The sequence below is a fragment of the Armigeres subalbatus genome, chromosome 3, assembly GCF_024139115.2.
Source record: "Armigeres subalbatus isolate Guangzhou_Male chromosome 3, GZ_Asu_2, whole genome shotgun sequence".
Taxonomy (NCBI): Eukaryota; Metazoa; Arthropoda; class Insecta; order Diptera; family Culicidae; genus Armigeres; species Armigeres subalbatus.
The window spans coordinates 99,397,510-99,469,598 of record NC_085141.1 but is presented as its reverse complement, the minus strand read 5'-3'; the positions used below and the strand labels follow the sequence as shown (position 1 = coordinate 99,469,598).

The 72,089-nt window shown below is 42.6% G+C and overlaps 10 non-coding genes across 10 annotated transcripts; 5 read left to right on the top strand and 5 right to left on the bottom strand.

Moving 5' to 3' along the window:
- Positions 1 to 5,230: 5,230 nt before the first annotated feature.
- On the bottom strand, positions 5,231 to 5,301 carry Trnag-gcc (transfer RNA glycine (anticodon GCC)). Its single transcript has one exon. It is a non-coding gene; the product is annotated as a tRNA-Gly (tRNA).
- Positions 5,302 to 15,646: 10,345 nt separating this feature from the next.
- On the bottom strand, positions 15,647 to 15,717 carry Trnag-gcc (transfer RNA glycine (anticodon GCC)). Its single transcript has one exon. It is a non-coding gene; the product is annotated as a tRNA-Gly (tRNA).
- A 7,842-nt stretch (positions 15,718 to 23,559) lies between these two features.
- On the bottom strand, positions 23,560 to 23,631 carry Trnad-guc (transfer RNA aspartic acid (anticodon GUC)). The gene has a single exon. It is a non-coding gene; the product is annotated as a tRNA-Asp (tRNA).
- Positions 23,632 to 48,764: 25,133 nt separating this feature from the next.
- Positions 48,765 to 48,836, top strand: Trnae-uuc (transfer RNA glutamic acid (anticodon UUC)). Its single transcript has one exon. It is a non-coding gene; the product is annotated as a tRNA-Glu (tRNA).
- Positions 48,837 to 49,454: 618 nt separating this feature from the next.
- Trnag-gcc (transfer RNA glycine (anticodon GCC)) lies at positions 49,455 to 49,525 on the top strand. The gene has a single exon. It is a non-coding gene; the product is annotated as a tRNA-Gly (tRNA).
- Positions 49,526 to 51,317: 1,792 nt separating this feature from the next.
- Positions 51,318 to 51,389, top strand: Trnae-uuc (transfer RNA glutamic acid (anticodon UUC)). The gene has a single exon. It is a non-coding gene; the product is annotated as a tRNA-Glu (tRNA).
- Positions 51,390 to 52,594: 1,205 nt separating this feature from the next.
- Positions 52,595 to 52,667, top strand: Trnar-acg (transfer RNA arginine (anticodon ACG)). The gene has a single exon. It is a non-coding gene; the product is annotated as a tRNA-Arg (tRNA).
- Positions 52,668 to 52,746: 79 nt separating this feature from the next.
- On the bottom strand, positions 52,747 to 52,829 carry Trnal-cag (transfer RNA leucine (anticodon CAG)). The gene has a single exon. It is a non-coding gene; the product is annotated as a tRNA-Leu (tRNA).
- Positions 52,830 to 57,752: 4,923 nt separating this feature from the next.
- On the bottom strand, positions 57,753 to 57,825 carry Trnar-acg (transfer RNA arginine (anticodon ACG)). Its single transcript has one exon. It is a non-coding gene; the product is annotated as a tRNA-Arg (tRNA).
- Positions 57,826 to 66,184: 8,359 nt separating this feature from the next.
- Trnae-uuc (transfer RNA glutamic acid (anticodon UUC)) lies at positions 66,185 to 66,256 on the top strand. The gene has a single exon. It is a non-coding gene; the product is annotated as a tRNA-Glu (tRNA).
- The last annotated feature ends 5,833 nt before the right edge of the window (positions 66,257 to 72,089 follow it).

Genomic DNA, 72,089 nt, shown 5'->3' with positions numbered 1-72,089 from the left:
TTCATTCACAAATATCTGCCCAGTGAGGTAACATAATCTTGAGTGGACATAAACACAAAGTCTAACACTAAGAAATGACTCAAAACCCGGAAGGAAAATCGCCTTTCTTTGAACGCACGGAGGACGAGGCTTGGCGGCTTCTGTTCAAGCCAGGAAAAGCGGAAATACTCATAAAACACTTGGGACCTTATTGTTCAGGGAATGCTTGCCCAGAAATAGTGAACTACTGGTCTCGAAATAGCTTTACTCTATTTTAATATAAGTTTCTTGAGTTCCTGCTACCTAGGTACTTAATTGTCACACTTTATAGGGTACTTGCGTGGGGGGAGGGGCTATTGCTAGCAAGCATCGTCATGCTCGGGATCTGGATCCTCGGTGCCTTCGTTGAACAGCTAGTGACAGCTAGTGTCCACTACTTGATGCTGGGGAACTGGCAGCGACGTGCCGCGTTTGCATATTGGAGAACTTGATGATGAGGAACTAGCGTCGACGGGCCGCTTTTGGTTGAAATTGATGGCCGGAAACGGTCGGCGACTGGCCGCGTTGGCATGCTGGAGAGTTGGGCTCGCTGCATCGGTGGGATTGCCGATTACAAGATGGCAGATATGGATTTGGATGTGGTCTGAATAATAGGCGTCATCAGACAATATACTTTATGTCGCTATTCCCACGGTATCGGATGGAGGTGCCGTTCTTGCTCGAAATGGGGTCATCGAGCTAGATCAGCCGTGTTCTGACACTTCTTCAGCACTGTGTGCGTGTTTATTGGGCCTCTCGGGTTGCCACCGAGAGTCTATCGAGTAGCTTTGAATGAAACGAAAAAGGCCCACTTGTGGACCTGCCAAGTGGCATTAATACACCTATCGTGTGACATTTGGATATTTTTAAAACTTGCTAGTTAATTACCTTTTTATTTTACATATCTCTTTTTTTCACAGTAGTTTTTCTTTTTAGTTTTTAGGCGTCATGGCGTCACAATACTGCCGTAATCTGACAAAGTGACGTATGCGCTAAATTACAACATACTAGTTTTCCATTTTTCTGTTAAAGAGCACAATGAGTACTACTCGTTAACACCATTTTCTGAAAATGGTTAAAACGTCACTTTTTCAGATTACGGCAGAATAGGCTATAAGAAATTCTAGGTTAGGTTTTATACAATTCTTATTACTAGCCGTTTTCTATTTTTCACCGGACTATTTAACACCTTACTACTAGTTTTTAAGGACAAAACATTCACTTAGGATAAGATACAAAGTTTTTAAACACAATTTTGAATACTTTTTACAATTTACTACACGACGCGCGCTACAATTTTCTACGTGGTTGCGACAGAAAGAGGATTTTCTTCGTCTAGGCTAAGATATTTATATCAAAATTCTGTGTTGAGATGGAGGGCAAACTTCGTTCAAAATACGAAGTTTGACGTTTCATATTTCTCCGACCTTTGCATTTTAGTTCTCATCAAAATCTAGTTATCTAGTAGCGACCTCTGATTGTCAATTCTTTTTGGATATTATCATATGTTTCGCTATTTGTGTCACCGTTTGCATGAACGTGCATTGATACGAAACGGATGGAAATGGTGGGTGGTTTATCCATTCTCAAAACGAGTGAGCGATTGCACTCTCATTGAATGCTGTCGGTTTAGATGGATATGGTGGGACAAGATAGGAAATCTTGCAGTGGAGTCGCAAGTCAATAATATGAAACCGAACGGTTACAAAGCAGAATATCAGCAAGACAAATTCTTTTGTCTTAGACGCTTTGGCACACGGACACGCGTCAGTATATCATCGGCCTTATTCAAAAATAATTCAACTATCACTTTTAAATTTTATTAGAGTTTAATTCGGGAAATGGGATTCAGACTTAGGAAAAATATGTATATCGGCACCAACATTTCAAAAGGGCGAAACTGCTTTTGTAAACAAAAGCTTCTCACGTCGCTGGTAGGTTAATTTGAGCCCACCCACGCAATCCAATGCCACTGATGGAAGCATCGAATCCTCTTCTTCCATTTGATGGCTCTGCATTGCGTGGGTGAGCACAAATAAGCCCACCAGAGACGTGAGAAGCTCTTGTTTACAAAAGCAGTTTCGCCCTTTTGAAATGTTGGTGCCGATATGTTTGCCCAAGCATACTTGTATAGCAAAATTAGCTCAATGCTAGTTTCAGTTGTGGGTTGGTCGCCATCCAATAATTACTGCATACTTGGAAGTAGATAAATGTAATATGAACTTGACCGGAAATATGTATTTCCGATAGGATAGGAAATTACCAGTTAAAATATTCTTTTATCAAAATGTACAAACCCATGGATTAGGGTAAAGGATGTATTTTGGAGCACTCTTACCGGGGCTCTTATTTTGGACCACCAAGAAGAATTTGCACTCAGTGGTCCAAAATATAAGCCGTCGAACTGGTGGTCCAAAATACCTCCCTTACCCTAATAGTCCTTCAATAGCCATTGGCGTGGTAAAAAATATCCGGCGTCGTAAAAAAAAGTTTATGCAGCTGCGCGCCGATTCATTTTTGACGGCGGCGGCGGCGTGTGACAATCACCGGCGCGGCGGCGACGCACAGGTCTAGTATGTGATGATGAGTGAGAAATGAGACGTCTCACTTCTCATCCCTCATTTCTCACTTATAACTTCTCAATGCGTAAAGTGAGAAGGGAGAAGCCTCTCTTCCCACTCATCACTAACTTCTTATTTCCCACTTTTCATAGTGAGAAGTGAGATGTGAGACGTCAAATGACACATTCGGCCGAACGACCTATTTATACGAATAACCTGTTCGGCCATATGATCAACTCAGCTCAATGGACGCAGTGGTTCTACGCCCCAACAAAATAAATGATCTATTCAGCCAAATGACCTTTTCAGCCAAATAGCATATTCGGCCAAATAACTTAGTGTGTCAAATGGCCTATTCGGCTATATGACATTTTTGGCCAAATAATCTTTGGCCTAGAGGCTTTCAGCCAAATGGCATTTGGCCGAACGGTATTCGGCCAAAGCGTAATCACATTTTTTGTGGACCTTCAAGCTATGTACGTTCTTAGGCAAAGTCTTGCGGCATCTTTCTGACTATATTCTAACGTACTGAGTCACATGATTGACGATAAATTGAAGCCGCTAAAAGCAAAAATGGAAAAAAGTTCGTTTTCCCATACTAATCTTCATATTTATTTGAAACGCGATGCGGAAAGCGAGGACGCAACCAATCGAGCCCATATTTTTATCTCACTTGATTGGATGAAGCTTGCGTTTTTCCATACAACTGCGCCTCACTTTAATATGTATTTACATAGGGAGAGTGAATTCTGAACAAAATATAACTAGAACACATTGACATAGAGAGATTTCGAGATAGGGAAGTTATCGAGATGTAGAAAGCAGAAGTGTATATCTGGATTGAAGGGCCCGAGAAAGTCATCGACATAGGGAGAGACATCGAGATGTAGAGATTCGACTGTAAAATCTTTCGATAAATGTTTTTGAACTTCCTCGATATATTAATAAGGTTTTCCCTTTACGATAAATCGGGCAGATATTCCTTACGAAGGGATTTCCCACCTAAGCAAGTGGTTGGCAACAGCTTCATTACACCAATGCCTGGCGTATTGTAAAGCTCCTTAATTATGTTTGAGGAGAAACTGCCATCATACATCATTCGTTGAAATTAGACACCATTAAAATGAATTGCTTCCTCGTTTTAAGAATTCCTATTTTCAGCGATATGTTCTAATGTTCACCTGGCTCTGAACAGCCCAGCAGTGAATCCAAATGTCCATTAGCGTCACCTCATCTCGCACCGGCTAATCCACGTTTCGTGTAGTCCTGTAATTGACAGAACATTAAAATTTATTTTCATGAATGTTTATGGCAGTTAACCCGCTCAGAGCTCCTCCGAAGCGCTGCGCAGTTGAACGTCGGACCAAACTTCACTTCGTATACAGTATTTCCCGAGCTCAGGTTTTGAATAGATAAAGGCAGTTGCAAATATCTTTATCGCCCAAACACAGCCATAGACCTTTTCCGTGATTTTGTGAAGCACGCTGTTTATGAGTTTTTGATGACACCAAATGGTTGACACGGCGGCCAAAGAAAAGGGTCGGTGCTGTTGCATCGTTTCGTTTCTGAAATCCCGCGGGGAACCAGGTATGGCGCTACTTCTAATAGAAGGAGTGGAATAGTTGCTTTCGCGGAGGCGAAACAGAGGGGCATTTCCTGCTCGAAACAAACCAACACTTTGTTCTCCGAGTGGAACAACAATGGTCGACCGTACGCGTACAGCCAGTGCAATGTCGAGCGAATAACCTGTCGCCAGGATGAAGGGAACTTTTCCATTCGGAATGATTGCCGTTGTCGGGTTGTTTGTCACGGGCCCGGTCGGTGTCCCTTTCCTCCGCTTCGAGGAAAATATAGCCCGGGAGTAAGTCCACGGCGCGCGTGAAGCGTTGATAATACTTTTATGCTCGTCGTCGTGCACAGCCATTAGGTACCGGAGCTGGTTTGCTCGCATGTAATCCTCCGGGGTATAATTTTCATTTTTCATTTTCTAAATTTAAAATAAAAAGCCCGCGCATCAATGATTAAATGGATCGGCGAGAAGGCGGCTGATAATGACGAGGACGAGGTACCACACTTGCGGAACGAAGAAGGTGGTGTTTTATTACAAAGGGGTCTTACAACTGCGACGACGGCTATAAATCATGTTATGGTAGTTTGTTGAAGCTGCTCAAAATTATGGATATTTTCAGATTCTGCGCTAATTTAAATGAACACGGCACTTTTCCCATTCCCATGCATAAATTAGAATCATTGTAATAAATTAGGCAAGCAGCAGTTTTTTTTAAATAATGGAAGCAAAGAAGAGGTTCACTAGAAATTACGTTTCATATAACTGATACAATAAATGTTACAATATGAAGCTACTGTACGTTTTGAAACTTCGATTAATTTGACCTTGACCTTTTAATTGTGAGAATCACATTGTCATTGTTCAGATTATTAAATGGTATGTTTGTTCGTCCAAAGTTTAAACCCAGTGATAAGCTGTACAGAAGGAAATGCCGTCCGTATGTTCTGTTTTTTCAGCTTATTAAGTTAATCGATGCGGTAATAAACGGGCGTAAGTCTCAAAAAGCCCTATTTTGATCCCAAAAACTTCTTTGAAAACTTCCTATAAATTTACCAACAGATCGAGTAGCAAAATATGAAGCTGCATCGGCCGGGAATCGAACCCGGGCCGCCCGCGTGGCAGGCGAGCATTCTACCACTGAACCACCGATGCCGTTATAAAGTGAATTTTCATAACCTGTGTGAATTTTTGGAATGCATGGAAAACATGATTATTCTATCTTTCAATTTTTACCATTATTAAAAAAAGATAATAAAAGTTAATAACATGATTTGGCCTTAAAAATTATTCCAAGTGTAGTCACCGAAAGTCGATCTAAATTTTATACTTCATTCATTAAATATGTAGGGCCATTTTTCGGCACTTTCCCTCATAGCTCCAAGTTCATCCCATCCCATTCGATTTGATTCTTATTTTTGTGATTTTTTTTCGCATGCATATATTTTCAGTAAGATGAAAAACGGAACAATCTCCCAAGTTGTTTGAAAAAAAAAAATAATATGACGTGTCGCAAAGAAATGTCTATACCCATTCAACCATATTTTGCGTGAGAAGTTACTCTTCGTCTAAGAAATTTACACCAACCATGATTTACTGATGGTGATGACTGACTGTGATTCACGGTCAGCAATTGATCTGATTGTGATTGAACTTTTGCTTTGAGCACACATTTTAAGTATGATCATAAACATAGAATAATTTCGAATTTAGGAGATGGTTTGATGATGAACTATGCATTAAAATAGTTCATCAACTTTTTTCTGTGTGCCGCGTGTTGAACTTCGGGTCAGCTGGTGGTTTTTTAATCCTACAGAGCACTCCCCCATTTGGTTCCATATATGCAATATTCATGTACCTGCTGCAGCAGCATCCAAAAGGGCAACGGGCATCGCATACGTGGCACGGTACGGTACTGCACATTCCCCATCATCGGTCGAATGCACACCTACCTACGTGACCCCGAAGAGCAACCGAAAGATTGTAGATTACCGGCGACCAGCGAGCGCGATCATGAGGAAGTTCGGTATCATGCCACTCATGCCGCGTTCCTCAATGGACGAGCGACCTGCAACAATAACTACCTCTACCTGCGACCAGCCAATCTCTCACACTAAGGGGGTTGTTTGTGTTCATCTGCACCGGCTTACAGCTCCACCCGCACCGCAATCGGTCGTGACTGCACACTGGGCCAGATCCTAGTTTTTGTTGGATATGTGTTGGATATATGATGCTGGATTGTTTCACGCCGGAGGTGCCTTCAGTTGAGCTGGTAGATTTGACATCCTAACTCCATGGAGTTCTTGAATATCATAGAATACCAAAAATGAATTAAAAATCAGAAAGGTTGTGTACAAGACACGACAGCAAGGTAGACGTTGGACAACGTAAGGTATATAATATAACCGACTTGATTTTTATTATTCAATGTTCGAATAGATTGAAACGAACCTATTCTAGTCAAAAGAATTGTTGCCATCATCCTGCCATCATACTACCAACGGCAAAATTCTGTTGTCACCAGGCGATTATAATTTGCACTTCAAACCAAATTCGTCTCGGCTTAACCTTCATTTCCTCAAAATTGTGATCCTTAGAATCGATCTATTTTTGAAACGTACCCATTCACAAACTGCAACCAAACCAAAAAAAATATCTTGAGAATCCATGCGAATAAATATTTGTAGCATCTCCCTCCGACGCGCCTGTCTCTCGTGATTCTGCTACGGACGGCAACTTTCTTGCATCGCAAAGCGGTTAATTTGCACTTTGCCTAAAATTCTTCACACAACAACCTTTCCTTGTATAAAATGGTGGTCTTGAAGAAAACCAATTTATGGGTCCTGCAACAAAACCAGATCCAGAACCATGTAAAAAAATTTCACTGCAGTGCCGCTGACGCCGACGATTAATAACACGCTCGCCAAGTCGTTTTGCACCTGGTCTGCCCATCTCGCTCGCTGCGATCCACGTCGTCTCGTCCCTGCCGGATCGGAAGCGAACACCATCTTTGCAGGGTTGCTGTCCGGCATTCTTGCAACATGCCCTGCCCATCGTACCCTTCCAGTTTTAGCTACCTTCTGGATACTGCGTTCGCCGTAGTGCTGGGCGAGCTCGTGGTTTATTCTTCGCCGCCACACACCGTCTTCTTGCACACCGCCAAAGATAGTCCTAAGCACCCGTCTCTCGAATACTTTGAGTGTTTGCAAGTCCCCCTCTAGCATTGTCCATGTTTCATGTCCGTAGAGGACAACCGGTCTTATTAGCGTCTTGTACATGACACATTTGGTGCGGTGGCGAATCTTTTTCGACCGCAGTTTCTTCTGGAGCCCGTAGTAGGCCCGACTTCCACAGATGATGCGCCTTCGTATTTCACGACTAATGTTGTTGTCAGCCGTTAGCAAGGATCCGAGGTAGACGAATTCCTCGACCACCTCGAAGGTATCCCCGTCTATCGTAACACTGCTTCCCAGGCGGGCCCTGTCGCGCTCGGTTCCGCCCACAAGCATGTACTTTGTCTTTGACGCATTCACCACCAGTCCAACTTTTGCTGCTTCACGTTTCAGACGGGTGTACAGTTCTGCCACCTTTGAAAATGTTCGGCCGACAATGTCCAATTTAATCCACGAAACAAATAAATTGACTGGATTTGTTGAAAATTGTACTCCGGCTGTTACACACGGCTCTCCGCATGAAACCTTCTAGCGTAATGTTGAACAACAGGCACGGGCACGAAAGTCCATCACCTTGTCTTAGTCCCCGGCACGATTCGAATGAACTGGAGTGTTCGCCCGAAATCTCCACACAGTTTTGCACACCATCCACCGTTGCTTTGATCGGTCTGGTAAGCTTCCCAGGGAAGCTGTTCTCGTTCATAATTTTCCATAGCTCTACGCGGTCTATACTGTCGTATGCCGCCTTGAAATCAACGAACAGATGATGCGTTGGGACCTGGTATTCACGGCATTTTTGAAGGATTTGCCGTACAGTAAAGATTTGGTCCGTTGTTGAGCGGCCGTTAGCGAAGCCGGCTTGATAATTTCCCACGTACTCATTCACTAATGGTGACAGACGACGGAATATGATCTGGGATATCACTTTGTAGGCGGCATTAAGGATGGTGAACGCTCGAAAGTTCTCAAACTCCAGCTCGTCGCCTTTCTTGTAGATGGGGCATATAACCCTTTCCTTCCACTCCTCCGGTAGCTGTTCAGTTTCCCAGATTCTGACTATCAATTAGTGCAGGCAAGTGGCTAGCTTTTCCGGGCCCATCTTGATGAGCTCAGCTCCGATACCATCCTTACCAGCTGCTTTATTGGTCTTTAGCTGTTGGATGGCATCCTTAACTTCCCTCAAGGTGGGGGCTGGTTGGCTTCCATCGTCCGCTGAACTGACGTAGTCATCTCCTCCGTTGCCTTGACTTTCACTGCCTGTACTCTCAGCGCCATTCAGATGTTCCTCGTAGTGCTGCTTCCACCTTTCGATCACCACACGTTCGTCCGTCAAGATGCTCTCATCCTTATCCCGGCACTGTTCCATCTCCTCGCACTCCGCTTCTTCCAGGCGGCGTTTCTTCTCCTGAAAAAGGCGGGTCTGCTGTCTCCGCTTCCGTCTATAACGTTCCACGTTCTGCGGCGGTCGTCGGTACCGAACATTGTTGATGACGGATAGTTTTGGGCGCAGTTTAACCATCACCAGATAGTGGTCAGAGTCGATGTTAGCGCCACGATATGTCCTGACGTCGATAATGTCGAAGAAGTGCCGTTCATCAATCAGAACGTGGTCGATTTGTGATTCTGTCTGCAGTGGTGATCTCCAGGTATACCGTTGCGGAAGGCTGTGTTGGAAGTAGGTGCTGCGAATGGCCATATTCTTGGAGGCGACGAAATCAATTAGTCGTAGGCCGTTTTCGTTCGTCAGCCGGTGGGCGTTGAACTTCCCAATAGTCGGTCTAAAAACTCCTCCTCTTGGCCAACCTGAGCGTTCAAATCTCCTATGATGATTTTGACGTCGTGGCTTGGGCAGCTGTCGTACTCACGTTCCAGCTGCGCGAAGCATGCGTCTTTATAATCATCAGTGCTTCCGGAGTGTGGACGTTGATTATGCTGAAGTTGAAGAACCGGCCTTTGATCCTCAACCTGCACTTAGGGTGGTTCAAAAAATCGATTTTGCTCCACAGTGCTCATCTGATTCTTTGCCATGCTCTAAGTGTCCTCTGAAAATTTGAGCGCATTTGGATTAAAACTGATTTAGCACAAGCCGTTTCAAGTTTGCATGAAAATTAGTATGGGGAAATTTATTTTTTCATTATACTGTTAATGACGTTTCCCCATTAAGCGCAGGTTAAAAGAAAACCTACATAGCTAAAAGGGATACTCAACAGCTTTCACCCAACGAAAACCGCATGTTGATTAATCGTCCCAATAATTAGTAATCGATTTTAAGACAGTTTGCGAACACGGGTAAAATTCCATTCCCGAAAATGATAAAACTGACTCATGATTTCATGATTATAGCACATTTTCATGTTATGAAAATACACCATGATTTTGGATCATGAATTCATGATTCATTTTATGATTTGTGCAACCATAACGCGTTGATGCGTTACGATTTGTACTATCGACGTTTTTGGGCTCATGAAATCATGAGTCATCAAATCTGAAATCATGAGTCTTTTAACCTGAAATCATGAATCTAACTCATGAAAATGGGAGCTTTTTTATGAAGGTGGGATAAATTTGCCATCAAATCGATATTCAATTTATGAATTTAAATGGAAGCCTTTTGGGGCCATCAATGATTCAATTTTTTTTATGTTCCCAGTTCAAACCTAAATCAGATACATTCTTTCGTTCAACGCGTATAACAAGATTATACAGCTAGAGTTCGTATTTTCCAACCGTCTTTTTGCTGTTGTTTAAGCTTTCTTGATCTAAATGCTTTTAATTAGATGAAAAATGAAATGATACCCACCAAATTCGCATTATGCAGAGATAGCATGGAAAATGAGCGTTTTCCAGGGTTGACACTTCTGACTGACAATTTTAGTAGCTCGTACATATTACTTAGTGTCGATAATTGTAGATAAAACAAGATTCTCCAGGAAAGATGGAATCCAGTTAAGCATTTTAAATTTTTTTTTCCAACCACCGACAACTGGAAGCACGAATTGCGGGTCTCTTAGTTCGACGCAAACGTCTTTCTTGGTAGTCCGTTTTCTTCTGCAATAGCAAGTTTAATACTGGTTACTAAAATATTATCATTCCTATACATTTAAAAAATAATTGTATTACTTACAAATCAATTTTTTGGGAAAACTCTTTTTTGCACGTATTGGACGACTAAACATTATAATTATGATCTGACAGATACACGTAACGCTTGTCGCAATCATGATTTACGGTCATGGCTGCGGTTATTGTGACTCATGATTTTAGATAATTTGATCATGAAATCATGCGCCATAATCATGATTTCATGAAATAAGAAGGATCATGAATTCATGATTTTCAAATCATGAATGCGGTAAGGGATTTGTTTCCGTGAATCTTTAGTCATGATCGTTAAACTTCTTTGAGGGCATCACTGAAATGTGCAGTGCAACATAGTAGCCTGAATTTGTGTGTGCTATCTTTCGCGCCACGAGCAGCAATGTTGCCTGTTGATGAGTTATGCAATTAGCTCCAGGAAACCACGGCATAGATTAAATTCGATTACTAATTATTGGAACGATTAATTGAGACGCGGTTTTCACTGAGTGAAAGCTGTTGAGTATTCCTTTTAGCTATGTAGGTTTTCTTTTAACATGCGCTTGATGGGGAAGCGTCATTACCAGTATAATGAAAAAAAAAATTTCCCCATACTAATTTGCATGCAAACTTGAAACGGCTAAATTAGTTTTAATCCAAATGAGCTCAAATTTTCAGAGGACACTCAGAACATGGTAAAGAATCAGATGAGCACTGTGGAACAAAATCGATTTTTTGAACCACCCTATTGCACATTCTCTCATTGATCGGCCACCACCCGATCACGCGCCTTTGTATATCGCCCATCACTATGAAAGTTGTTCCCAGCTCGTGTATTGCCGCAGCTCTGGTAGATGGTATGATTACCTCTAAACGTTCGCGCTATTGATCCCTTCCAACAAACCTCCTGTAGCGCTACGATACCGAATCCACGGTCCTTGAGCACATCAGCGAGTATGCGTAAGATTTGAGAGATTTGCAGTTCCACGAATTGAGTTTCCAATCGCTAGTCCCTTTCCGTCGCAGTGGTCTTCGCCGATGGTTGCGGTCCGTACTCTCTTGTTGATTATTCGTTGCGTATGTTTTTTTAAAGGCTGGCTTGCAGGGCCTGACACCAAACACCCTAAATTTCCGGAGGACCATTCCTCCTTATTTCCGGTGGACCATGGTGCACAGTTTCACATAGAGTCCCTCGCTGGCACTCGGACGATGATCAGTCGCCATGGAGAACAGACGTTGTTGTGAGCCGCTCCTAACATGGAGAACAGACGCTCAGTAAGATTTGCATCTTCGGAGAGGAGCAAATCCCCCCCCTCCCTGTCAGCATACGACCATAGTTCCCACCGGGGTTGGTTACCCGATCTTCCCTAAGGTTTCTCGTATCCCGGCCAGCGTCACCAGGAAGTAGGGATAGAAGTTGCTGGGTAAGAGGCTAAGGACCGCGAGATGGGGTCTATTTTATTCCTTCAGGTACGCGAAGTATCAATGGTACGCTTTATCCATAGCATTTGCAAACCAACTGCACTACAGAACTACACTACTTCTGGCTTATCATGAAGAAGGTCCAGTAAACATCAGGAAAGGACGATCAAATACAGAACCGTTAGAATGATCCGTTGTTTTGTTCACCTTAATGAACCATTCCAAAAAATCCGATCAAGTTGAAAGCTATGGATCATTAGAATGATTTGGATAATTTGGATTCCAACATGCACCGTTACGCAGTTACCTCTCCGGTCTGTTCTCCATATTAGGAGCGGCTCACAACAGCGTCTATTCCCCAAAACACTTATCATACGAACAGCTCAGGTACAAGACTTCATGGTTTCCATGTGTTAGCAGAACGACGATGAAATTCTCGGAATTGTATTCCTGCCGGCCAGGTCGACGCACACATAGCTGAATCCTTCCATTTTTACCTCAACACGAGTTTGAACGATATAAAATCCAGCGAACTGCAGTCTACACGATTAGACACCAGCTTTATAAGACTAACGTAGTCTTCAGCGGGGATTGCTAGACAGCTGTGTACCATCGTTTTAACATCATTCAACGAACAATCACTATCAATGTTTGATAAAAAGCAGTGAGAAATAGCGTTCGTCTGTTGTTTCATTTGAAACGTTCTTCTTGGTTTGACTGTCACTGACCGAATCGTTTTAGCGAAAAATGTTTGTGCCGTTCATTACCTCTTCGGTTGATTTCGTAGTGGAGTGGAAGAAATGTGTTTTCGAAGGTGCATCGTTGACGGCAATGGATCAATCATAGGGTAACCATTTAGCACTCATCGCACCAAAACAACGGCGGCACTGTAACGCATATTTCTATTCATGTGCTTTTGACAGAACATGTCTAGGGTGGTGCGATCTGTTCATTTCATAGCGGCGGTTTAGGCTTATTGATTGATCCATTCGTTACAACATGTCCATTATTGTGGAAATTTTGCTTTTCATCTCAGTTAGCTCTGAATGAATTGAGCTTGTATCAGGCGGCAGCAAAGAGTTTTGCTTTACATTTCTCCGGTCATGGAATGCGGAAAGACATTCACTACACATTCATACTGCCGCTAATCGCACGTTGAACACATCTGTATATGGAGGCACATATACAGATGTGTTCGACTTGCGGTTAGCGGCAGCATATTTTCCTACCAAAAAATTCTACAGTTACCAAAAAAGGCGAAAGTTGAGCAAACGGATTGATTCAACGGCAACGAATAAAGGACGACGATTGGAAAGTCGGATCTTGGAACGTGAGAACTTTGAATGAACCCGCACGTGCTGGTCTCCTGGCTCGTGAGTTGCAGAAGGTTGGCGTGAGTGTGGCCCAGAACTAGAGAACGTGAATACCGGGCGGTGGATCCCACATCTACTATCTACACCGCGAACCACATCTACTATAGCGGCGGTGACAGAGCAGAACGAGGAGTTGGCTTCATGGTGATCGGGAAGCAGATGAAGCGCGTTATCCGGTGGAAGCCGATAAGAGACCGCATTTGCGTGTTGAGAATGAAGGACAAATTCTTCAACTAAAGTCTGATCAGCATCTACGCGCCAACGAGCGAAATGCTTGATGACGTGAAGGATGAGTTCTATGAGAGCCTTGATAAGGCCTACGGAAAGTGCCCAACACACGATGTAAAGATTGTCATCGGGAATGCAAATGCGCAGATCGAAAAAGAAAGTTTCTTTCGCTCTCTCATTGCAATTGGTACGGAAAGCCTTCATTCTGCTACCAACGATAATGGTCTGCGACATGTAACCTTCGTTGCTGCTAGAGTGATGGGAATCATCAGTACCTACTTCGCACGTGAAGAATATTCGCAAACACACCTAGCAACATCCGAGTGGCGACACTTGCTCACAAATAGAACACGTGCTGATGGATTTTTACCGAAGTTTTAGAGGTAAGGTCCTTCAGAGGTTCAAACACTGACTCAGGTTACTACATTGCATTTGCAAATACTCAGGCATGATTGAATATTCAAATGATGCAGCTAAGGTATAGCCTATAGCCCCCTTTTAAAATATTAAATATTTCGTCCGACAAACTTATCGTTCTGACCCTCTGCTTTCACGCCGACGATGAAGCCAATCCTTGCTGCCAGAGCTTCAAGTATTCATCTTCATGAAGCAACTTCGGTCCGAATTTTGACAAACATCGCGTGATTATTCAAAACATAGAATGACATAGTCAGACGACTACTCCACCAACTCATTCATGCGACTGTCGCTGACTGCGCTTACTGTGTACAGAAAAAAACATGATTAGTATTGTTTATATTGATGTTTACCGTTGAAAGTGCCTCGGGGATGAAAATCGGATACAGTTCTATGTGATAAATTGCTTTACTCATTTTAAGCGTGTTCAGATTTTAGATAATTTATCAATTTGTAGAATGCGCATAAATATTCAATGACTAATATTCAATCGAATATTGACAGTCCAGAGCCGACTATGAATGTGTCTGGAAGTGAACTGACAAGTGAATAAAGGTGGACTTCACCAAAAATGTTCGATTATTTTACACTCTGCTTGCTGCTGCCCCCACCAGCAATCAGTGCAATGTTTATGTTGATTCGCGCACTGTGGTCGTGTTCATTTGGGGCAGGGTTTACGGATGACTGATTGGAATTTTTTAATTCAATTATTTAGCCTACACGCGCGCTTGCCGAATACCGCATCGGAGCTGCAAAATGGGTTCGTTCGATTTTTGGAGACTTTTCAACATCCGCCATCGTCGTAATCATCATCAGCATCATCATCGTCACCTTCGCACATTCCGGGAAAAGCCGGCTGAGCTGAGGCAACGAGCGTGCAAGCACTCGAATTGGAAAACAGCAGAATTAATTGAGTTTTCCGAGATTTCTGTTTTCTGCTGTTTTTTTTTGCTCTTCCCCGTCATCAGACCATGGTAAATACTGGAAAACCGGGTTCAAAGTAGCAATATTGAATGAAAAGGGCAAATAAAAAGATCGAATAAACCATCGCCTGGTTATTGGTTCAGTCGCATTCAGTTCGAAATTAATGTTTACAGATAATCAACGGAGCGAAACTAAATTTACAGAACTAATTTACATCGGAATCAGCTCTTCCGTGGAAAAGAGGTGAGCCGTACGATTCAAGATGCAAATCGATGGGGCAATAATTTTCCGACAACTCACCCTCAATGACGACTGAAGCGGTGACGTCCTTTCTCTAGTTCGGGTGGTGTAAGTGTGTTTTAAGGGCATTGTTCGCGGCATCCATTAGCATTGCGCATAGACTTCATTCGGCTCTTTTCGGTGATTATGTGAAAATCTACTGCAAATATGTTTTAATAGATTAGCAAACCTTGCAGCCCTGTTCGACATTTGAAATAATTTGAACTTTGCGTGGATTAGTCCCAGTGAATATTGTCCTTAAAAGGTAAAAATGGATAGAAATGTGTCGCCGGTACTTGTTCTTGAGACGGTTTGCTGCTGAAACTCGGTTTGTACGCATGGCTTTCCACGAATAGAAATTGATGAGAATTATTCAACTGAAAGAATCTGGTTGATGAAATCAAGTGTTGCAAATACATTTCAGTCGAAGTTATTGACGAGCATAAAAAATATGGTCTTGAATCATACATTAAATATATGTTTCTCAGGATAGTCTCTGTGCGAAAACCGCGTAAATTTATTTACGTACATCGAAAAATGAGAAAAGTACCAGTTCCTCTATAGGGGAAATAGGTCGATTCATTCATTTATGTAAAAGACAAATTTTGCATCGGCCGGGAATCGAACCCGGGCCGCCCGCGTGGCAGGCGAGCATTCTACCACTGAACCACCGATGCGTATGTTTCATTCCGGCAAACATTTATGTTTCTACAAATAGATGCGTGTTTTAACATGGATCTATGTACTTTTTGATTTTTCTTTGGCAAATACGGGGTTAAAACAGTCCTTTTCTTTACCGTCTCATCTTTCTGAAAAATGTCATTTATCTATCTGTTATTTATCACATATCTACCCACATTAAATATGGAAAACGTTATTTGTCTAATATGGGTAATTACATTTCAAATTATGCTGTAAATGTGGATAATGAAACACTCGGGAGCCGCGGAAATTAATTTTTCTGCAATTCCTAATCATAATATCTGGTTTACAGTTCGTCTTTGAGTGATAAAACGGCCTACTTTTCCATACCAACGAAATGGGTGCTTTAATGAACAACACAACTCAAATGGGTTGCATAATATTCATTATAACACTTATTTGGGTGTTTTAATGAAAAACCAACATCAGAACAGTAGTTACATGACTACATTTTGCTAAATTAGCTTGGGTAAGTGTTCAAATAGTGCAGCGGCTCTCAACCTTTTTCTAGAGAGGTACCCCTTCGGTCTTTCATTGAGGTACCCCCTAGTTTTTTTTTTGCTGTAAATGAAAATAAAAGTAACTCATCTTCTTCTTCTTGTTAGCATTACGTCCCCCACTAAGCCATTGCCGCCTATCAGCTTAGTCATTAAGCACTTCCGCGAGATTTCTAAGCCGAGTTACTATTTTTGTATTGGTATATCATGAGGCTAACACGCTGATACATTTATGCCCATGGAGGCGAGAAACAGACCTGAAAACTACCGTGATATAAGGTCTCCAAAAAGTTGTCTAAAATTTTCGTTGTTTCGTGAAATTTTCCAATTCAAATTAGGCTTATACATCGACAAGCTTCCTACAAAACATTGAGGACTTGTAAAGGCTTCCAAGCCTATTGAATAGAGACTTTTGAAAGGAGGCTTCCTAACCTCTTGATAGGAAGCTTCCGAGCCTCTTAAAAGAATGCTTCCGAGCCTCTTGGAAGAAGGCTTCCGAGCCTCTTTAAAGAAGGCTTCCGAGCCTCTTGAAAGGAGGCTTCCGAGCCTCTTGGAAGGAGGCTTCCGAGCCTCGCGAACGGGGGCTTCCGACCCTCCTGAAAGGAGGCTTCTGAGCCTCTTGAAAGGAGGCTCTGAGGCCTCTTGAAAGGAGGCTTCTGAGCCTCTTGAAAGGAGGCTTCTGAGCCTCTTGAAAGGAGGCTTCTGAGCCTCTTGAAAGGAGGCCTGAGCCTCTTGAAAGGAGGCTTCCTGAGCCTCTGGAAAGGAGGCTTCAGCCTTTCGAAGGAGGCTTCTGAGCCTCTTGAAAGGAGGCCTGAGCCTCTTGAAAGGAGGCCTGAGTCTCTTGAAAAGAGGCTTGAGCCTCTTGGAAGGAGGCTTCCGAGCCTCTTGGAAGGAGGCTTCCGAGCCTCTTGAAAGGAGGCTTCCGAGCCTCTTGAAAGGAGGCTTCCGAGCCTCTTGAAAGGAGGCTTCCGAGCCTCTTGAAAGGAGGCTCCCGAGCCTCTTGAAAGGAGGAATCCAAGCTTCTTGGAAGGAGGCTTCCCAGCCTCTTGAAAGGAAGCTTCCGAGCCTCTTCAAAGGAAGCTTCCGAGCCTCTTGAAAGGAGGCTTCCGAGCCTCTTGGAAGGAGGCTTCCGAGCCTCTTGGAAGGAGGCTTCCGAGCCTCTTGAAAGAAGGCTTCCGAGCCTCTTGAAAGGAGGCTTCCGAGCCTCTTGAAAGGAGGCTTCCGAGCCTTTTGAAAGGAGGCCTGAGCCTCTTGAAAGGAGGCTTCTGAGCCTCTTGAAAGGAGGCCTGAGCCTCTTGAAAGGAGGCCTGAGCCTCTTGAAAGGAGGCCTGAGCCTCTGGAAGGAGGCCTGAGCCTCTTGGAAGGAGGCTTCCTGAGCCTCTTGGAAGGAGGCTCTGAGCCTCTTGGAAGGAGGCTTCTGAGCCTCTTGGAAGGAGGCCTGAGCTCTTGAAAGGAGGCTTCAGAGCCTCTTGAAAGAGGCCTGAGCCTCTTGAAAGGAGGCTGAGCCTCTTGAAAGGAGGCCTGAGCCTCTTGAAAGGAGGCTTCCAGAGCCTCTTGAAAGGAGGCTTCAGAGCCTCTTGAAAGGAGGCTTCCTGAGCCTCTTGAAAGGAGGCCTGGAGCTCTGAAAGGAGGCTTCCTGAGCCTCTTGAAAGGAGGCCTGAGCCTCTTGAAAGGAGGCTTCTGAGCCTCTTGAAAGGAGGCTTCTGAGCCTCTTGAAAGGGGGCTTGAGCCTCTTGAAAGGAGGCCTGAGCCTCTTGAAAGGAGGCCTGAGCCTCTTGAAAGGAGCCATCTGAGCCTCTTGAAAGGAGGCTCTGAGCCTCTTGAAAGGAGGCTTCCTGAGCCTCTTGAAAGGAGGCCTGAGCTCTTGAAAGGAGGCCTGAGCCTCTTGAAAGGAGGCTTCTGAGCCTCTTGAAAGAAGGCTTCTGAGCCTCTTGAAAGGAGGCCTGAGCCTCTTGAAAGGAGGCTTCCTGAGCCTCTTGAAAGGAGGCCTGAGCCTCTTGAAAGGAGGCTGAGCCTCTTGGAAGGAGGCTCTGAGCCTCTTGAAAGGAGGCTCTGAGCCTCTTGAAAGGAGGCTTCTGAGCCTCTTGAAAGGAGGCTTCTGAGCCTCTTGAAAGGAGGCCTGAGCCTCTTGAAAGGAGGCCTGAGCCTCTTGAAAGGAGGCCTGAGCCCCTTGAAAGGAGGCTTCTGGAGCCTCTTGAAAGGAGGCCTGAGCTTCTTGAAAGGAGGCTTGAGCCTCTTTAAAGGAGGCCTGAGTCTCTTAAAAGGAGGCCTGAGCCTCTTGAAAGGAAGCCTGAGGCCTCCTGAAAGGAGGCCTGAGCCTCCTGAAAGGAGGCCTGAGCCTCATGAAAGGAGGCTTCTGAGCCTCATGAAAGGAGGCCTGAGCCTCATGAAAGGAGGCTACTGAGCGTCTTGAAAGGAGGCTTCCAGGGCCTCTTAAAGGAGGCTCTGAGGCCTCTTAAAAGGAGGCCTGAGCCTCTTGAAAGGGAGGCTCGAGCCTCTTGAAAGGAGGCTTCCTGAGCCTCTTGAAAGGAGGCTTCTGAGCTCTTGAAAGGAGGCCTGAGCCTCTTGAAAGGAGGCTTGAGCCTCTTGAAAGGAGGCTTGAGCCTCTTGAAAGGAGGCTTCTGAGCCTCTTGAAAGGGAGGCCTGAGCCTCTTGAAAGGAGGCTTCTGAGCCTATTGAAAGGAGGCTTCTGAGCCTCTTGAAAGGAGGCTTCTGAGCCTCTTGAAGGAGGCTTCTGAGGCCTCTTGAAAGGAGGCCTGAGCCTCTTGAAAGGAGGCCTGAGCCTCTTGAAAGGAGGCCTGAGGCCTCTTGAAGGAGGCTTCTGAGCCTCTTGAAAGGAGGCTTCTGAGCCTCTTGAAAGGAGGCTTCCTGAGCCTCTTGAAGGAGGCTCTGAGCCTCTTGAAGGAGGCTTCTGAGCCTCTTGAAAGGGAGGCTCTGAGCCTCTTGAAAGGAGGCTCTGAGCCTCTTGAAAGGAGGCCTGAGCCTCTTGAAAGGAGGCTTCTGAGCTTCTTGAAAGGAGGCTGGAGGCCTCTTTAAAGGAGGCTTCTGAGTCTCTTAAAAGGAGGCCTTCCTGAGCCTCTTGAAAGGAAGCCTGAGCCTCTTGAAAGGAGGCTTGAGCCTCTTTAAAGGAGGCTTCCTGAGTCTCTTAAAAGGAGGCTTCTGAGCCTCTTGAAAGGAAGCCTGAGCCTCTTGAAAGGAGGCTTCTGAGCCTCATGAAAGGAGGCTTCTGAGCCTCATGAAAGGAGGCTTGAGCCTCTGAAAGGAGGCTTCTGAGCCTCTTGAAAGGAGGCTTCTGAGCCTCTTGAAAGGAGGCTTGAGCCTCTTGAAAGGAGGCTTCCGAGCCTCTTGAAAGGAGGCCTGAGCCTCTTGAAAGGAGGCTTGAGCCTCTTGAAAGGAGGCTTGAGGCCTCTTGAAAGGAGGCTTCTGAGCTCTTGAAAGGAGGCTTCTGAGCCTCTTGAAAGGAGGCTCTGAGCTCTTGAAAGGAGGCCTGAGCTCTTGAAAGGAGGCTTCTGAGCCTCTTGAAAGGAGGCCTGAGCCTCTTGAAAGGAGGCTTCTGAGCTCTTGAAAGGAGGCTTCTGAGCCTCTTGAAAGGAGGCTTCTGAGCCTCTTGAAAGGAGGCTTCTGAGCCTCTTGAAAGGAGGCTCTGAGCCTCTTGAAAGGAGGCTTCTGAGCCTCTTGAAAGGAGGCTTCTGAGCCTCTTGAAAGGAGGCCTGAGCCTCTTGAAAGGAGGCTGGAGCCTCTTGAAAGGAGGCCTGAGCCTCTTGAAAGGAGGCTTCTGAGCCTCTTGAAAGGAGGCTGGAGCCTCTTGAAAGGAGGCTCTGAGCCTCTTGATGGGAGGCTCTGAGTCTCTTGAAAGGAGGCTTCTGAGCCTGTTGAAAAGAGGCTTTTGAACCTCTTGAAAGGATGTTTTTGAGCCTTTTTAAAGGAGGCTTCTGAGCCTCTTGAAAGGAGGTTTCTGAGCTTCTTGAAAAGAGGCTTCTGAGCCTCTTGAAAGAAAGTTTCCGAGCCTCTTGAAAGAAGGCTTCCGAGCCTCTTGAAAGGAGGCTTCCGGGCCTCTTGAAAGGAGGCTTCCGAGCCTCTTGAAAGGAGGCTTCCGAGCCTCTTGAAAGGAGGCTTCCGAGCCTCTTGAAAGGAGGCTTCCGAGCCTCTTGAAAGGAGGCTTCCGAGCCTCTTGAAAGGAGGCTTCCGAGCCTCTTGAAAGCAGGCTTCCGAGCATCTTGGAAGGAGGCATCCGAGCTTCTTGAAAGGAGGCTTCCGAGCCTCTTTAAAGGAGGCTTCCGAGCCTCTTAAAAGGAAGCTCCCGAGCCTCTTGAAAGGAGGCTTCCGAGCCTCTTGAAAGGAGGCTTCCGAGCCTCTTGAAAGGAGGCTTCCGAGCCTCTTGAAAGGAGGCTTCAGAGCTGCATGGAAGACAGCTTTTGACACGCGTAGAAAGCGGTTTCCAGCCTTTTGCAACGAAGCAACTGCGGTTTTTGAAAAAAAAAAGCCTTCATGCCTCTCAAATGAAGATTTCTTGAAAGGAGGCTTCCGAGCCTCTTGAAAGGAGGCTTCCGAGCCTCTTGAAAGGAGGCTTCCGAGCCTCTTGAAAGGAGGCTTCCGAGCATCTTAAAAGGAGGCTTCCGAGCCTCTTGAAAGGAGGCTTCCGAGCCTCTTGAAAGGAGGCTTCCGAGCCTCTTGAAAGGAGGCTTCCGAGCCTCTTGAAAGGAGGCTTCCGAGCCTCTTGAAAGGAGGCTTATGACCTGCATGGAAGACGTAGAAAGCGGTTTCCAGCCTTTTGCAACGAAGCAACTGCGCTTTCTGAAAAAAAAAGCCTTCATGCCTCTCAAATGAAGATTTCCGAACATTTAAATTTAAGATTTTAGTTCAGAGGTATATTCTTAATATATTATTCAACATTTTGTTTCTTCAGATCTTTAATCCATTAACTCTACATTTTTTTATTATCAGACTAAGGCCGGAGTGGCCTGTGCTGCACATAAAAGTCTTCATTTGGGGGCAGTAGGGACTATGTCCAAGGGCTTGACGATCCCTCCCCAGGTCATCTGCGAGTGGTGGCGCCTGCCTAGGATGTGGTGGGGTTTGACAGTGGGCCCTGTTAAACCTCTATAAAAAGCTGCATGAATCCGCAAGTAGGCTCCGCCAAAGCGACCGTGTGCCGCTCAAAGCGCACAAGCCCAAGTCCTGGGGTTAGGTGGGACGCTAAACAGCCCTGACACGACGACCCTCCGACGAGACAGGAGGTTTGCGCAGGCCCAATAAGCCGCCTTTAAAAACAACTATTACGAACGACAACTCTTCATACACTGTGCTAGTTGTGGTGGGCAGGATTTATTAGGCTTTGATTCACTGATCGCCGGGCATATTGTGTGCAATAGAAAGTTTTTAAATAAAATAATATGCAGTTATCAAAACATTATAGATAATTTTTGTCCAAGGTACCCCCTGGAGTCTGCGAAGGTACCCCTAGGGGTACATGTACCCCACGTTGAGAACCGCTGAAATAGTGTGTTCTCTGCGTCGCGTAATAAAAAAAATAGTTTGGAGGACATTACACAAAAACATTCCAAAGGCAGGTACATCTATCGCTTCACGGCTTATCGCACTATGCAATGTGGCACGGTAACATGGAATCTGATTGTTCTCAGCAGCAACATAATTTATTTCTCGCTTAACTTAACTCGCTTTTTTCATGAATTAATTTGAGTACTGCAATCAAAACCTTTCATGTTGTTCTGTTGATTGCGCTATTCAAATTAATTCACGAAAAAAATGTTACTTAGGTCCTTTTGAAATGTTAAGCGAGATTTAATTTATTTAATTTATTATTAAACTACTATTAAATAAACACAAAATTCACTTCGAGTTATATTCGAACTATTCCATTCAACAGCACCCAACAGCAAAAATATCTGATCATAATATTTACGCAACACATCCTTTTATCTGTTTGACTGTTGCTGCTGAAAAATCTGTACAACTGTATTTCTATGTATAGGATTTCAAAAATTTGTCTATCTGTCTTACAGAATCAATTAAAACAAGAAAATCACAATAAATTTAAAGTGATTTGGAGTCTCTGGTTCTGAATTTGTTCCGAGAAGTGGGCCTCTAGATGGCTACCACTCCTTATCGTCTAGTGCTAGTCGCATGAGAATACCCAAACACCAAATCCTCATTCAAGATTCACCACCCTCGAGAACCACCTTTAATACACACCTTCAGTAACAGAATGAAATCAAAAACCCAATTCGGTTACATCCCCTACGATTGAAGCGTTCCCGCCTAGTTGCTTTTTTTTTCTTCTATTTCAAGAGTCCCGAGTCTATTTGCCATCGCGCAGGAGATTTATGAGCTTCGCTAGCCCACCTTAACATGGCACGGAACCGAGATCCTTCTCGCGTCAGAAATCAGATAAGATTCCAGCTGAAGCGACCGAAAGAAACTCTCTAAAATATTCAATTTCAATTCAATTTTAAATTTTAATTCCGGCAAGCGACGCGAACGTAGATAAACAGTGATTCCCCAGCCATGCCGAATAATGCGAGTCACACTTTCATTACATCCAGAAATAATAATGTAGGTTTGTGCTTCGAATAGGCAGTCTTTTTTGTGGTCGTTTGATTGTTCCCATCAGTTTGGGTACCACTGCACTGATCGAAACAGTTTGACTTGGAGGCAGGCGTAACGAACACAAAACAAGCCCCACATTGACGGCGACGCCATCGACAATGTTCTCTCACGATTTGAACTGATCTCCCCGCGTAAAAACCGTAGCTATAGCGAGATGGACGCAAAAGGCCACAGCACAGCAACAGGCAGCACAAGTCGTGACGCGGCAAGAGGTTCGGATTTGTTCTGCTTCATCGTCACACGGCGCGGCAGCATGGACTGGATTCGGTGTGGCTCGCTCTCGGAGCCGTACCAGAGCTCAACGAGAATGACGGAGCAGCAGCACCAGCTTAGCCGAATAGAATCGACATTCGCATGCTTCCTTCATACATTTCTTTTGGTATTTAGTAGGGAGGAGAATATTTATATTTAAGACGAACGATGTTTTATTATATGCAAATGATTTCCCATACTATACTGTCAAGGTTGATTGCTATAGGCTTCCTTTAATGTGTGAAATAAAGTTCATGTAGGTCATAAATTAATCTGTCTACTAGGAATTCACCAAACTGATCGGTTTGTCTAAAAATGAACAGACTTCATGTGTTATTGATTCTGAAGCAATTATGTAAAACTCATTAACCAAAAAACAAATTCATATGAGATCTCTGATTAAATGACAACAAAACCAAATCTGCTAAAAAAAATATTAGCCTCCCCGACGGGGAATTGAACCCCGGTCTCCCGCGTGACAGGCGGGGATACTGACCACTATACTATCGAGGACATGTGCATGACAGGTTGAAATTTTGGGAGTAGAGAAAAGTTGCCTTGAACAATTCCAGTAGTCACGAATACTGACTATTAAATAAGACTGAGTCAGCATAGATTGCAATTAATATTGAACTCTTTATGTTTATTCTATTTATATTTAATTATGTTGCGATCTCTAGAGATGTTATGCGATGTTTACATATCGGCCCCTTGACAGGGCATAAAAGTAATATCTGTTAAGAAAATTAACATTTGGAAATTTGGATTGGGTTTTATTATGCACAATTGAATTTTTGGGTCAAGATTCATTTCAGATTTTGATCATGAAATTAAATTGACTTTAAACTTAATTCATTTACTAGAGGCATTCCACGGGGGCATGTCAGTCGATCCTGAGCGACCATTTCGAAAATATTTGAAACTCTGCACAGTTTTTCAATTTCATCTAAATCGTCATTTTTCGATATCAAATCTTCATATTGAGTCACGACTAACTTTTCAAAAGGGTGTATGTGAAAATGGTTCAAAAATATTTAAAAAGCTGCACAGCAAAAACGGAATGTTCGATTGTTATGATTTTTTCAGCAAAGTTAGACAACTAAATGGTGATTCTTAAGAAAATGTGCACAGTAAAAAAAAATTTATTGCCTTTAAAAATATCATTTTGTCACAAAACTCAAATATCTCAAAACCTTATCTTTTTTCGAACGTAATTTTTTAGGGAAAACGGTCCATTATATTAGCTATCTACCATAAAAATTTGGTGATGGTAAACTAATAAACAAAAAAGTTATGACATTTCAAACATTTCACAATTTTCACATTTAGTAAAAAAATTTTTTCTGTGTAAGTTATTTCGAGAATTGCAGTTTGATGCAGATTTTATTGTTAAGGGACGTGATTTAAACAAGTTGTTTTCATGATATTTTGATTTAATTATTCATAGCATCTATAAGAAACTTAGACACGATCCAGTGTTGTGATCAAAAGTATTGATAGTGTCATAATTTTCATTGCACGTGACTGGTGAAAAATTCTTTTAATAGTGTTGAAACCTGTTGATAATAACGTTGATAGAAACATATCAGAAATGTTATTTTTAAGACAAAAGCTGCAAAATCAAAGATTTATATACTTATCTTATTCGGATTGTCCAGATTCTTCATCATTGGAAAATACTTTATTCGCTGAGTTTGAAGAAAAATATATTGATCAGTTATCATTTGAGCAATGGGTGACCACGGATAGGTGTGACATAGAAACTATTGTAAAACCTGTAGATGAGTTTGTGTCATATTTTTGCTTGAAATTAGAAAGTTTAATCCCTCACGATTTCATTAAAACAGAACAATCCAGCTTTTTAAAAATACGAAAAATACATTACAAAATGGTGAATTTTAGTCATTTGTGATTTTTCTGAAAATTACAGCTTTGTATTGCAAGATGAAGTGCAGTCCCATCACTGGAACGTACAACAAGCTACAATTCATCCATTCGTTATTTATTTTAATGGAAGTACGCAAATTGAACACTTAAGTTTTATTATAATTTCCGAAGATTTAAGACACGATTCAGTATCCGTAAACTTGTTCATTGAAAAAATGATTAACTTTTCACGCGTTGATAAGCATAAAGAAGTCAAAAAGATATATTTCATGTCTGATGGAGCAGCGTCGCAGTACAAAAATCGTAAGAATTTTTCGAGCCTATGTCAATTTAAATCAATGTACGGAATTGATGCAGAATGGCATTTTTTGCTACATCACATGGCAAAGGTCCTTGTGATGCTATTGGAGGAACAATAAAGCGCATGGCCACAAGAGCAAGTTTAGCCAAAGAACGTGAGCATCCAATTAAAACTGCGAAAGAACTTTTTGATTGGGCAAATCGTAGAAAAAAAAAGATTTAACCAAATTATCATTTTGTTTTACTACTACTGAAGAGTACGAAATAAAGGCTTCAGAGCTCAGCGAGCAATTTAATAACGCGAAAACGATCCAAGGAACCCAAAAATTTCACTGTTTCATTCCATTGTCGGAAAATAAAATTAAAGCAAAACTATACTCAAACTGTGCTGATAATAATTCAAAAGTGTTCGATATTTTAAAAATTTGAATAAAAATAAATAAAAATAAGTACTAATAAACTGTTTTCATGATATCATAACCCATACCAAAATGCAAACCCAAAACTCTTAGAGTTTCTATAACAACATTGTGTATCTGCCACAGTTAATTTAATACTTAGGATAATATTAATTCATTTTATTTATTTATACATATAATATTTATACATATAATATACATAATATCGATGAATACATAAATATGGAATATCATACAAACAACTTGTTTAACTCACGCAAGGCCCTTAACAATAAAATCAGCATCAAACTGCGATTCTTGAAAAAAAAAAATACACGGAAATTTTTTTTGTTTACTATATGTGAAAATTGTGAAATGTTTGAAATGTCATAACTTTTTGTTTATTAGTTTACCATCACCAAATTTTTATGGTAGATAGCTAATATAATGGACCGTTTTCCCTAAAAATTACGTTCGAAAAAGATAAGGTTTTGAGATATTTGAGTTTTTGTGACAAAAATGATATTTTTAAAGGCAAAACAATTTTTTTTTTTTACTGTGCACATTTTCTTAAGAATCACCATTTAGTTGTCTAACTTTGCTGAAAAAATCATAACAATCGAACATTCCGTTTTTGCTGTGCAGCTTTTTAAATATTTTTGAACCATTTTCACATACACCCTTTTGAAAAGTTAGTCGTGACTCAATATGAAGATTTGATATCGAAAAATGACGATTTAGATGAAATTGAAAAACTGTGCAAAGTTTCAACTCAATAGAAAATCATGAATTAAAAATTTTCTTAAATTTTGATGCTGTTGCTTGGAATCGCTCACTATTCAATATTCGTAAGGACTATAATATTCAGTGTTGTAAAATGGGTAAAATGTCATAGGCATTAATTTGTACAACTTTCTAAAAAAAAGATAAAAAACAAGATATCAAACCGGAATGGAATTAGGGTGTATTTTCACGAAATTGTAATAAATCAACCAGTTTTGTAAAAAACCTGATTAATCCACCTAGCGGTGTTGGTGCCTTTCTCGTGCAAAAAAACAATGAAAAAATGAGTGAGTGTTTTTTAGCGTGTTTTGCTCATGGAAAATAGTATTTTGGCCATAACTTCTGATCCCATAGTCCAATCTGGCCAATTTTCAATAGCAAACAATGGGACAGGATTCCCAGTCGAATGAAACTTGTTGCGAGTAATTGCTAAGTTCCAATTAGTTAGTTAGTTTTCGGCCAATGCTAAGTTCCAAATAGTGTGTCTACAAAATTTTGTACACATAGACACATACACACACATACATACATACATACATGGGGCAGCAGGGACTTTGTCCAAGGGCTTGACGACCCCTCCCCATGGCCACTGCGAGTTAGGGGGCCTGTCTAGGATGTGGTGGGGTTTGACAGTGGGCTCTGTTGAACCTCTATAAAAAGCTGCATGTGTCTGCAAGCAGGCCCTATCACAGCGACCGTGCGCCGCTCAAAGCACACAAGCCCAAGAGGAGTGCCAACTGGCACATCAGGATTCATACCAGTAAGATCCTGATTATGGTATACTGGTCACGGCAAACGACATTGGACGATTCTCGGTTTTTGGATAGGATTAGGCGTATATGGGCTGACAGTCGAGCTATTCTGTTTCCTGAGTAAAAAACGGGGAAAAACATCTTTTTGAAATGGCAGGCAGGCTAATGGTTTGACTGCCTCCGTCCCGGTAAACAACCTGGCAGGCCTCCGGTAACGCTCAACACCTGTCACCTAGACTGGTGGGTAGTAGGTTCAGATGTAACATTCCTGATCTACGTCGATCCGGCTCTGAACACGGTGCTATAAGGCACCGGAGTCAACCCTTGCATGGACCTCACTGTTTACAAAGGCACCCATGGGATCACAAAAGACGCCCAAGCAGCACGCGCAACATCTTTCATATAGGTGTTTGTTCCTAATAAATTGCATTGAAGGCACTGGCAATACATCGAGTCACATTAAAGCCACTTCCCAGTTTCAGAAAATCACAATGTTTCATTTCCGTTTAAGTGGCGTCGCAATATTCTACCCATCTGACTTCTTGGGTGGTTTAAAATTCGATGTGTTTCATATCAGAAACAAAACAGATAAGTTGCATAATTAATAACACTTCGGTTCATTGCTGTTACGACAATGTTTCTGATATGTTGCAAAACACTTTGAGCTCAGCTGAACAGTATTTTACTTTTGACAGTACCCTGCATGTTCCATATAAGGTACAATGAAGTTACAAATGACTTTGTTGTTTATGTAGTGCACTTGTAGCAGAATCTCCAAATAGAATTGTTGGTGTGATGGTTATAGTAGAAGGTTGCAAATCTCAAGGTCCATGGTTCGATCCGCGGTTGGTTTTAGTGTTTTTATTTTCATTGTAGCCGCAAGATGTTGCAAATAGGCTCCACCTCTTGCGCTTTTTGTGTCACAAATAAGTTCCAAATAGGACGCGTTGTGCATAAGTCAGACCTTTAGTAAGTCACACCACAGTTGTTTTTACTCACTGAGAAACAAGAGGTGTTGCTTGGGCGACTATCTACAACAGGTAGAGATAACGGCCCGGAGGGGGGACCCTTTTAACATGGAAACGAATACAAAAATCAACGAAGGAGCAGGCGGAGCGATTGTTTCCGCAAAGAGTGGGAAGCTGCAGCGATCTCCAGTGATGGCGCAGGCAGCAGTAGCAAGTACCAGTAGTTTGGCCAAGACTTCTGAGAACCAGGCAGGCCAACAGGAGCTAGGATCCGAGAATAGGGTGTCCACACCAAAATCGGCAAGTAGTGTTATTCAGGAGGAACAACAACTTGGGAGGTCCAACCTGATGGAAGTGCGGAAGCGAGTCAACGAGCTTTATGACTTCGTGAAGGACAAACACAATGTCCACACTAAGATAAAGGTTCTAGTGACGAGCATCAAATCCGCCGTTAAAGCTGCCGAGCACGAACAGAACGCGCTCAAAGAAAGAGCTGAGGCAGCTGAAAAAACGCTGAGAGAGGGAGCGGAGCATACAGCAGACACACAGCAGACACCAATGAGCATCCAAAATACTCGCACGGAGAAGCGAAGCAGGGACTCGCCAGGGGAGCAGGAAGTCCCCAAGAAGCAGCGGAACGTGCACGATTGTGCTAACGTACTAAAGGATGGCGCCAAGAACGGTGAATGGCAAACCGTAGAAAGCCAGCGAGAGAAGAGGAAGAAGCAGAAGGTGACTGTGGAAAAGAAGAAGGAATAGAAGAAGAAAGAAAACGTCGATCTTCTCAGGAGAGGGTTAAGGGCGACGCCCTGATGATCGAAGCGAGCGATAGGACGACGTATGCAGCAATCCTAAGGAAAGTGAGAGAAAACCCGGATCTCAAGGACTTGGGAGAGAAAGTAGTAAGGACTAGGGGTACCCAGAAGGGGGAATTTCTGTTTGAGCTGAAGAATGATCCAACAATCAAAAGCTCGGCCTTCCGGGAGCTCGTTGCCAATTCCTTGGGCAGTGAAGCAAACGTAAGAGCTCTTACACAGGAGGCAGTAGTCGAGTGCAGAGACCTGGACGAGATTACGTCGGAAGACGAACTGAGGGAGGCTCTTGTCTCACAATGTATGCTGAGTGAGGTGCAGATGACGATCCGGCTGAGGAAAGCGTACGGTGGTACACAAGTAGCAGCGATACGATTACCAGCAGTTGCTGCCAACAAAATGGTGGAGGTGGGCAAGGTGAAAGTCGGATGGTCGGTGTGCCCGTTGAGACTCACTCCGCGGGTCACCAAAGAGATGGAGAGATGCTTCAAATGCATGGCGTTTGGACACCAGGCGCGAAACTGCAAAGGTCCGGATAGATCCGGTCTATGTAGAAAATGTGGCGAAGAAGGACACGTTGCTAGGGACTGTACAAAGCAACCGCGATGCCTGCTCTGCAAACCGGAGGATGGAAACGACCATACGACGGATGGCTTCTAATGCCCTGCATACAAGAAAGCGATGGCGGACCGGGATTAATGAGGATCATCCAGTTGAATCTCAATCATTGCGCCACCGCACAGCAACTGTTGTGGCAGTCGACAACAGAAGCAATGTGCGACGTGGCAATTATTGCTGAGCCGTACCGGATCCCTTCTGACAACGGCAACTGGGTGGCGGATGCTACAGGGATTGTGGTTATCCAAGTGATGGGCATATTCCCTATCCAAGAGGTGGTAGACAGCTCTAACGAAGGTTTTGTTGTCGCCAAAATCAACGGGATCTTCGTGTGTAGCTGCCACGCACCCCCACGGTGGACTTTAGAGCAGTATAACCGGATGCTGGATGCACTCACGGAGAAGCTGATCGGCCTTAAACCCGAAATCATCGGAGGCGACTTCAATGCTTGGGCAGTGGATTGGGGGAGCAGGCTAACCAACGCCAGAGGTTACAGTTTGCTGGAGGCGCTTGCAAAGCTGGAAGTCAGACTGTGCAACGAAGGTACCGTTAGTACATTTCGCAGAGACAGCAGGGAGTCCATCATTGACGTGACGTTTTGCAGCCCGTCGCTGGTGAGAAACATGAACTGGAGAGTTTGTGGGGACTACACTCATAGTGATCATCAAGCTATCCGGTATAGTGTTGGAACACGGCTACCGACGACGCGGAGAGGGATAAGGACTACCGGGCGAAGATGGAAAACGAAGGACTTTGACAAGGAGCTTTTCATCGAAGCACTTCGAGTTGACAGCGGCGCAACAAATCTGGAAGCAGATGAACTGACGGAAACGTTAGCGAGGGCTTGCGATGCGTCGATGCCAAGGAAACTGGAGCCATTGGACAGCCGACGCCCAACCCGAGCAGCACAAGTCAGACGAAAAAGGTTGCAGCAACTTGACTGTGACTGAATCTGGTCACATATGAGTTGCCGTAACCTATAAGGAATTTGTGTGCTGCTAGGGAAATTACTGGTGGAACGAATCCAATCTTGTCAATCTTCGTGCTGCTTGTCTCAATGCCAGGAGACGTTTTCAGAGGGCAAGGTCTGAAACGGTAAGAGAAGCACGTAAGATAGTTTTCCGGGAAGCTAGAGCGGCTTTCAAACGGGAGATCAAAGTCAGCAAGTCCAACTGCTTCAAGCAGTTGTGCCAAGAAGCTGACGCTGATCCTTGGGGCAATGCTTATCGGGTGGCAATAACGAAAATCAAGGGTCCAGCGACGCCAGCGGAGATGTGTCCGGACAAGCTGAAGATCATCGTGGACGGTCTTTTCCCGCAGCATGATTCTACGATGTGGCCGCCTGCACCGTACGAAGATGAAGACCGTGTCACCATTGCAGGTATGCAAGTCTCCAACGACGAGCTGTCATCAGTGGCGAAAGGTCTGAAGAAGAAGAAAGCTCCGGGTCCGGATGGAATTCCAAACGTGGCTTTAAAAACTGCGATACTGGCGTTTCCAGATTTGTTCAGGATGGTGCTGCAGAAATGCCTAGCAGATGGTTACTTTCCGAATAAGTGGAAGATTCAGAAACTGGTGTTACTTCCGAAAGCAGGAAAACCGTTGGGGAGTCCAGCTTCGTATAGGCCCATATGCCTGCTGGATACACTGGGGAAGCTTCTGGAAAGGATTATCCTTAACAGGCTGACGCAGTTCACGGAGGGCGAGATCGGCTTGTCGGAGAAGCAGTTTGGATTCCGAAAAGGCAGATCGACGGTGGATGCAATTAAGGCGGTCGTTGAAGTTGCAGAGAAAGCATCCAAGAAAAAGAGGTGCGGCAATCGGTTCTGCGCCGTAGTAACAATTGACGTCAAAAACGCGTTCAACAGTGCCAGCTGGGGGGCCATCGCCGTAGCGCTGCATGGAATGCGGGTTCCTGGCTATTTGTGTAGAATCCTTAAGAGCTACTTCGAAAATCGGATTCTGGTCTACGATACGAATTCGGGGCAGAAGTCGATTAGGGTTACGGCGGGTGTTCCGCAAGGCTCCATACTTGGCCCAATGCTGTGGAACGTTATGTACAACGGAGTGCTAAAGCTGAAGTTGCCCAAAGGCGTGCAGATCTTCGGATTCGCGGATGATGTCGTTCTAACGATAACCGGAGAGTCGCTGGAAGAGGTAGATATGCTGGTGGCGGAGACGACCGACGCAGTTGAAAACTGGATGAATGGGGTCAAGCTGCAGCTTGCTCACCACAAAACAGAAGTGATGCTGGTCAGCAACTGCCGAATCATACAGCGAATGCAGATTATCGTCGGAGAGCACGACATACCGTCCGTGCGGGCTTTGAGACACCTAGGAGTGATGATCGACGACCGTTTGAATTTCAACACCCATGTGGACTATTCCTGCGAGAAGGCGGCTAAGATGGTCAGTGCGCTTGCTAGGATCATGCCGAACGTTGGCGGACCGAGAGGCAGCTGTAGGCGTCTTCTGGCGTCAGTATCATCCTCAATACTTAGGTACGGCGTTCCAGCCTGGGGAGCTGCGCTCAAGACGAAACGTAATCGCAGGAAGTTGAATAGCGTGTTTCGTCTAATGGCCATTCGAGTGGCGAGTGCGTACCGAACCATTTCGTCAGAGGCAGTTTGCGTTATCGCAGGGATGATTCCAATCTGCATAACCTTAGCAGAGGATATCGAGTGCTATCAACGGAGAGGTACCAGAAATGTGAGGGAGACGATGAGACTGGACTCTATGGTGAAGTGGCAGCAGGAGTGGGGCAATGCGAATAATGGCAGGTGGACCCATCGGCTCATCCGCAATGTGTCGACGTGGGTGAACAGGGAGCATGGTGAGGTGAACTTTTACCTCACGCAGTTCCTGTCCGGACACGGTTGTTTCCGCCAATATTTGCACCGGTGTGGCCATGCGTCATCGCCATTCTGCCCGGCGTGTATCAACGTAGAGGAGACTTCAGAGCACGTGATATTCGACTGCCCGAGGTTTGCGGAGGCACGTAGGAGAATGCCTGCCATAAGGGCGGACAACATCGCAGAGCGAATGTGTCGCGATGAAGGTACGTGGCATGCGGTAACCAGAGTCGTGACACAAATAATGTCAGAGCTGCAGCGTCGATGGAGAAGGGACCAGCAAGTAAGCGCCGGTTTGGAGCAAAATCCAGCACAGTGAGCAGTGTTTGGTCTCGAGTCGTCGGGGCGCCAGCGAACCGGAAGTCTTCTGCCAACCGGAATCGTTGGACCGACCTCGGCACTCGAACCGTCAACCTGCTGAAGAAAGAAGAAAGAAGAAGGAAGTGCTTCGGGTATGTAGGGCACCGCCAGTGCGGACGTTATCCACCACCGGAACTGTCGGACCACCTCTGCAACCCGAAGACGAAGTCGGTGCAATGCGCAAAAGCGTCCCCTGCGATAGCCGCCGGTAGTCGGGGCACCATCAGTGCGGAAGTTTCCTTCACCGGAACTGGTGGACCACCCTCGACGCCGGGGGAAGTCAGGAGGATTCGAGTGAGGAAGTTTGTGGCACAACCGCCGAGGGATCGAGACAACGTAGCAGTGGATCTCAGCAAGCCAGTCGGCGAACTAGCCTAAGCTAGGGGCCGGAAGTTTAGAAGAAGTGCATGAGCACAGCCCCCCCCCGAAGTAGTCGCAGCATCCCGTGGTCCCGGGGGGATCGAGGCAAGGAGGATAAGGGACCCGGTTTATCCGGGAGGCACATTTTTAGCAGGTCGGGAGGAGCCCATCCCTGTTCGCCTTCGAGCATAGTGTGGATGCTCGAGGTGTCTGTCGCGCAGATTTTTGATGGCCTTTACCCCTTGTAAAAAAAAAAAAAAAAAAATACATGGTAAGGCCACCTGGAAAGCCGGCAATGCGCTGGCACGATACCATGGTGTTCTTCTAAAAAAGCGAGTTACGATGTCCGGAGCTGCAAGGACATGCAGCGAACCTCGAGGGTGCGTTGTGCACTGGCCCCCCTTTGAAGCATTACTTTCTGGTTGTACCGAAGGGACTATGGACTTGGCGGCAATGGAAACGGTTTAGTGGGTCTGGGATGTAGTCCTACCTCCCTCGTCTGCTGTTGGAGGTAGTCCATAACCCCGCACTTCCTAGACAACCCAGGATGTCTGTTGAGCAGATTCCCCCTCCATTGCTTGGGAAGAAAAAAAAAACATGCATACATACACACAAACAGACATCACCTCAATTCGTCGAGCTGAGTCGATTGATATATAACACTATGGGTCTCCGAGCCTTCTATCAAAAGTTTGGTTTTGGAGTGATCATATAGCCTTTACGTATACTTAGTATACGAGAAAGGCAAAACCTTCAATGAATCACATACGGTGGCTGGTTTCCTACCCTCCGCTGCCAGCTTCAAGCGCTACCCTATATGTGGAAATAGCCAGCATGAGTTAACCATCCGAAGTTTGTATGGCGAAAGACATCTAACGCGGGTTTTCTCAACAGCTGAAACTTTCTACGAAACACTATTTGGTACGGGTTATGTAGGAAGGTGTCCGCTACTACGCCCACCAAATTTTTTTTTTGATTAAGGTGCTTATTTTCAAGATATTAAACATTAGATGCCTTTCGCCATAGGGGAAGGTGGGTAGACTTGATCCCCGGGGAGACTTGATCACCCCCTGTTTTATCGAGAACTAAAGTAGTTTTGTTCTAGCGTATTTTTTAGTATAGATCCTCTAAACAAATAACCTTTATGTGGTGAATTATTTATTGGTTTGACAACCTTATTTTTTTTCTGCAGGGCGGTTTGTATGTTTTGACCTTCCCAAAGATTTTTTTATTGGCCACGCAAAACTTGAACAACTTTTCATAACAATGACCAAAGGCTTTCGTTTTTTCACAGCACAAAGCCATAAATATGCTTAATGATCTGTACTGATGAAAATGTCAACATTCCATCAAAGCTTTAGGATATTTGGATTTGAAGTTATTGCCTCAATATGGGGACACTTGATCCCCCATTAGTCACCCATACAAAAATTTGGCGAAAAAATTCAAAAAAATATAAATCTGTATACAGGCTTCTAATTTTTTGTAGATTTGACAGATTTGATGAAGTTTTGGCAGGAAAAAATATTGATTGCGTAGATATCATAAAAAGGGGATCAAGTCTCCCCAAATTTTAAAATTGCATGTGCTGTCGAATTCAATAACAAAAATCGTTCAAGTATACGCACAGCAATTCGAAAATTCCGCGTATTTTGAAGAAAAAATATTTTAAAAATCTGAGGGCATCTTTCTAATTTTATCAAAGCAAGTTCTTGGAGAGGGATCAATTCCCCCCGAAAATTGAAAAAGTCGATTTTTGACAGCACTCCAAAAAATCGATTGTGTATCAATAACAACAATAATTTAAGGACTGTCATACATCAGTAAAGTTAAATGCTATATTTCTTAGAGAGTCTGTGTGGAAATCGCATATGTTTATTAATTTTTGGCTGTGATACATCGGAAATCAGAAAAGGGGATCAAGTCTACCCAGTCTCCCCTACTGATTTTCAAAAGTTAAATCGCACTGTGCCGCGTGGTGCCGCTGTAAGCACGCTCAAAGCAGGCGATTCATTGAAATTTGAAGTACGTTTAGGATCAATTACTGAGTGCTGATTGATATGCTTTGTGGATGCGTGTCTAACTGCTGATTCACGGAAGGGTTAGCAAATTACTATTGACATTATTTATAGCGCATCCGAAAGGATATTTGAATGATTTCCATACGGTAATAGTTTTCATATGTTTCCCATAGAGCTCGAGCAGCAATATATAAAATAATTCGTGATCTCTATCGTGAAAGAATCTGTGCATGATTGAGTGCATGATTGCGCAGTGTGAGATGGTGTTGGTAGCGCCATCGGGTGGAGTAGCAACGACGAAGATTGCACCGTCAGTTTGTTGTCGAATTTTAAAACGAACAGTCGCACCGCTCTTCAACGGCGGATTCCATTCAGCCGTTTACGGCTGGAATACGACATGTCACAGTCGGTAGTGTTTGGTTTCATATTTGTAACTAGCGCATGAAAATGGTGCTTGCCACATCCATTAATGTGCTAGTTACTAAATGGTAAGTATGCTCTCATGTTGTGGATTTCGGAGCGAGCAGGTCTCCGAAATCATAGAAAAAAATACCGAAGCGAGCAGGTCTTCGAGTGTTTAATAAAACATGATCCCGGAGCGAGCAGGTCTCCCGAGGATAGAATAAAAGATACCGGAGCGAGCAGGTCTCCGAGGCATTTTTTTTGTTTATTCCGGAGCGAGCAGGTCTCCGAGGCATTTTTTTTGTTTATTCCGGAGCGAGCAGGTTTCCGAAGCATTTTTGTTTAGTTTATTCCGGAGCGAGCAGGTCTCCGGGGCATTTTATTTTGTGAATGCGATTAGAACTCCGAGGCATGTTGACGTCGAACTACGTCTGTGACCACTTTGCAAATGCGAAGCAGGATTCAAAGACATTTTGTGTTCGTTCCGTAGACATAGGACTTCGGCTGTGTATTCTATAAAGGAGTACACTTTGCGAATGTGAAGGACTCCGAGGCATTTTTTGTTGATTCCGGAGCGAGTGGAAATCCGAGGCATGTTTACGTAGGACTACGTCTGGGTTTTCTATAGAGGACCACACTTTGCGAATACAGAGCAGATGTCCGAGACAATTTTTGTTCATTCCGGAGCGAGTAGAACTCCGAGGCATGTTGACGTAGGATTACGTCTGTAGAGTACATTTTGTGAATGCGAAGCAGACCTTCGAGGAATTTTCGTGTTTATTCCGGAGCGAGTAAAACTTCGATGCGTGTTGAAGTAGGGCTACGTCTGTGTATTCAACAAAAAAAGTTTACTTTGAAAATGCAAAGCAGGACTCCAAGGCATTTTGTGTTCATTCCGGAGCGAGTAAACATCAGAGACATTTTGACGTATGACTGCATCTGGGTATTCTATAGAGGAGTACACTTTGCGAATGCATTGCAAGATCCCGAGACATTTTTTGTTTCTTTTTCGGAGCGAGTAGAACGTCAAGACATGTTGACACTGGACTACGTCTGTGTATTATGTGGAGTACACTTTGTGAATGCGAGCCGACCATCGAGGCATTTTCGTGTTTATTCTGAAGCGAGTAGAACGCCGAATCATATTGACGTAGGACTACGTCTGTGTATTCTATACAAGAGTACACTTCGTGAATGTGAAGCACTCCTAGGCATTTTTGTTGATTCCGGAGCGAGCAGAACTCCGAGGCATGTTGACGTAGGACTACATCTGGGTATGCTATAGAAGACCACACTCTGCGAATACAGAGCACGACTCCGAGAAAATTTGTGTTTATTCCATTTTGTGTTTATGCGAGTAAAAAATCCGAGGCATTTTGACGTAGGAATATGTCTGTGTATTCTATGGAAGAGTACACTTTGCGAATGTCTGGAATGGACTCCAAAGAGTCGAGTCGCATTAGATGTTCCCGACAGGATTCCCTTCGGAATCCCGACAGGATTCCCTTCGGAATCCCGACAGGATTCCCTTCGGAATCCCGACAGGATTCCCTTCGGGATCCCGACAGGATTCCCTTCGGAATCCCGACAGGATTCCCTTCGGAATCCCGACAGGATTCCCTTCGGAATCCCGACAGGATTCCCTTCGGAATCCCGACAGGATTCCCTTCGGAATCCGGACAGGATTCCCTTAGGAATCCGGACAGGATTCCCTTAGGAATCCGGATAGGATTCCCTTAGGAATCCGGATAGGATTCCCTTAGGAATCCGGATAGGATTCCCTTAGGAATCCGGATAGGATTCCCTTAGGAATCCAGATAGGATTCCCTTAGGAATCCGGATAGGATTCCCTTAGGAATCCGGACAGGATTCCCTTAGGAATCCGGACAGGATTCCCTTAGGAATCCGGACAGGATTCCCTTAGGAATCCGGACAGGATTCCCTTAGGAATCCGGACAGGATTCCCTTAGGAATCCGGACAGGATTCCCTTAGGAATCCGGACAGGATTCCCTTAGGAATCCGGACAGGATTCCCTTAGGAATCCGGACAGGATTCCCTTAGGAATCCGGACAGGATTCCCTTAGGAATCCGGACAGGATTCCTTAGGAATCGGACAGGATTCCCTTAGGAATCCGGACAGGATTCCCTTAGGAATCCGGACAGGATTCCCTTAGGAATCCGGACAGGATTCCCTTAGGAATCCGGACAGGATTCCCTTCGGAATCCTGACCGGATTCCCTTCGGAATCCGGACCGGATTCTCTTAGGAATCCGGACAGGATTCCCTTCGGAATCCCGACAGGATTTCCTTCGGAATCCCGACAGGATTCCTTTCGGAATCCCGACAGGATTCCTTTCGGAATCCCGACAGGATTCCCTTCGAAATCCCGACAGGATTCCCTTCGAAATCCCGACAGGATTCCCTTCGAAATCCCGACAGGATTCCCTTCGAAATCCCGACAAGTTTCCCTTCGGAATCTTGGCAAGATTCCCTTTGAAATTTTAGCAGGATTCCCTTCAGAATCTTTGCAGGATTCCCTCCGAAATCCCAGCAAGATTCCTTTTGGAATCCCGGCAAGATTCCCTTCGAAATCCCGGCAAGATTCCTTTCGGAATCCCAACAGGATTGCCGCAGGATTCCCTTCCCAGGTAAATATTGTCAAGGCCACCGATCCTAAAGTCACTGCTCCTGTCGAAACATCACGCTCAACACTAATTACAGTTCAACTCAAGCCAAATCCACGCTTCGGTAAACATCGCTTCGTTGTCTCAGTTGAAGGGCCGGTACATCATTGCTGGCGACCTGAATCCCAAACATCAAGCCTGGGACAACAGTCATGGCAATCGAAACGGCTGCATCTGGAACAACGACATGTAGGAAGGTCACTACACGATTCTAATCCCGGATTCTTCTACTCGTATGAGTCGATCTTTACCAAACGACCTCCACATCACCCACCAATTCTTGCATTCGGTCATCTTCCGAGTGCTCGGAATAATATAAGAACGCGGCGAAAGTGGGGTAAACCGACTTTAACCATCATCGATGGAACAGCCAGCGTTTTCGACAGTGCGTTGATTACAACATTTACTACGAGGAGGCATGCTTAAAAATACCCGCAGATATCAAGTTTCATCGAAAAGGCGATTTCGTCAGGATGAAGAAGCACGTCAGAATGGATCGTAGTGTTAACATTCACTAAGGATTTTATTTGGTTGCTGGAATGTATTCGTAAGCAGTACCAGCGTACTGCGCTATCTACGCTTCTTTTTGCAATTACGATGTACATATTATGTCATACTTGTCACGAATATTGGACCTCAGAAACAGTTTTCTTTTCTAATCGACAGCCAATATCAAACAAAGACCCTACGCTTCGACAATATTCCGAACTTGAAACTCGCACACATGAATGATTTTCATGCCTCTGACTCAGCTACATCGTCCTAGAAGTCAGTTATCATGTTATTAACCTTCTCTTTGTTCACTTCAAATATGACTGAAGGCGGCAATCTCCCTGATTCTGTTCACAAATGTATGATGCATCATCTACAAAGTTAGAGTGATTATAGTAGAACGTTAGTGGCAAAAATCGAACGGTTTGAATGTTCCGACACTAGATATCACCATCATCAAATGAAAATGTATCTTATCTATGTAGTGAAGACCTAGGCTATTATCTTCTCATATTTCAAATCCCTCTGACTATTTTCTGCTCAGAATTGTAAAATCACATCGAATTCATTGGCTTGACGCTAGTCAGCAAACTTCTGCTCAAACTGTTGTATTTATTGTATCACCCCAAGTGATAGAATACGGCACGCCAATCTGAGAGGCCTGCACTTAAACACAAAAGTTAAAAAAATAACAAGTTTCTAAGGATGATTCTCAACACATCTCCCAGTACAAGAACATCCATCGACTAACCGAGATGTAGGACCGATTTAGTGAGTGTAACAAGAAATTCAGGAGCCATCGGTCGGCTTCTGTCACGTCAGTAGCCCGGTAGCTAGTCTCAAACTAAGATATGATGTTTTTTTATTGCGAATACAAGTGTAGATAGTAATTGGGTTAAAACCTAATTATCAAAAAAATACTTAAAATGGATAAGGAGAGTTTAAGGGTCATGTCGGCCAAGCGTTGATAAAAATAATAACCGATCATTGCTCTAACATGAATGGAAATTTTTCCTTTCTAGATCAAAACAAGTAGTATGGTGGACGGTGCTGCACTCAATTCATCATCTAGATCCGGCCATTGTCCTCGGCAATTAGAAACACAAAAGCATACACATAATCAATTTCACCCATCACCTTCGTTCGGCGTCCAACATTACCGTCTGGAAATCCGATACCCATTATTCCCGATACACGGTTCTGGACAGGGACTAACTAAATGGATGTCTTCCTATAAATCCTAACAGCAGCCCAGACGAACCTTCTCCGCAGGCAGATGACGTGCCTTGTAGATACCAGCTACGCGTTGGCTCAGATGCACCGTTTTCGCGAGAAGACAATTAGTAGGACTTCATCAGGACGAGCGTAAATCCGTAAATGCATTATTGTTCACATCGTCGTCCTGTGGTTAGGCAGCGGATTCGTAAACTCACACGTTACGTTGGTGAATTGCTTCCGGCGCCCCTCGCATGTAAGTTCGTACATCATCATCGAGTATTCGCGTGACCAATAATGTAATTTTAATGCATTTTCGATATTACATTCGACATCGACGTTGCACCAAGAGTAACAGTCCAGATATCCATTATTCATTGTTACCGGGAAATCGAATATCCCGATGCCCTCTGGGATGATTCAGTTTGAAACAACCATTTCCAGAGCAGCAACATGATATGGTAATAGAAGTCAATTTCCACAAATGTGTTCTTTCGATATTTAGTCAGCACGGAGAGCACCTGAGCAAATAGCTTGGTTGTCCCTTCTGGTTGGCAGGGTGCTACTGAACGACCGGACCGCAGAACAGAGCTCTGCTAGCTGCTGTTACACATCACATCACCAATCGTTTCTATTAGTCAAGACAAATTAATATTGACAGATTAAATATCCCTCACCGACTGGCCGGCGATGGAGGGCGACGACCACATAGAAGACAACTCCCAGGAGTTTGTTTCGAAGGAGATTGTGAGTTTTCTTCTGTCTTTAGCGGAGGATGAGCTAAAATGCCCTTCTCGTGTTTTGTCGGGTGATAACCAGGTTTATAAATGCATAAATACATACTTTTAATTTCCTCGCCAGGTAAGATAATTGTTAAAATTCATAATTTATCATATTTAAAATGTAGAATATTCACCGCAATTCGTAAATTTTTGTGATGAAAACAATTCCAAAGCAATGAATATCGAATTTCAACGATATGAAGACTGCGAATATTTTGTTTTTCAGTGATGGATGTTTCACCAATCTCTCTCCCTTGAGTTCTTTCTATATTCGATTTGCGGTTTCCCCGATTCGCACACTAATCCTTATTACTGCCATGACGCAACGGTAAGCAGCCCATCAAATCGAACCATGTGAGTGTGAGCGAGTGACCAATAGACGGGGAAATATGGGCCTTTTACTGGTTGAATGGCAGGGGGTGGTGATCGAAATATTTTCCTCGTCAATATCTTCCAAGATTGTGAGGACCCCCGCATCATTATTTCCAGACGAATGAAGTGAAGTTGAATGATATATTTTATGGGGAAGCATTGCAGGACAAAAAATAAAACACTTTTATTGAATAGTTCATATCCCATTTGGCTGTGGGGAAAATTCTCTTGGGCTTTAATTCCCTCAGTTCATCGTAGATTTTGGGTCAGGGTACTGTGATAATTCCGTGCCACTATGTCGGGTTTTCTTTTCAACGATAAATCAAACAGAATCGTATAACAACAATAATATGGGAGAATCGTACTTGTGTTAAAATTAGTATTTGAATTCCTTGATACTCTTACTTTTTGTTTTCAAATTATAGTGTTTGGTTGTAGGACAAAAGGTCGAAGGGTTAAAAGGCCGAAGAGACAAAAAAAATTGAGAAAAAGGTCGAAGGACAAAAGGTCGAAAGGCTAAAATGTCGAAAGAACAAAAGATAGAAATAATGGTTGTAGTACAAAAGGTCGAAGGTCAAAAGGTCGAAAGGTTAAATAGTCGAAGGGACAAAAGGTCGAAACAAAAAAACTGAGTCAAAAGGTAGAAGAACAGAAGGCCGAAGGTCAAAAAGGCAAAGGGTGAAAAGGCCGAAGGGACAAAAGGTCGAAAGGACGAAAGGTTGAAAGGACAAAATATCGAAAGAACAAAAGATAGGAATAATGGTTGTAGTGCAAAAGGTCGAAGGGCAAAAGGTCGAAGGTCAAAATGTCGAAAGGTCAAAAAATCTGAGTCAAAAGGTAGAAGGACAAAAGGTCGAAGGTCAAAAGGTCGAAGGGCCAAAAGACCGAAGGGACAAAAGGTCGAAAAAAACAAAATGTCGAAGGAAAAAAGGAAAGAAATAATGGTTGTAGTACAAAATATCTGAGTCAAAAGGTAGAAGGACAAAAGGTTGAAAGTCAAAAGGTCGAAGGGTCAAAGGCCGAAGGGTCAAAAAGTCGAAACAAAAATGTGAGTCAAAAGCTCGAAGGACAAAAGGTCGTAGGGCAAAAGGTCGAAAGGGCGGAAGGTCGAAAGAACAAAAGATAGAAGTAACGATTGTAGGACAAAAGGTCGAAGGTCAAAAAGACGAAGCACAGACAAACAGACGTAACACTGATGGAATTCCCATCGCCCATACTTTAAACGGTCGTTTTAAACTAAACTGATTACTCGTTTCACACCTAGAGGCGCGCGCATCGTTGACCTTTGGATTTGACATCTCACACTAGCGCCTTCTGTTGACATTGTCGTACTAAATAACATTTCGTGCAACATGCACGCGAGATGGTAATAAAGTAACTGGGCGATGAATTTTTCAGGAAATTGTTCTAACTGTTACGTCTGTTTGTCTGTGGACGATGGGTCAAAAGGTGAGATGGGATAAGAGGTCGAAATAGAAAAAAACGACAAAACGTCAATTTTTTTTGCGCGTTTATGTTTATTTGTGTTTTACCTGATTATATTTTATTGTTTATTTTTGTCTTTCTTTAATCATATGGCTTACTTTCGAGTTTCGCATATTTATATTAATTTGTGTTTTATCTGGCAATATTTTTATCGTTGATTTTTTTCATTCTTCTAAGGCTTTATTTGATTAAATATTAATTCCTGAAACTAGTTCATCACTCATTTTCATCAAAATGGACTTTCAAAATGTATCAGTTTTAGCTTAACATTTATTTTTTTTTATTTATTTATTTATCATCAGACTAAGGCCGGAGTGGCCTGTGCTGCACATAAAAGACTTCTCCATTCAGCTCGGTCCATGGCTGCACTTCGCCAACTTCGCAGTCTGCGGAGGGTCCGCAAGTCGTCCTCCACCTGATCGATCCACCTTGCCCGCTGTGCACCTCGCCTTCTTGTTGCCGTCGGATCGTTGTCGAGAACCATTTTCACCGGATTACTGTCCGACATTCTGGCTACGTGCCCGGCCCACCGCAGTCTTCCGATTTTCGCGGTGTGAACGATGGATGGTTCTCCCAACAGCTGATGCAACTCGTGGTTCATTCGCCTCCTCCACGTACCGTCCGCCATCTGCACCCCACCATAGATGGTACGCAACACTTTCCTTTCGAAAACTCCCAGTGCGCGTGGGTCCTCCACGAGCATCGTCCAAGTCTCTTGTCCGTAGAGAACTACCGGTCTTATAAGCGTTTTGTAGATAGTCGGAGCGTCTTGCGGAGTCCAAAGTACGTACGATTTCCAGCCACTATGCGTCTCCGAATTTCTCTGCTGGTATCGTTATCGGCGGTCACCAGTGAGCCCAAGTACACGAATTCTTCAACCACCTCGATTTCGTCACCACCGATAGAAACTCGTGGTGGGTGGCTCACATTGACCTCTCTTGAGCCTCTTCCTATCATGTACTTCGTCTTCGACGTGTTGATGACTAGTCCAATCCGTTTAGCTTCGCTTTTCAGTCTGATGTAGGCTTCCTCCATCCTCTCAAAGTTACGTGCCATGATATCAATGTCGTCGGCGAAACCAAATAACTGGACGGACTTCGTGAAAATCGTACCACTCGTGTCAATCCCTGCCCTTCGTATTACTCCTTCCAAAGCGATGTTGAATAGCAGACACGAAAGACCATCACCTTGCCGTAACCCTCTACGCGTTTCGAAGGGACTCGAGAATGCCCCTGAAACCCGAACTACGCACATCACCCGATCCATCGTCGCCTGGATCAACCGTATCAGTTTATCCGGAAATCCGTTTTCGTGCATTAGCTGCCACAGCTGGTCCCGATCGATTGTATCATATGCGGCTTTGAAGTCGATAAATAGATGATGTGTGGGCACGTTGTATTCGCGGCATTTCTGCAATACCTGACGTATGGCGAACACCTGGTCTGTGGTAGAGCGTTCACCCATAAATCCCACCTGGTACTGCCCCACGAACTCTCTTGCAATTGGTGTTAGTCGGCGGCATAAAATTTGGGGGAGTACCTTGTAGGCGGCGTTCAGCAATGTGATTGCGCGGTAGTTGCTACATTCCAGCTTATCACCCTTTTTGTAGATGGGACACACCACACCTTCCATCCACTCCTGCGGCAGAAGCTCATCCTCCCAAACCTTGGTAATCACCCAGTGCAGCGCTTTAGCCAGTGCTTCACCACCGTGTTTAAACAGCTCTCCTGGTAGTTGGTCAACTCCAGGGGCTTTGTTGTTTTTCAGCCGGCCGATCTCCTCCTGGATTTCCTGGAGATTCGGAGCCGGAAGTCGCATGTCCTGCGCGCGTGCTCCTAGGTTCATTACCATACCGCCACCGTTGTCTGCCATATCGCCATTCAGGTGCTCTTCGTAGTGCTGCCGCCACCTTTGGATCACCTCACGCTCGTTCGTAAGAAGGTTCCCGTTTATGTCCTTACACATATCGGGCTGCGGCACGTGGCCCTTACGTGAACGGTTCAACTTCTCATAGAACTTTCGTGCGTTATTAGCGCGTTACAGTTCCTCCGTCTCTTCACGGTCTCGATCTTCCTGCTGGCGCTTTTTCCTCCGGAAAATCGAGTTCTGTCTGTTCCGCGCCCGTTTGTATCGTGCCTCGTTCGCCCTCGTGCGGTGTTGCAGCAATCTCGCCCATGCTGCATTCTTCTCCTCAACTAACTGCTCACATTCGCCGTCATACCAGTCGTTTCTCTGATCCGGGGGCACCGTGCCAAGTGCAGCGGTTGCGGTGCTTCCAATGGCGGATCGAATATCTCTCCAGCCATCTTCAAGAGATGCTGCGCCTAGCTGCTCTTCCGTTGGGAGTGCCACTTCCAGCTCCTGCGCGTAGTCTTGGGCTAGTCTACCGTCTTGTAGCCGCCCAATATTAAGCCGCGGCGGACGACTCCGACGCGTGTTGATCACCGTCGAGAGTTTTGAGCGCAGACATACTGCGACGAGGTAGTGGTCGGATTCAATATTCGCACTGCGGTAAGTGCGTACGTTCGTGATGTCGGAGAAGAATTTACCGTCGATTAGAACGTGGTCGATTTGGTTTTCCGTTACTTGATTAGGTGATTTCCATGTGGCCTTGTGGATATTCTTGCGGGGGAAGAAAGTGCTTCGGACTACCATTCCGCGGGAGGCTGCAAAGTTTATGCATCGTTGGCCGTTGTCGTTCGATACAGTATGCAGACTATCCGGTCCGATGACCGGTCTATACATTTCCTCCCTTCCTACCTTAGCGTTCATGTCACCGATGACGATTTTGACGTCCCGCAGTGGGCATCCATCGTATGTCTGCTCCAGCTGCGCATAGAACGCTTCTTTCTCGTCGTCGGATCTCTCTTCGTGTGGGCAGTGCACGTTGATGATGCTATAGTTGAAGAAACGGCCTTATATCCTCAGCTTGCACATCCTTGCGTTGATTGGCTGCCACCCAATCACGCGTTGGCGCATCTTTCCCAGCACTATGAAGCCGGTTCCCAGCTCGTTGGTGGTGCCACAGCTTTGGTAGAAGGTAGCCGCTCGATGCCCGTTTTTCCACACTTTCTGTCCTGTCCAGCAGATTTCCTGCAGCGCTACGACATCGAAGTTACGGGGATGTAATTCATCGTAGATTATCCTGTCGCAACCTGCGAAGCCTAGCGACTTGCAGTTCCATGTTCCAAGCTTCCAATCGTGATCCTTTATTCGTCGCCTAGGTCGTTGCCGATTGTATCGAGTCGTATTATCTTCTATGTCGTTCGTAATAGTTATTTTTAAAGGCGGCTTATTGGGCCTGCGCAAACCTCCTGTCTCGTCGGAGGGCCGTCGTGTCAGGGCTGTTTAGCGTCCCACCTAACACCAGGACTTGGGCTTGTGCGCTTTGAGCGGCACACGGTCGCTTTGGCGGAGCCTACTTGCGGATACATGCAGCTTTTTATAGAGGTTTAACAGGGCCCACTGTCAAACCCCACCACATCCTGGGCAGGCGCCACAACTCGCAGATGGCCTGGGGAGGGATCGTCAAGCCCTTGGACATAGTCCCTGCTGCCCCCAAAGCTCAACATACCATCTTTAAATGATAATAATTTTATTTTTATGTGCTCTAACGACCATACATTTTAATGAAAGTATAATTTGTTTTGAAGTAAATATAAACGAATATAGTAAAATTATTTTTATTATAAGAAACCCTTACGTTCCGCTGTAAAGCAGGGAGAGGTATGGAATTACCGAAATTTGCGTTACGTTATTTGTGAACGGACCATTCTTATTGTTCAATTTAAAGAAGCCAACTAGTAACCTTCTAACGTCCAAGACCGGCTTTAGACGGGGTACTTTGATATTTTTTTGTAACTTTTAATAGTTCAGATTTCAAAAAGTGTTTGATTTCGATCAATAATATAAAGATCAATGCTTGTTCAAATCTGGTTAAAAATTAAACTAGAAATACCAAATTCTACAAGGTTAAATTGATGAAATCCCGATTTTAAATTTTTCGCCTAAAATGTGTTCAGATCGTTTCAAAAAGCAAAATAGTGATTTTGAGCGAAAACAAAAAATTGGATGTCAGAGGGTTAAGTAAACTCGAGAGAATGGCGTCTGTTTGAAATATCAGGCATAACTCGTAAAAACAGCCTATGATTATTGGAATGAAACCTCCAATCTCTGTCTATTAGACTTTTTTCTGTCGACCTTTCATTTCTTTGATCTTCTGGCCTTTCGACTTTTTGAGCCTGTTATTTTTATCAGCATTCTTCTCCTTCAAAATTCTGTCATTTTTTCAACCTTCGTTTCCTTCGACCTTTTGACATTCGACCTTTCGATCTTTTATCCTCCGACCTTTTGTTCTTCGACTTTTTGACACAGTGGTCTTTGCAGTACATAAAAGTCTTCTCCATTCCATTCGGTTTATCACTACACGTTGCAAGCCACCCAATCTGCGAAGAGTCTTCCACCTGATCGATTCACCTTGCTCGCTGCGCACCGCGCCTTCTTGTGCTCGTCGAATCGTTGTCAAGGGCCATGATCGTCAAGTTATTGTCCGGCATTCTGGCTATGTGCCCGGCCCTCCGCAGTCTTCCGAATTTTGCGGTGTGAACGATAGATGATTCTTCCAACAGCTGATGCAATTCGCCCAAGTACACGAATTCTTCAACACCCTCGATTTCGTCACCACCGATACAAATACGTGGAGGGTGTCTTACATTTTCCTCTCTGGAGCCTCTTTCTGTCCTGTACTTTGTCTTCGATGTGTTGACGACTAGTCTAATCCGTTTAGCTTCCCTTTTCAGACTGATGTAAGCTTCATCCAACCGTTTCAGTTTATCCGGAAATCCATGTTCATGTATTAGCTGCCATAGCTGATCTCGATCGATTGTATCATATGCGGCTTTGAAGTGAGTGAATAGATGTTGTGTCGGCACGTTGTATTTGCGGCATTTCTGCGCTATCTGGCTATCAATTTTCCAACAGTAGTTCATTCAGTGGGATTACTGTACTTGCATTTGTGATACCAGCCCAGTGTGTCTGATACCATATCAATTCGTTTTTCGATATGTATCTCGCTTTGGTATTTATCTGAAGATGTGCTGAAAATCCAATCTCACACAGGTATGTAGAGGCAAACGGTATAAGGATCTTCAAAGCTTGGAACGCAGTTTTGGTATACGCTTCGTGCATTGCACACAAAAATTATCTCAATTTTTTTCACCCAATAACTCACACAATGATGGTCTATTCCACATGTCCAAAAATCATTCAGAACTTTATCGAGCTCTAGAGAAAATCTGTTGCTCAAGTAAGTCAAGATGAGCTAAATTTCTAATTTGAGAACTGCTTCTAATTTAGTCGATCCTTTTTCAACCAATCTGCAGTTTATCAAGAATTGTAATGTTTCTGACACTTACTTCGCGTCGTCAGTTTTTAAACTTTGTACGAATGCTTGCAAATTAATTCTGAAGTGAATCAGTTTGGTTTTCTTGGCTTGTAACTTCATTATACGCAAGTTTAGTTGACCATAAATGTGTGATAGGTAATCGAGACGTTTCTGTAATCCTTCTTTATTCAGCCCTTAATTAAAAAACGCGAATAAAAGCATTACTTTTTGATGACTGACGTACGGTTGTGTAGAAAAAAAGGACTACATGATCTGCATTCATTTCTTTGCAGAGTTCTTTGAACAAACGTTTATCCAGAGCTCTAGATTTGATATAGTGAACGATTCTATTAATATATTAAGCCGCGGCGTTCGACTTCGACGCGTGTTGTACATCGTCGAGAGTTTTGAGCGCATGCATACTGCAACGAGGTAGTGGTCAGATTCAGTATACGCACTGCGGTAGGTGCGGACGTTGGCAATGTCGGAGAAGAATTCACCGTCGATTAGAACGTGGTCGGTCGATTTGGTTTTACGTTTTTTTGTTATGTGATGTCTATGTGGCCTTGTGGATATTCTTGCGGGAGAAGAAAGTGCTTCAGACCACCATTCCGCGAGAGGCTGTAAAGTGTATGCATCGTTAGCCATTGTCGATACGTTATGTAGACTGTTTGGTTCGATCACCGGTTTATACATTTCCTCCTTTCCTCCATGTGTCTTCCCATATGGTCTAGTGGCTAGGATATCTGGCTTTCACCCAGAAGGCCCGGGTTCGATTCCCGGTATGGGAATTTTTTTCGCCGTTGACCGACTTGGATTTTCAGCACTGAGAACAGACATGGATGCTCGAACAAAATTTCGCTTAAAACGTGTGTAAAGATTTAAATCGCACCTCAGCGCCGCCAACGCACGCTGCCCGACATAAAAACTCAATTCCACTAAGTGATGGCGTTGGCATACACTTCATAAACAATGTAGTGCTGCCACCTAGGAGCGAGCCTAGCAGCAATTCGGAGTGAACACTAGCGCAAAAAAGTAAAACACGGCAAATTTTAACCATATTTATCAGCACACTAACACCGCGCAACGGGGGCATAACGACATACTTTAGAATGACCAGTACAAACTTTTACACAAGCACGCGAATGAAGATGAACGTCTGTTCTCTGTGTTTTCAGTACCTCCTAAATCAATTGGAAAGAAGATCCATCTAGATGTGATTTTTAAAACATTAGTTTAGGGTATCACTATCCAAATACATTTTCTGCCTATCCTGTAACAGGATAAAATGATGGGGTGGCAGGTTTTGCTTTATACATTCTCCACAAATTGTTATTTAGCATGGTATTATCTTGATATCGTTTACTACTAGCTAACAAGCTCAGCAAAGATATAATATAATCTACTGCGCATCGGTGGTTCAGTGGTAGAATGCTCGCCTGCCACGCGGGCGGCCCGGGTTCGATTCCCGGCCGATGCAACTAATTGTTTATTTTATTTTCTATTGCATGATTTGTATACATACGTTCAACATACCTACTTTTTAATACCTAAACAAAATATGTATGTATAAAAACATCATAACTGTTTTTGGTTACAACCTTTCAGTGATGTAGGGGGAATGACGGCTTTGGCAGGTTTTGTTCTATTATTGGCAGGGGGGTTTTTTATGACTGATTTTGCTCAAATTTGGCATAAACATTCTTTGCATATCAAAGAATATTGTGGCCAAATTTCATAAAATTCGGTCGACAAAAACCCCCCTGCCAATAATAGAACAAAACCTGCCAAAGCCGTCTGTTCCCCTACTTATTGGCGTTTCAGTCTGATTTTTGAATAAAAAACATCTTAATCGAAAAAATATTTGGTAACTTTCCTGCATAACGTACCAAATATTTTACTCTAAAAAGATTTCGCTATACAAATTTCTGTCCGTTAACTTCGTGCTGGTCATTTTGCATATTATACGTTAGCGCCTGGATGCTGGCAGCAGCGGGTAGAAAGCCATCCACTGCTTATAATGGAAGATCCATAAAGTACGTCACGCAAAAAATGGCGATTTTCAACCCCCCCTCCCCCCTTCGTCACGTTTTTTGTAATAAACCCCTAAAAAATTTGTATAGATCGTCACGCTGCTCACAACCCCCCTCCCCCCTAGAGGCGTGACGTACTTTGTGGACGGCCCCTAAGCACGCATGTTAGTAAAATAAATCGTCTAAATTGATGTTTCATTTCTGTATTTTGAGATGAGATAAATTTGTTACAGTAAGTTGGAGATAGGAATTATTCCCCTACCATTACCATGAGCTACATATTCATGCTTCTCAGGATTTAAATGCTGCTATGGGCAAATGTTGGAATGATATGATAGATGAAAATTTCCGATAGTTTGTCCCAAAAGGTGGGAAACAACCAGGATTAAGCAAGTCGAATTATCTTCAAAATAAGTTGGTTTAAGAAATCTTACAGATATTTGATATTACCACCAAAAGTGAATGTCAAATTAGCTCATCGGATATTAGTTTTATTATAAAGGGCTGTCCACAACATTTTTTTCACATTTTAAAACTTTCGTCTCCTCTAATAGACTTTCGTAGCCTTTCCGAAACCCCTCTCGTCTACGTTGAAGTCTACGTAGACTTTTTCAAATGTTACAGAATATCATATGTGTTGTGCATTTTAAAATAATATGGAGATCAATCACGTGTTAATTAGTTCAATTATTGGAATCCACCGCCGCTGGCGTGAATCCGAAAACGCCGCCTCTGATTTTCAGTCCAGCGCACATAGGGGAACGGTTTGGCACATCATCTCAAAGCTCCCATTTCCATCCCATCAAAAACAAAGCAATGAAAAGGAATTTGATTTGTTTTTCATCTTTGTGATTTTTTCAGCAGTGAGCACGCATTTTAGCAAAAAGAAGCGACAAGATTGGTGCTGTATTTCTTTGTTTTGCGATGAGATGAATATATTTTCAGTGAGATGGAAAATGGAACAGTTCCCCTATGTGATTTTTTCTGCACTTCTCTACCCTAGTCTATCTATTTGCACTATTCCTGTATCAATAAAAAAAATAATTGTTATTTCGTTTCACAAACGCAGACGAACCTAGACTTTTTTTTTGAAAGTCCCCCTTCGTTCTTTCCTTCAAAAGTCTATGTGGTTTATGAACAGCCTCTAATAAGTTTATTGAATGTGAGTAAACGTCATTTTCTTTCCGAACTGTACGATATATTTCTATTGTACCAATAATTACCTAATTCATATATTACTCCCATATGGTCTAGTGGCTAGGATATCTGGCTTTCACCCAGAAGGCCCGGGTTCGATTCCCGGTATGGGAAATATTTTAGTCTAAGAAAAGACTACAATGGTAAATAATGAGTGGACAAAAAGGCGGTCGACGAAGAACCCTACTACACATTTATTTAATCGAAATAGGGTAAGACCCCCAGAAATCACCCTCATCGCAGTTTTCGCCCACCTGACTCGTAGTCGAAAACAGTCAAAGTTCATGTTTTTCCATAGAATTATTAAACAATTATGAAAAAACTAACTTTAATTGTTTACAATAACTAGGTTTTGGGAAATGAAGATTTCAAAACCGTTGGGCGAAAACTGGGGTCAGGGCGATTTCTGGGTGTCTTACCCTACGCGTATCTCTGGAAAATTCAGTAACCGAGCTTACAAACTGCTTCCCTTAGATATGTAGTGATCACCACGAACCGTATATCGATCTCTTTTGTAGTTTATTTTTTTGGATTTTTAAAGTTCACTGATATGTAAAATATGACCCATGACAACAAACCTAATCATCATCGTTTCAATTGTTCGTTTCTTGTATCAAAAAATAGTTTGTAATAAATTCAATCAAATATTTGGAACAATATTATTTTTGTTATTTGTCAATTTATTTATCATATACCTCATATATAAATGAAATTGCGATTCATAAAATTTAAAAACATGCCACTCCCCCGGATATAAATATAAATTGCACCGTCGCTACTTAACAGAATAGTTTATGATATCTCACAGAAAATACATTTGTAAATAGGTATGAAGGTCTTCGTGTTGCATTTACTAACAAAAAAACAAACAGAAAATCTGGGGATTGGTTTGCATGTCGTTCATGGATTCTGCCTCAAAGGTCATGCTAGTTTTATAACCAAGCAATAAATTACACAGATATATGTCTCGAACTGCTGCTACCACAAACTTCCGTCGCAACCGTCGTGACGTTTTATGTTCTTGAGCATGAGTTTGTTACACTTTTGTATATTTGACTCGTACCCTCGCCCGTGATGTGTTAATAATAAACGAATAATAAAAATAAAAATACATCTCGCAAGCCGCTTCAGCAGGATAAATGTTGCATCAGTCTTATCAGAAATTTCAGTCAATGTACAATGCTTTGAATCAAGTACATTATCTCTGCACCAATCATCAGTTACGTCTTTGCTCTTCCGATTGATTTCTCATCTGTATTGAAAAGGGAACTGTTACAGAAAAACTGTTTTCCCCCTTGTATCAAACCAGCTTACGGACAGGTCCTGTGGCGCAATGGATAACGCGTCTGACTACGGATCAGAAGATTCCAGGTTCGACTCCTGGCAGGATCGATTATTTTTTTGAGGCTTCATTGTAAAATGCGCATATTCAGGCTGGTAAAGAAGTTGGCCTCCCGAACAAAAAAGCTTTTGTCAGAAGTGGGATTCGAACCCACGCCTTCAGAGAAGACTACGACCTGAACGTAGCGCCTTAGACCGCTCGGCCATCCTGACTGATAAAGAAGTTTTCTTCGTTGTCTGCCTTGTCAGCAACGGTGTGTCCGGAACGATGTGATAGTTTTTATGATTTGTTTACCTGCAGTCTGTTTCCATTGTATTCTATTGAAGAGGAACGTTTGGCAGCCATTCAAGAATCCCCAGCATTTTTTTTTTGCTCGAATGAATGAAGCAACATTCGCTGTGCCACGTCAAATGCCATCGTCGGTATTTCAATTTTGGACGACTTGTGACATGGCTGCTAGAACGGGAAGGTGCTGCTATATGAAGAAGAACGTGACCGCAGTCCCACTTGAACGCAACGTGAGCACATTTAATCCAAGGTGTATATTTATTGGTAGAAACAGAAACGATTCGGACGCTGTATAGTGTATACGATTTGTGGCGCCCAAGCGCCGCACTCCACGTGGAGTTTGGCATAGTGCTGACTGGATGGTATGGGGCCGTTCATCATTGTACGGACCAAAGCATACCGTCGGCCGGCCGGCGTCGCTATTGTTAGCGACGACGGCGAAAATGGTGTTTCTTCAGTTCTTTGACGATGCAGCTCTATTTCCGACTATGAAAATGGAAAGCAACGGTTCCCTACAATGCCCTCCGCCGGAGCGGCGTTGTCTCTTTTCATTCTTATCTCAAGCTGTTTATCGGATTCCCGCCGTTTGTTGTTGCTGCAAGACGAGACCCATGTGATGGGCGATACAGCGTTCCTGTTTAGGCTCTGTCGAAGCTCAGCTTTTCTAAATCGTACACCTATTTAAGTATAAGCTTTGACCGAGTTTGGAAACTATTTGTGTTTTCAATATTTATTTATTCCGCCTAAAAAATGTATATGAAAACACAATCAAACAATTTGAAGTACCGCCTCCGTTGCAATTCTAAATTGCGATAATTTCCCAGAAATTAAATGAATGCGTAGGTAAGTAGGAATGAAATGAATGAATGAATGAATGAATGAATGAATGAATGAATGAATGAATGAATGAATGAATGAATGAATGAATGAATGAATGAATGAATGAATGAATGAATGAATGAATGAATGAATGAATGAATGAATGAATGAATGAATGAATGAATGAATGAATGAATGAATGAATGAATGAATGAATGAATGAATGAATGAATGAATGAATGAATGAATGAATGAATGAATGAATGAATGAATGAATGAATGAATGAATGAATGAATGAATGAATGAATGAATGAATGAATGAATGAATGATGAATGAATGAATGAATGAATGAATGAATGAATGAATGAATGAATGAATGAATAAATGAATGAATGAATGAATGAATGAATGAATGAATGAATGAATGAATGAATGAATGAATGAATGAATGAATGAATGAATGAATGAATGAATGAATGAATGAATGAATGAATGAATGAATGAATGAATGAATGAATGAATGAATGAATGAATGAATGAATGAATGAATGAATGAATGAATGAATGAATGAATGAATGAATGAATGAATGAATGAATGAATGAATGAATGAATGAATGAATGAATGAATGAATGAATGAATGAATGAATGAATGAATGATGAATGAATGAATGAATGAATGAATGAATGAATGAATGAATGAATGAATGAATGAATGAATGAATGAATGAATGAATGAATGAATGAATGAATGAATGAATGAATGAATGAATGAATGAATGAATGAATGAATGAATGAATGAATGAATGAATGAATGAATGAATGAATGAATGAATGAATGAATGAATGAATGAATGAATGAATGAATGAATGAATGAATGAATGAATGAATGAATGAATGAATGAATGAATGAATGAATGAATGAAAAAAAAAAAAAATGAATGAATGAATGAATGAATGAATGAATGAATGAATGAATGAATGAATGAATGAATGAATGAATGAATGAATGAATGAATGAATGAATGAATGAATGAATGAATGAATGAATGAATGAATGAATGAATGAATGAATGAATGAATGAATGAATGAATGAATGAACGTGTCATCTGGCCGAATAGACATTTGGTCGAATAGGTCATTGCGACAAATAGGACATTTGGTTGAATAGGACATTTGGCCGAATAGGACATTTGACGGAATAGGACATTTACCCAAGTAGCACATTCGGCCGAATAGGACATTTGGCAGAATAGGATATTAGGCCGAATAGCTTTTATTTTACCGAACAGGTCATTTTACCGAACGTGTAATTTCGCCGAACAGGTCATTTGGCCAAACAGGTCAGTGAGACGTTACTTGGCCAAACAGGTAGTGATATGTCTCACTTCTCACTTTTCACAGTGTGATGTGAGAAATAGGGAGTGAGATGTGAGTAGTGAGACGTCCGTTTCTTTATTACTCGTTTCTTTATTACTTTTCCTTATTACTCGCTTCTCACTGTGGAAAGTGAGTAGTGCGAAGTGAGAATCTGGATGTTTCACTACTCACTTCGCACTTTACACAGTGAGATGTGAGAAAAAGGAGTGAGAAGTGAGTGGTGACTCATCTCACTACTCACTTCTTACTCCTTATCTCTCACTTTTCACTGTGGAAAATGAGTAGTGTGAAGTGAGAATCTGGATGCCTCACTACTCTTTTATCACTTACAAGTTTATAAGTTTCGCCCTTTTGAAATGTTGGTGCCGAATTGAGAAGCGAGAAGAGAGAAGCAAGATGTGCTAAGAGATAAGTGAGTAGTGAGAAATGAGACGAGATAAGTGAAAAGTGAGAAGTGAATAGTGAGAAATAAAAAAACAAGAAATTCGAAGCGAGGAGGGAGAAATGAAAAGTTAGAGTGGGAAGTGAAAAGTGGGAAAAAGAAATTGTGAAGTGAGAATTAAGAAATGAGATGTGAGAAGTAAGAAGTGAAAAGTGATAAGTGAGAATTAAGAGAAAAGAAGTAAGAAGTGCTAAGTGAGTAGTGAGCAGTAAGAAGTGAGAGGTGAAAAATGAGAAGTGAGATGCGAAAGTTGAAAATAGTGAAATTAATCGTAATTATTTCCAATTTCTTTTATTCATCCCTTTGCTCCATTTTTCGTTTCTATCTCTTCTTCCTCATTCCCTTTTCCTTCTACTTTCTTCCTTCTTTTTTTTTCTCTCCCTTATTCCTTTTTCTTTCTTCCCTCTTCCTTCTACTTTCTCCCGTTTTCATCCTTTTTCTCTTTCTATCTTCTATACTCCTTCATTCTGCTTCCTTTTTCGTTATTCATTCATTCCTTCCCTTTTTCCTTCTTCCTTCTTATTTCTTCCTTTTTTCTTCTTTCTTCTTACGTCTTCTTTCTTTCTTCATCTTTTTTCATCTTCCTACTCACTTCTTCCTTTTTATTCTTCTTCTTTCTGTCCTATATCTCACCACTAACTTCTCACTTCTTCTTCTTTTTGTCTTATACCTCACCACTAACTTCTCACTTCTCAGCATTTCGCTTCTCACATCTCAATTATCATTCCTTACTTTTCACCTCTTGCTTCTGTTTTCCTCACTACTCACTTTCTACCTTCCACTTCGCAACTATCGCATCTCACTGCTCACCACTCATTTCTCACTTATCATTTCTCACTTCCCACTACTCACTTCTCATTTTCTACTTTCTTCTCTACCACTTTAAAGAGAAACAACCTTTTTTTTCAAAAATGGCCCTTTTGGCCTAATGGCACATGGCCAACTGACCTTAAACCATTTTTCTACATGCCATTCTGGGACAAAATATAAGTGTGTTCCCTATATCGATACCTCCCCATGGTTCCTTCAATATTGAGTAAGGAAGAGATCACTGTACCACAAGCTTTTGCCTATCAAAAATACAGCGCTGGAAATGATACATCGGACATGTTCTCCAGAATGTGATTTACGATTGTACTCCATACCACTTTTTTTATGGCAAGTGCCAAATATGTCAGAAAAGGAAATTGATTCTGAAATTGATGAGAAATCGGTTGTATATCCTAAATGACTTTACTTTTCTGACGAAAAATGCGCTTTTCTCTATAACTCACCAAAGATAACTGGAAGCGCTAAATTTTAAATTTCAATTGATTTTGGAGTTATGTTGAATTCGTTTGGCAAATGATTCACATTATTTTCAATAAGAAAGAATTTGTGAAATTTACTTACTTATGGATCCTGTACACCTCCGGTGGTGCAAAGGGCCGACTTGAAAGATCTCCATCCTGAGCGTTGCCCGGCTATCGCTTTAACCTGTTGCCAGGTTAGATTTCGGTCGACTTCTTTTATTTCTTTATTGAGGCTTCGCCGCCATGAGCCTCTGGGTCTGCCTCTGCTGCGATGTCCCGCTGAGTTCCAGTCTAATGCTTGTTTACAGATTTCGTTTCCGCCCCTACGTAGAGTGTGGCCGACCCAGCCCCACTTCCGATGTCTGTTGCTATCGGCCTCTGGTGACAACGACGATGGAGCTCGTTGTTTGAGATCCAGTTGTGAGGCCACCAGGCCCGAATTATATACCGCAGGCATCTGTTAAGGGCACTCCTGACGGAATCCAAGATTAAAAGTGCTCGCGTTTTCGGGGGCACACCACTCGATTCAGAGGCGGCGCACAACTGTCATTTTTGTCGATTTAGCTTTGCTGCGTCGCAGCATGCGTGAAATAATAAAAATGACAGTTGTGCGTTGCTTCCGTATCGAGTGGTGTGCCTCCGAAAACGCGAGCACTTTTAATCTTGGATTCCGTCAGGAGTGACCTTAATGAACACCTGCAGCCGTTGAGTGTTCTCCACTGATACACACCATGTTTCGCTAGCGTATAACAGCACAAACAGCAATTTGTGAAATGACTCAAGATAATTGTTTCGAATCTTTCAGTCAAATGTCACTTTTTGTATTAATTTAAACTTCATTATTGAATTTCATTTCATTTTTTGTAAGGAAATAAACAAACAGCTTCGACATTGATCTCCAAAATACTACGATCCTGCCAGGAGTCGAACCTGGAATCTTCTGATCCGTAGTCAGACGCGTTATCCATTGCGCCACAGGACCTCTTCCCTAGGCGGTTTCCTAAACCTATTATTTTGTAATTTTCTGGACCATTTATAAGCAGTGTAAGTCCTCAATATCCTTCAAAATCCTTGGCAATCCAGCAGCATTAAATGCATTAGCATGGGAAGTCAACATCTCACAGTTTCGATCTTTCTCACTTTATCGCCCGATGAAACAATTCCAATGCCAGTATCATTCGACAAAACGAATCGTTGAGCCATTCCCCCGAACCCATCAATTTACGTATCAATCAAAGATTCCGCCTGCTCGGAACATTTCGTCTCTCCGGTTCTGTTTTTATAGCCCAATTCCTCCGAATCACTGCGGGAGTTGAAATTGGAAATCCACTAGATTTGTATGAAAATTGAGGAGCTGAAAAAAATTACCATACCAGCCTGGCACATCACCGACTGCGACTACCGCAGGCTGACTGACTGACATGCTTCCATCCCCCGTGCTGCTGAGCGTTGATTCAGTCACACAATGGGAACAAATTTGGAGGCAAAAAGCGAGATAACTAACCGTTCACAAAATTAGGGCCTCGCATTATCATCTCTCCGAGTGCGAGTGCGAGGCGTGGATGGGGTCGGAAGGCGCAATATATTTAATGGCACACATCAGGTTGACGTGCGCTCAGAGTGGAGAGTCATATCATCAGCCATCATCATCGGTGAGCGGAGACGTATGATGGGCTAATGATGGACAATTCTGAGGAAACAAGGTCCCTCTGCTAAGAAAATTTGAGATTGGAAATCAGCTCTCACTGCGTGAAACGGTTGGAAATGCATGTCAGGATAGTGCGGTAAGTATGATTGTTCATTTCCAGGAGCTGCCCACATCAAGCGAAATTAAGTCAAGTGGTGTCGATTCCGTGACCAGCAAACTTTTCGATAAATCCTATTCTTTTGTTTGAGGATTTTTCAAGGGAACTCTGTAATTAATCAAGTTGATAAGGGTAGAAAGGAACTGACCAATCCGGTTAGCCTCAGCCGACAATATGTTGGCTGAATGCAAAATTTCTCAACTCATATTATCCCAATCCTTACAGCAATGTTTTTTCTTCTCCGTACGTTATTATACACATGAAAAACGATTCTACCAATCGAAGACTGAGTTCATTGCAGTGAAACCCTCCCATTGCAAAATTGCATAATTCAAATGCAAATGGTAATGCACAACCCTCACAAACATGAATGAAGCAAACTTGACTACTCTTGAGATTTTTGCTTTCATTCTTTTATGAGGCACATCGCATATTGCAGAAATGGCGCCCATACTGAACCTGGTGAGCGATGTGATGGCGTTTCGGGTATAGAACTGCTCCTCCAAGTTTGATGAAAACAAAGGAGTCTGAGTGCCCTTGGTGGTACCTTCCTCGTATAAGTGGAGACCCCACTGCAGAGTCATAATGAATGGTTGTACCAACTGATTTCAATGCATTGTGAATTAGACGAGGGATAGGATTTTGTTTAGTGGATGTTTTCTAGACAGTTCGCCTTGGTTTTGATAAAGATAAGCAGCATCTACAGTACATATTTCACCTTAGTTTCGACTGAAATCCCATATGATATGGTGGATTCTGCTTTGTCGCTATGATCCACCATTTCACTGAGGTGGAGGACCAATTCGACTTCAACATCACTTCATCCGCGTTTCGTCAACGGCTAAACAGATATTTTATCAACTGACCTTTAGTTTTAAGTTTTCATGTAGACGACACACTCAGATGAAATAAGCAAAATAAATAAATTAATAACTCCGTGATTGATCAGAAACACACACAAACAGTAAAATTGCACAATGAATTAATTGAATGATTGACTGAAATTTCAAACATTTTTAATATGCAAGATTAACAGACTGTAACGTGATAATAATCAACAACTTTTGCATCTTTGCATGTCGGATACAGAACTGTCAAATATACCGCCGGAAATAAGTAAAAAGACAAGCTTGATTTTCATACTTTTTCATCATATTTGAGGATAAAAATCTCGATTTGAAGCGATTCGGTTTGGCTGAAAATTTACTAGTCATCTGTTTTCAACTTGAAGTTTCGATCTTTGTGTGATTTGTATACATCTCTACTGATTTTGACTACCTAGTCTGGAAATAATTATAAAGAGACCAGTTTTTTATATCGAGCTGCATACAACAGACCTGTCTTTATAATTATTTGAAACGCGTAAATATAATCAAAATATAAGCATAAATGTTACTTTCATTGAATAAAATTTCAAGTCATTTTAGGCCGTCTGGCAAAAAATCAGCTCAATCGAATCGCTTAGAATCAAGATATTGAATGATTAATTATTTGCGAGCGTCTTAGGAGAAATGTTATACGGTTAAACAACTATTTTCTTCCTGTTACTTCCACTAATTAATTTTTATGTATCAAACAGATACGCATTTCGTCCTCTACTTGAGGATAACAAAACACTGAAGAAGTCCTCAAGTAGAGGACGAAATGCGTATCTGTTTGATACATAAAAATTAATTAGTGGAAGTAAATGGAAGAAAATACTTGTTTAACCGTGTAACATTTCCCCTAAGACGGTCGCAAATAATTAATCATTATAAAGACAAGCTTGGTTTTCATACAAAATGGCCATGTTGGGAGGTCAATATCTTGATTCTTAACCGTGTTGTCTTTATACTTTTTTCCACCAGTGTAGTATAAATTTTCTTTCCTCCTCCCTATCCCAGCCAGCAAAAGATGTTCCGAACAGCGAGGACAGTGACAATCTTTATCTTGTAACTAAACTATTATTTGATAAAATGCTCAGAACAACCCTCCCTCTTTGAGAGAGGAGTTTTGAAGTGAGGAATTAGTCATATATTGAGCAAATGTTCAGTATTTATAAATGTTTAGCGTTTTAGTATTTTAGTAGAAATATCAAATGGTTAATATAAACGAATGACAACAATAGCTAAACGATAAACATACACAAGTTGACCTCCGTATGTCCACCTAACAGGTTCCAGAAGCTTGGAATATCCGATACAAAAGTCCAACATAGATCCATGAAAACAATCAGTGTTCCGGCACCTCAAACTTCTTAAAATCTAGAAAGCGTAATAGTTTCTTTGTAGGGTAGTACTGGCCAAGCAATGACCACGGAACAGGTTCCGGACACCTGGAATATCCGATAGAAAAGGTCCACATATAGAACTACAAAATAAATCAGTCTTCCGATCCGACGCCTCAAACTTTTTAGAATCTCAAGAGTAATGTAACGAGTGATGTATGCTTTAAAGCGTAATGCATTGTAAGGCTTGCATTAGGGCTTCCATTTTTCCCGGGAATCAACTTCCCGGGAAACGGGAAATGAAATAATTATTTCCCGGGATTTCCCGGGATCCCGGGAAATAAAAAAACTCGAAACTAAATTCAAAATCGTAGTTTAAATTTTGTCGTAAAATATGATTTCAAAAATATACATTCTACATCAGTGATTCTTGCTATTTTGTCCTCAAATGATGGAAAAGTTGTTGAAAGCCTGAGAAAGTTTTTATTCAGTTCGAAAAGCGTTAACTCCTTCTACAAAATGTTCGCCATGTTATAGGTATCAGCATCTATCTGCTCTGACTCAAAAGTAAGATTTGCAGTGTACTGATGAGCTCCGCTATGTGCAACTATTCCATAATTTTTTTTTAAACTTTTTCAGGTTGTATCCGCATTTTTTTCGAGTTTTTGGAGAACGACGGCTTCAAGAGATTCTCTTCTATTATCGCCAAAATATTCCTAACATGAAATATTCTGATATCCGACGACTTTTTTTTAGTGCATAGAATCTTCTGGTCAACTTTGAAGCATAAGCCATTTTTATTCGTGTCGTCCACTTGAACACGTTTTTGACTTTGAATATATTTAAAGCAGATGAATGAAATATTCGAAATGAGAATTCTTCCTTTGAAAACATTGCTTGAAATGCCGAACAGCACCTGAAACGCATCAAAATGCAAAAGTTTTGCGAGTATTTGTTGTAAGACAGTTGTAATGATCGCAAACTAAAGACCTAAAATCTGTTTACCATCAAGATCTGTTAGCCCACCAATATTATAAAATATTCAAATGAAGTATTTCAGAAATATCTCAAAATTCAAAAGAGTCTTCGGAATTGAATCAAAAAGGATTAAAGGTCTTAAAATATCATTGACAATAATAGGACAAACCTGCCAAAGCGGTTACTGCTATTCCCTGAATATCTGCGAACATTGGTAGCTCTGCTGTTTCACCACAGACACTAAATTTTTAATTCGACTTCACAACGCTTAGCGACGTTTGGACCTACTGAATAAACGAACGATAGATATACACTGGATTTTGTTTTTACGCGATTTACATTTTCTCAATTTTCCACTCATCCTAAATGTTTAACGTATATTAATTACCATGTGATTTTTCTTTGATTTATTCTGGATTTTTTGAAACATGTTGCGAAGAGTTTGGTGGCAAATTGAAGTCACACGATCAAAAATACGAGCGAAACAAAATCGTGTAAAAACAAAATCCTGTGTAAACTGGTTCTTTGTCTCGCCTCTCTTCAACACGTGTTTTAATGCACCGTATGATTCTGTAGCATTTTCAGTAAATTCTCAAACTTCAAAAGGAAAACAAATAGTGAGATGATGCTAGTAAAAAAATGTTATTGATACCCCAAAATCCGTTATCATCAAATTTTAAAAAAATAAGACGATTATTACAAAATATTTTAGTATGTTCATTTCCCGAGAAATTCGGGAAACTGATACATAAATCCCGGGAATCGGGAATACCGGGAAAAATGATTTCCCGGGAACTTGTTTCCGAGAATGGAAGCCCTAGCTTGCATTCTTAAACAAACTGATTTCATAAAGAAAATCTAAATACTGTTATTTTCGTACAGGGAACTAAATAAACAAATGCTGAATCAAATTATTTTCCTGAAGCCAGTAAGGTAAGTAGCAGCGGCATTGATTTTAGTTCAAAAATTAAAAAGAAAATCGTCAGGAGGGTTCAAAATGTGTAGAGGTCCAATTCAAGTTGGTTACTCATGCAGGACCTGCGACACAGCTATGGAGGTGCAAATCTTATTGAGCGTCTGTTCTCCATGTCAGGATCGGCTCACAACAGCGCCTGTTCTCCATGTTAGGGGCGGCTGATCATCGTCCGAGTGCCAGCGAGGGACTCTAAGTGAAACTGTGCACCATGGTCCACCGGAAATAAGGAGGAATGGTCCTCCGGAAATTTAGGGGGTTTGGTGTCAGGCCCTGCAAGCCAGCCTTTAAAAAATCATAAGCAACGAACAATCAACAAGAGAGTACGGACCGGAACCATCGGCGAAGACCACTGCGACGAAAAGGGACTAGCGATTGGAAACTCGGTTCGTGGAACTGCAAATCTCTGTGAGCTCGATGGGGCCCCTCTTGAGGACTGCTGGAATACAGTCAAAGCAGCCATTAACGACGCAGCGGAGAACAACGTCGGGTATATGGGTCGAAGTCGACGGAACGATTGATTCGACGAAGAGTGCAGACAGATTCTGGAGGAGAAGGACGCAGCGCGGGCGGTCGCGCTGCAGCAAGGTACCCGGCAGAACGTGGAACGTTATAGACGGAAGCGGAGACAACAGACCCGCCTTTTTCAGGAGAAGAAACGCCGCCTGGAAGAAGCGGAGTGCGAGGAGATGGAACAGCTGCGCCGTTCTCAAGATACACGCAAGTTCTATTAGAAGCTCAACGCATCCCGCAAAGGCTTCGTGCCGCGAGCCGAAATGTGCCGGGATAAGGATGGGAGCATCTTGACGGACGAACGTGTGGTGATCAAAAGGTGGAGGCAGCACTACGAGGAACATCTGAATGGCGCTGAGAGTACAGGCAGTGAAAGTCACGGCAGCGGAGGAGATGACTACGTCAGTTCAGCGGACGATGGAAGCCAACCAGCCACCACCTTGAGGAAAGTTAAGGATGCCATTCAACAGCTAAAGGCCAATAAAGCAGCTGGTAATGATGGTATCGGAGCTGAGCTCATCAAGATGGGCCCGGAAAAGCTGGCCACTTGCCTGCACAAACTGATAGTCAGAATCTGGGAAACCGAACAGCTACCGGAGGAGTGGAAGGAAGGGGTTATATGCCCCATCTACAAGAAAGGTGACAAACTGGAGTGTGAGAACTTTCGAGCGATCACCATCCTTAACGCCGCCTACAAAGTGATATCCCAGATCACCTTCCGTCGTCTGTCACCATTAGTGAACGAGTTCGTGGGAAGTTATCAAGCCGGCTTCGTTGACGGCCGCTCAACAACGGACCAGATCTTTACTGTATGGCAAATCCTTCAAAAATGCCGTGAATACCGAAAAAAGATATAGACGACTTTTGCTGACTGTTACGACCTATATCAGATAGGAGCCTCAATCATCGATCCAAAAGCATATATTCTTTGCGTTGCTAATCCAAAACGATTTGTCGAATGAAATTGATCGTGAATATAATAACTTTATTTGCAATGTTCACGTCACGAAACGTATTCCGAAATTCCAGGGAACTTTCTGTTGAAACTCCAGAGGAATTATCGTGAAAATTCCAGAGAATTTATTTTGGAAACTTCTCCTCTCCCGCGGATATTCTGAATAGTTTTTTTGCTTTAACGTTGGCCATACAAAACTAGCCATCTCATTTTTTCTAAACTAAGCAAGCCAACTTTAAAGCACCTATTCTACCAACCGCACTCTTCTACAATTGAGTCCTAAAACCCTGCCTTGTTTTTGGGTGCAAACGATAGAATACATGAACAGATCTTATTTAATTTCTGTTAATAATCTAAGTCCGTAAAATGATGTCATGTGCTTGAAATATTTTAAGACATGTAGAGCAACCCCTTCTGCTGAGAATTTTTCCCAAAACATAGTGCCCTGCGGGTTTTCGCTTGTGCGTTTGGAACAATATTGTACCGCACTTATTCTTGTACGTCAAACAAGACCAAAAATGTCGAGAAAGCAGTTTCTATTTATTTTTATTTTTTTTAAATTAAACGGGGTTCCTTTCGGCTTTTGAGTCGGATAAAATCTGACGCGTTTAGGATGATTAGCTATATCGTTCCCTGAAGGTAAATCGAATATCTATTCTTCATTTTTGGACCCAATTATGAAGATTTTTTGTGTAAATTTCGACAAATACTCAGCAGAAACTTTTCGTGGATATTCCGAACATTTTCATGTAGAAATTTGGAACAATTTCTCGTGAACATTCATTTTTTGCTGAAATTCCAAACAATTTTCTTTGGAATTCAGAATTTACTGTTGGTAATTCCAAACAAATCTCGAAACCTCAAAGTAGTTCTCGTGGAAAATCCGAAAATAATTTCCAAATGAATATTTTGGAAAAGCTGGAGAAGTTTTGAGGCGAAATTCGAAAGATTCTTCCGTTAATGTCTTTAAAATATTCTGAAAAAAGCAATAAAAAATCTTAAAGAAACGTAAAAAAATCTCCACGCTGATTCGCGCCGCCGACCAATATTCTGACAAACGCCGCAGCCGAATATCGAATCACCGCACACCCCTAGCAATGATAGCTTTTCGATATACAACTTTGTGATACGGGAGCATCCATTAAATATGTAACGGTTAGAGGAGGGAGGGGTGGGTTGTCCGAAAGATGACAATCCAAACAAATGATTCATACAAAATGTTTGACATAGGAGGGAAGGGTATTGAAAATGGCCAATTTTTGTGTTACGAAAATAATGGATTTTCCATACGAGGAAGGCAGAATCAAGATGTTTGCTTTATGGTATGATTATAAAAAGAAAGACGGTACAAACAAAAAATATATATTAAAGGGTGTACACTAGAGTAACTGAAATTTTCACTTTTCGCCCTCGTATGCTGAAACGATGATAGGGTACTTGTACCAGTCGTCACACTAGTGGTCCCATTATGGCCAATCCCATAAGAAAACATAATAGGAACCAAAATAAAGTAAAATGTCACAACTGGTGCATGCGTTCCTATTATGGACTAAACAATGTTGGGTACTATCACGAATTTTAATGCGGTTTTCACATTTCTCGCGTGATTTTTGAAAACGTCGTAAGTCCAAAAGAGAGGCTCTCTTTGTTTACTTTCTCTTTCGATTATTACAAAGCCATACTAACATTTACATTGGATTTTCCAGCACCGATCTGAAGAAAATAGCTTTGTCTAGTGTGCTGAGGTGAAAATATTGCAACAAATTTTAAACTAGCCTAGATATTAGCAAAAGAGAGCGTAATAAAAGAGAGTCTCTCATTTGGACTTACGACGTTTTCAAAAATCACGCGAGATTTGTTCTAAGGAAACAGACACTATTGTACATACTGAGCATCATGGAATTAGCGTCTTCCCATATGGTCTAGTGGCTAGGATATCTGGCTTTCACCCAGAAGGCCCGGGTTCGATTCCCGGTATGGGAAATTCTTTTTAATAACCAACATACACGGTGCGTAACCGGAGCAAGGATGACTCATGTCACACGAGTCCTACAAAAATTGCACTCTTGGTCCTTCAAAAAACGGCGCATACTCGCGAAGCTACTGTAGTAGTCAACTTTTCACTTATTGGTCTGTTCGCGAGTGTGGGGGAAGGGTAAAAGCAAAAGGCATGGCAGAATTTTGTTCATGAACACCAATCACGGTTGCCAATTTTTGTGATGTCTTCGATCCCGCGATTAATTTCATTGATTATAAATACAATAACAATAAACAAACTTATTTTTGCTCGAACATTCGCGAAAAAAAAAACATGTTTCACGTACATTAAATGCCATTTTGCAAAAAATGATCCGAACGACTTGCAAATTTTCCTTTTGCTGCGCTCTACGCGAGCCGGAGGCGTGGAGAAATCTGATGGCCAAAAAGATATTTGCGAATATTTTGCTGTCTTCTTTTCGTTTTGGAGAGTAAGTCCACAGATTTTCTTCTTTAAGCCGGAGGAAATCGGGGATGCATTAAATGCTGAAGTCGAAGTCGGCGATGGCGCAGCATTGTGGGTCTCGTTTTATTCTGGTTCGCGAGTATGCGGGTCCCTGTCCCCCATTCTAAGGTGTCTAAGCGCGATCCGCGCTGAGAGGAAGCGCGTGAATTGGAAAGCGATACAAATGGAAAGTCGCCAACGCAGCCTAAGGGGGCACCCCCTGCAGTAGGCTGTTCTTTAGGGCATTATGCAGAACTCTTGCGTTGTGGATCTCTCTTTTTCGTTTGAACTAAAATGAAGAAATTGAATACAATAAATCATGGTAGTAGAGAGCAGAAGGAGGCTTGCGATAAGGTTAGATCCTTTCGATAAAGGTGGCCTGAGAATTATAGTGATTCAAATTTTCACTTCCTCGCTCGTCGATATCCAGGACACTGCGTTTCGGTCACATAAGAACTATGTGGACTCGAAGATTGCCTCATTCCTGTTACGTCTGGCGGATACCCAAGTTTAACTTCAAGCCTTCTACAGTTGATTCGTCTACGGTTAAAAGTCATATGCATGCTGCATGCAAAGCACTAGACGACAACAAACTTTGCTGTAGGTGTTAATTATCGTAAACCCACACCAAAATTTTTTGATCAGGGCACGACTGTCCGACCTTTTGACGAGCCCGGTTCCAGACGGCCGACGACCCAGAGCGACAAGAAGCCCCAAAGAAAGCTGAAGAGGAAGACCGAGGGCAAAGAAATCTTTCAAAAGTAGGTAATTATCTGTCTTAGCTTTTTTTATCACCATCCGAATAAAGTCCATTTTTCAATGCAAATATTATTGAGGTATTTTCTTCTGCTCGGGTCAAAATCTAACTAGGCAACTGGTCAAGGCAATAGTCTAGGATAGAATCTTTCAACTCGGCCCTTCACATCACTCGGCGTGACGCCAAAGACACCGTCGTTGAGTATGATTATAACAAGACCTTTAAAGACCGCTAAAAACAGAACACAGAGTACACTGCGAAAAACGCATAATTGAATTTCAATTCAATACCAATTGGATGAAGACTTTTAAAAAAATGCTCATCTGTAGTTCTTATTTATTCATAACTAGCAGTCCCGACGAACTTTGTTTCGCCTAAAATTAATTTATTTTTTATTAGTTCTCGAATTATGCAGAATGTTTTGTTTCATTTGTATGGGAGCGCCCCTTTCCAAAGCGGGAAGGGGTCGCGAACCGTCTTAAGAACCTTCCCCGGCCTCAAAAACCTCTACATACAATTTTTTTCACGCCGATCAGTTCAGTAGCTTCCGAGTCTAGCTCAAAGAAGTTATCCAATACCATACCAGCCAGTAAATTTATTGTTCTAAAATCATTTTAGTACAGGAAGATATCCAGCGCCATACCAGCCAGTAAGCATATGATCACACTGGCTGGAGTAAAAATTTCCTTGGAGTTTCCCTCAGAATTTTCCTAGAGCCCCCAGTGAAATTTTCCTGAAGATATTTTCCACGGCTAATAGGTGTGAGGTGGGCAGCCGATGCAAGAATTGATTAATTCGAATAATTTTGATTAATATCCAGTGACCTCGACCTCACTGGCTGGACTGGCGTTGCATCCAATCAACTCGGAATTTCCCTCAGAGTTTTCCCAGAGCCCCCAGTGAAGTTTTCCTGGAGAGATTTTCCACGGCTAATAGGTGTGAGGTGAGCAGCCGATGCAAGAATTGATTAATTCGAATAATTTTGATTAATATCCACACCCAACCAGCGGATGGCAGATTTTAATACAGTTCTGCATAAGAACCTTACAGAAACTGTATAATAATTGGGCATATACAATTTTTGTAAGATTTTAATACAATCGTTGTATTGAAATTATACAGATTTGTATTATTTTAATACAATTTCTGTATAAAAATCTTACAGATTTGTATATGCCACGTTTTTATACAATAATTGTAAGATCTGTTTTTTGGGTGCAGTGACCTCGACCTCACTGGCTGGAGTGGCGTTGCATCCAATCAACTCGGAATTTCCCTCAGAGTTTTCCCAGAGCCCCCAGTGAAGTTTTCCTGAAGAGATTTTCCACGGCTAATAGGTGTGAGGTGGGCAGCCGATGCAAGAATTGATTAATTCGAATAATTTTGATTAATATCCAGTGACCTCGACCTCACTGGCTGGACTGGCGTTGCATCCAATCAACTCGGAATTTCCCTCAGAGTTTTCCCAGAGCCCCCAGTGAAGTTTTCCTGAAGAGATTTTCCACGGCTAATATGTACGAGGTGGGCAGCCGATGCAAGAATTGATTAATTCGAATAATTTTCATTGATATCCAGTGACCTCGACCTCACTGGCTGGAGTGGCGTTGCATCCAATCAACTCGGAATTTCCCTCAGAGTTTTCCCAGAGCCCCCAGTGAAGCTTTCTTGAAGAGATTTTCCACGGCTAATATGTACGAGGTGGGCAGCCGATGCAGGTATCAGGTATCAGGTATCAGTAAGTCGGCTCGAGCGGCACGTTCCCCTGCAAAAGGAAGATTTGTGCCTCGCCTTCATCGCCTTTATCATCATTTACCCGACGAAAAAAGGGATGAAATGGGAAAGGATATGGGAATGGGAATAGGAAAGGGAAATATAGAGAAAGATTAGAGAAGGCCCATGCCCCCCTCAAAAAGACGAAAGTTCTAGTACGAATACTAAGAACTAGCCGTCTTCGGTTTAGCAGAAACATTCTGCGGTAATTCTCTTACGAGCACTTTCTGGAACCCGTAGTAAATACGGAATTTCTGTTTCTTTAACAGTTCAAAAGAATCATGGTCTGCACTACAGAAAATCAGTCGACTTTTTGCAGTGTTGGCCTTGACTGAAATCACCTTCCAAAGGTTAATCAAAAACGCGGGGTTTTGGAAATCGAGACGATGTAGAACATCGCTAGTAGTTAAACTTTCGTTAGGATTCATTGGAATGTTTAAACAAATTTTGTATTGCTTCAGACAATATGGCTGAATGCAAAACTTGAAATCGTTTGCTGCCTTTTCATTTATATCTAGAAGCGATTGCTTCAGCCAGATACAGCTTTTCTCGTTCTCGGGAGAGAACCAAATTTTGCCGCACCTTAATCCAAAGCCGTCGAAACTAGGTATAAATGAATCTGCAGGCAATTTGTACAGGTATTCATAAAGATTCCTGATTAAATCGTTCTTTAACGCAGCTGTAAGGAAACCGTTCTCAAGCTTAACCTGAAAGTGGAATGACTGTAATAAAGTTGAAGCCTTTTTTTTTAAGGTGTTGAATCACCAGAAGATGCCATAGACGTCTTCAGCTGATTTTTGATAATTTCACTGTTCACTATATGGACACCGTGCGTCACATCGGTAGTTTCAGTACCGGTATGACTCACCTGCTGAATAGTTTCCGAAAAATCGGAAATCGATAGATTTCCGATGTTTGAATCCTGAACGGCAGCCATGACCAAAATAACGAACTGGTAAAGTCACTGGTGATATACGCAAAGTATCTAGAGGAGATGCAAACTCGATGGTGATCGGATTGTAAAAGAAAGATCAAATGATATAAGGATGGCGACGAACCGACAGAACAATCATTTGAGCATGTAAAGAGAGTACTCTCCGGAATATGACAATAGAGGTGTAGAACATTCAAAAGCTATATCCAATACTAAAAAATGCTTAAAGCACATAACCTCGGTGTTTTTCCACAAACAATTAGCATTTCTGTACATGTTTGAATTGGACTTAACTTTGAATAATCTCTCTATTTAATCCTACACAAATTCACAATTGATGTCAATACATGCGATATTGTGTATTGAAATATTCTATACATGTTTAATCCTTACATTAGACTTGCCATGAATGTTCACAGCTTGCTAATATAGAGGTTATTGCATAATAGAACCAAAAGGGAACAAACAAAATGGGTATTATGCTACGTACACACCAGTCAAGCAGTTCGACGAACATTGACTCCACCCCCAAGAAAACGCTTCGGTTGCTGCTTTGTTGGAACGTGTGTGAAGTTGTTCGAACAACCATTTGACAGTTGGCGGCTCAGTTGGAAAAAATTAAAACGGTTTGATTTTGGTTTGAGTTGTCGGGGGTGGAGTCAAGGTTCGCCGAACATGTTTGAGCATTTGTAGTGAAGTTGCACAAACCCCCATATATTTTTTGATGGTTGGTGCTCGAGTTGGTGCTTCGGTCGTTCGTGTGTGATATTGTTGGTCGAATAAATTGATTGTTCGTGTCGGTGTTGATAAAAATTGATGAATGTTTGAATAAACGGGAGGTGGAGTCAATGTTGGTCGAACTGCTTGACCGTGTGTACGTTCCATTAGTCGCAGTTCCGTATATTTGTAAAGTAGTTGTAGAACTCCAGGTACAACGAGAAATCGTTCATAAGAGAACATGAAATGGCTCTCTGAGAGTGATTTGTACGAGCGTGTAGTGCACGCCAATATAAATCGTGTTGCACTAATGCAAAGACCCTTTCTAGTCGATGGATATGTATTACGATAGAAAAAACATCTGATAAGCGATAGCCCTATGAACACACTATACACGTAAATCAACTCATAGAAATTTGTAGATTTGAGATTAGTGAGTAATGAGAGAGGGGAAATTTATTTTCCCTCACAAATACTGGAGTTGTCCAGTGTTGTAATGACTATTGCGATGCATAAAACTACAAATGTAGCAATTTAATAGCACATATAGAGGTCGAGGTCACTGGATATCAATGAAAATTATTCGAATTAATCAATTCTTGCATCGGCTGCCCACCTCGTACATATTAGCCGTGGAAAATCTCTTCAAGAAAGCTTCACTGGGGGCTCTGGGAAAACTCTGAGGGAAATTCCGAGTTGATTGGATGCAACGCCACTCCAGCCAGTGAGGTCGAGGTCACTGGATATCAATGAAAATTATTCGAATTAATCAATTCTTGCATCGGCTGCCCACCTCGTACATATTAGCCGTGGAAAATCTCTTCAGGAAAACTTCACTGGGGGCTCTGGGAAAACTCTGAGGGAAATTCCGAGTTGATTGGATGCAACGCCACTCCAGCCAGTGAGGTCGAGGTCACTGGATATCAATGAAAATTATTCGAATTAATCAATTCTTGCATCGGCTGCCCACCTCGCACATATTAGCCGTGGAAAATCTCTTCAGGAAAACTTCACTGGGGGCTCTGGGAAAACTCTGATGGAAATCCCGAGTTGATTGGATGCAACGCCAGTCCAGCCAGTGAGGTCGAGGTCACTGGATATCAATGAAAATTATTCGAATTAATCAATTCTTGCATCGGCTGCCCACCTCACACCT